At 35.6% G+C, this 72089-nt stretch overlaps 1 pseudogene; it reads right to left on the bottom strand.

The window, feature by feature from the left end:
* Positions 1 to 24487: 24487 nt before the first annotated feature.
* LOC111158246 lies at positions 24488 to 24853 on the bottom strand (annotated as a pseudogene).
* Positions 24854 to 72089: the final 47236 nt, after the last annotated feature.

Genomic DNA, 72089 nt, shown 5'->3' with positions numbered 1-72089 from the left:
GGACATATGTGTTAACTTCTCACTCAAATTTATACCAATTCAGTATTCACAAACTATAGCAAAAAAGTAACAATTTTTTTTAAAAAAAGCCTATGCAAGCTAATATTGTTTCCATTTCTGTAACCACCTCCACTCCAATAAAATTTAGATGATGAACAATGTTTAAATGGGCAATCTATGCATATTCATTTAAAAAAAAAGTATGCATCAACTTTTTAAAAATTTTATTTATTTATTTGGCAGAGAGAGACACAGAAAGAGAGGGAACACTAGCTGGGAGAGCAGGAAAGGGAGAAGCAGTTTTCCTGTGGAGCAGGGGGCCCGATGCTAGGCTTGATCCCAAGACCCTGGTATCATGATGGGAGCTGAAGGCAGACACTTAACAGCTGAGCCACCAGGTGCCCTCATCACCTTTTTTTTTTTTTTTTTAATATTGAATTGATATTTTCAAACTGGTTCACCCTTAAATTCTCTCTCTCTCTCTTTTTTTTTTTTTTTAACTTTTTAAGGATTTTATTTGTTTTTTGTCAGAGAGAGAGAGAGAAAGAGCAAAAGCAAGGGGAGAAAAGAAAAGAAAAAAAAAAGAGAAGAAAAGAAAGGAAAGAAAATTGCCCTCACTAATGTGGGAGCATAGCATTCAATCCACTGAGGTCCAAGGTAAACAAGGAGCCAGATAAAGGGCAAATATGCTCTCTCTGCTTGACCTTAGACACCCATCTTCTCTTGTCCTTGGATATCATCAGTCCTGGTTCTTGGGCCTTTGGACACAGACCAGGATTTGTGCCATTGCACCCACACCCTCACCCCCAATTCTTGAATCTTTGGACTCAGACCTATACCATCATCTTTCCTAGTTTCTAGCTTGCTGATGCAGATCATGTGATGTCTTAATCTCCATAATCACATGAGCCAATCTCTCATAATAAAATTCCTCTATCTATATCTGTGTCTATATCTACATATCTATATCTATTCTACCTATATCTAGACCTATATACATGCAGCCAATTGTTTTATTTCTCTGGAGAACCCTAATACATACTCCTAGGATTCTTTGTCCTCAAATTCATTCTTCACCATTTCCCATTCTTCACCATTTCCCATTCTGCTGGGTCCCCTATTGTCATCCTCACAGACTGCATTTTCTAGGTCCCCATGCTGGTGAGTCAGCCAGATTCAGTTTAAGTGATATATTGTCCTATGGATGCATTATCAGATATTCTGCTATATTTATGACTGATTCCCTGAACAAATTCCACCTGTTTAAAATACTTAAAATTCATTGATGTTTCCCATTGGAATCTGACTAAAACTATAATAAAAAAAATAGGCAAGGATCACCAGAAACAAAGAAAATTCACTAGCATGAAAGACAAAGATAAAAATAAATTTCAGGGGGAAACAGGGAAAAATGAACAAAAGAAAATTTCATATAAAGTAAAATTCATATTCATGAGGTAGATAAAAGATATTGCATTTACTAAACAATACTAAGAGTTCTATACAAAGGAATTTTAAAAAAACAAGAAATTGTCAATTAAAAATATGACTTTGAGAAATTAATATAGAACTTATAAGATTAAAATTGAAGAAATTGTATAAAAGAGAAAAAAGACAAGGAAAATATAAGAGAGAAAAGAAGGGAATATTATATAGTCAAATTAGGGGTAGCCCATCTGATTACTAGGAATTTATAGAAAGAAAAGGAAACTCAGGAAAGAAAATGATATTTAAAAATTAGACAAGGAAATATCCAAGAATATTAGTGCAGAAGTCTAGTTTTAAAAAACAATCCACATATTACCCAATAAAATAAATGAAAATAATTGTGCACCAAAATAAATTATCCTGAACATTTAGATAAAGAGATGGTTCTAAAAATTTCAAAGAGACCAGTTTCTACACATATAATTAATAGTCAGAACATCACTGGACTTTGTAATAGCAACCTTGGAAGCTAAAAGACAAAGCAGAACAGGCAAGTCTCCAAATTTCAGAGGTAAAATGAATTCCAACTTTATCTGGCAATTCCAATTCTATATCCAACAAAATTATTTATGAAATGTGGAGATAAAAAAAAAACTTCTGTGAGGTGTGTGAGGTCTCAAAATGTTGCTCCCCATGTACCCACAGAAAACTGTTAGAGGATTGATATTCCCCTCCAAAATGAAGTAAATGTAGAACCAGAACAGGTGAGCAGTGAGGAAAATCTATGAGGAGAAATTCCAGGCTGATGGTATGGGGAGGTCCTGAAATGACCTGGAAGGCAGGCACAGCAGGTGATCTGTCTCGGTTTAACCTGAAGCATGAGGACAATGAGACATATGGCTTTATGAAGGTCAGCAAAAGGAAAAAGAAAGCACTATTGGACTACAAATGGGTTTGAACTTATTGTCTATATAGCTATGTTGAGCGTTCGGGAAGTGTTGGTGCACGGAAACGTAATGAAATACTAAATTTTTAAAAAAGAAAAAAAAAAAAAGGATCAATTCTTTGGGTTCTGAACCAAGAGTCAAGAGTTGTAGATTTTGGGGTATCTGGGTGGCTCAGTCATTAGACATTTGTCTTTGGCTCAGGTCATGATCCCAGGGTTCTGGGATCGAGCCCCCGCCCGCATTGGGATCCCCGCTCAGCAGGAAGCCTGCCTCTCCCTCTCCCACTACCCCTGCTTGTGTTCCCTCTTTCACTGTCTCTGTCTCTGTCAAATAAATAAATAAAATCTTAAAAAAAAAATGTGTCATAGGTTTTTATAATAAGCTGGACAAGAGATTTTGGAAAAAAATTACCTAATGTCACTGTACCTTATATACTGCTATTTTACTACCATAGTAGTAGACCTGGGCGGAAACCAAGCATCAGATGTTTAACTGACTTACTGCACCATCTAGGTGCCCCCAAACAGATAATTTTTAATGCCCTTTCCAACTTTTAAATTCTATGACACCATCAAAATTTTGAAATACAAACATTATAAAATATAGCTACTACAGATAAAAAATTAATTTTATTTTAAAACTATTTTGCTATAAATGTGTTTTGCCCATAAATCAGAATTACAGAAATATTTCGAGTCATGCATAAAATTCATTTAATGGGGGAAAATATTTTCAATAATACGCTAAAATGTATAGCTTACGATAATATTTATGCATATTCAGATGCAAAAAATAGATTTATGCTTATATAAATAAGAAATAAGAAACTATATATTATAGTTTCTAAAAATGAATGTAGTAAATTATCAGCAACTATAGTGAATTCAGAAGGCTTCTACTGATGGAATAGTGTCCTTTAGCCATAAACTACTAATGATAGTTATTTGGAAAATTCTAGTACTTTCATTGTAGGAGAAAAACAAATGTGACCATTTCATTTCTTTACTACATTAGATATGCTCTTGTTTATCTTTTTCTGTTATTATTATTTTCCTGTGATTATCATCATGGACTCATAAGTAAAAATTCAGTGTACTTTTAAAGCTACCAGAACACTTTGATATGAACATTAACATTTGCTTATGTTCAGTGCTAACTTCTCTGAGGTAGAAAGCACAACATATACTCACACTGACAGACAGCCTCATGTCATCATAGTCTTATGATATTCCTCATTCCAGGATGCAATGCTTTTGCAGATAACTTAATCACTTTCAAAATACTCCTTATTACACAGAGGAAGACTCAAAACACAGTATTTCCATATCCACATGAACTGAATGACTGTGTAAGTCACTATCCTTAATATCCATCGTAAGAGAACATTTTATCAGAACTTAGTACTCATTACCAAACATGAGAAGATACTTACACTATAGTTTTATTTTATTTTTTGTTTATATGAGGGAAAGTTTAAGGAACAATATTATTTATAATATTATCTGATTATCTGACTTAAAATAATTTTAACATTAAGCTCAGGAGATAGAATACTTCTCCAAATTTCTTGTTATTTGTCAGGAGATATTTTTTACTTAAGAACAATTTTGCATGTCCAAATACCTACATAATGCTCTTTTTTCTTCTTTTCCCAGGTAATTTAAAAAGACATCTATATTAAGATCAGGATACCCAGGTCCTTAGGGTGTACTATAGTCACTGTCAACAAGTCTATAAAGCAATGGTGAAGATTATTTAGGATATTTGTGGTATGGCATGAGGAGGAAAGGATTCAGGTCCAGGTCTGTTTATAATATTAAAATTTCAGACATTAGGTCTTCAGCAATAAATAAAACAGCATATTTTAACAATCAGGTCTCTGCAGATTAACTAGACCTTTGGGGATGATCAACTTCTTATTAAAGAGATATGAGTAGTTACAGTACTATGATAGAAAAAAAAATGGATTTGGTGGGCGAGGACTTGATAATCATGGTGAATGGTGAATTCTCTATGCAAAGCTGTCTGCATCAGGTATAGGCTGATACATTTTGTGATTCTTCATGCATATTGGTGATCCCAAAATATAAAATATCAGTAACAGATTCTATCAGATGTTTCCTTTCCACTGGCCCTAGAGGTCATTAAAGTAGGAGTGATCAATCCTGCTAAATATAAACAATTGAAATATTTAATATATAGGGCAGTTCCTATATTCATTAAAAAACAGATTGAAGCCCTAACGTAATGTGTTCCAATCAAGGGTCTGTGGCTAACACAGCTCAATAAAGATAATTCTGTGATATGTATTTTAATATGACAATTTACAGATAAAACATAATGGTAATTTCCTATTAGGAAAATGCTCCCCTTTCTCTTGTTAACAAAGTGAGACAGATAGTTGCATTAAAAAAATTCAAAGCAAGCACTAACACTATGTGTAAATCCTTCAGGGAGTAGAATCAAGTAAGTCAAAACATATATTGCTGGGAATGTCCAGCAATCCCTGTACCGAGGGATCAAAAATGACTCCAGACTTTGCTGTGAAAGAGAGGAGAAGGCAAGGGGGTCAGCGCTCAGAGAGAAAGACCCTTTGCTCTCCTTGGCTCCCCCTTTTATTGGTCCTTCAGGACCCTCACAAATCCTTATCACTGTTTCTCAAGCACCTTATGTGTGACAAGAGGTTTTACTAACACTGGGAGAATCTGTTTATGGGAAAGATAAAATATGCTAATATAGGAGTTCTGTGAGTTCTGCTAAATATAGCCTAAGGGACAATGCAGAGGTCTCTTAGATCACAGGGGGGCTGTTTGGGCTGAGAAAGCTTCTAGAAGGTAAGTCCCTGTGGCATTACAAGTGGTCACACCCATCATGGCATTCTAAAGGCCTAGGCCCTTCTCTGAAAACTTCCCTCACCCCCAGCAGCCTCCATGTTAACATTTCAGGAAGCCAGGTCTTATGGTTGATTTCATGCTCTACAACAATGAAATGTTTGACAATCATGTATCTGTCTGCATTTTTAATCCTACAGATTTGTGACAAAGATGTTCCTGGGAACTGTGAGGTCCAAAAGTAATCTCCATAGCTTAAACAGGAACTGCTTAAGTAAAGGGCAGAGGATGCCATTCAGCAAAGAGAACTGTGAAGAGATTTGCTGCTGTCTTCAAGGGAGTTTCATCTTTACTTCTCAGTCTACACACAGACTAATCCATATAGGGCTGGGTCTCATGGCACAAGGGACTTAAAAATAACTTCGGACCAAACACCGAGTGAACATAAGCCACTCGGACTTAAAGGTGACTCTATGGAAGCCAGGCTTAAAAATCATATTGTCATTTCTGGTAGTCTAGGAGACTGTGTGCACGCTTGAATTTATATCCTCTTGGGAGTAATCTAAGACAGAACCTCTAAGCTCCTTAAAAAAAAAGTAGTCTGGGGAAAAATAAAAGCAAATTCCCTATGACTAAAAACTCTAAGAACATACATCCAATGTAAAGGTAAAAATCTAACAGGCTAAAGAGGCTTAAGTGCAATCTTTGGCCAACAAGTGGATTATGATGATACAGAGATGACCACTATGTAGCCAGACTAAGAAGTAAAAACAAGAAGAAGAAAAACTGGAGGAAGAACATCAGAAGCTGCCCACTATAGTGGAAATATACTTCACAAAAATTATTCCTCCAGATTATTAAATAAACAATCAAGAGAAGTTAAAAATAGTTTGAACTAAATAAATGAAAGTGAAAATGCCATTTATCAAAATTCATGAGATAGAGGCAAAACAGTGCTCAAAGAGAAATGTATGTCAATTACTGAATCCATATATTAGAAAATAAGATTTAAAACAGTTTTAGAAGAAAAAGAGCAAATTAAATCCAAAGTAAACAGAACACAAGAAATAATAAAAATTAGACCAATGAAATTGAAAACAAGAAATCAGTAGATGGTGAGTGCTGTGAAATGTGTAAGCCTGATGATTCACAGACCTGTACCTCTGGTGCAAATAACATTATATTTTAATAAAAATATTAAAAAAAAAAAAAGAAATCAGTAGAGACATTCAACAAAACCAAAAGATGGTTCTTTGAAAAGATGGATAAAATCAATAAGCCAGGTTAACTAAGAGAACAAGAGAAAAGACACAAATTACTAATATTAGAAATGAAAGAGGGACTATTACTATAGATCGCATGGATATTAAAACGACAATAAAGGAATATTGGAAGAATTCTATGCCCACAAATTTGATAAATCTAGATGAAACGGACAAATTCCTTCAAAGACACAATGTAACAAAACTCATACAGAAAAAGAGTATCTGAATAGGTCCGATATCTAGTGAAGAAATTGAATCAATAATCAGTTACCTATAAAACAGAAAGCACCAGGTCCAAATGGGTTAATCAGTGAATTCTACCAAACACTTAAGAAGTTATAGGGGTGCCCGAATAGCACAGTTAGTTAAACATCTGACTTGGTTTTGGCTCAGGTCATGATCTCAAGGTCTTGAGATTGGGCCCTGCCTTAGGCTCTGAGCTCAGTGTAGTCTGCTCAAGATTCTCTCTTCCTCTCCCTCTGCCCCTTCCACTTTGCTCTCTCTCTCTCCTTCTCTCTCAAATAAATAAATCTTTAAAAAAAAGAAAGAAATTTTATAAATTTTCTACAATCTCTTCCAGAAAGCAGAAGTAGAGAAAATATTTCCTGACCTTTTCTATGAGGCCGGTATTACCTGAATACCAACACTGAACAAAGACATTATAAGAAAGGAGAACCCAAACCCAGTATCTGTCAAGAATATAGACGGAAAACTCCTCACCAAAATATTAGGAAATTGATTCCAAGAATGAATAAAAAGAATTATATACAATGGCTAAGTAGGAGAAATACGCAGGCTGGATCGACACTTGAAAATCAAGTAATGTGCTCCATCAAACCAACAGAGAAAGGAATAAAAATCCTATGACTATACCAATAGTATAGTCATTGCACATTACTTAAGTGAAAGAAGCTAGTCACAAAATACTGCATATTGTATGATTCCATTTATATTAAATGTCTGAAATAGGCAAATCTGCAGAGATAGAAAGTTTTTTAGGCCCAGGAGATAGGGCAGAATAGGAGGTGACCGATAGTACATATGAAGTTTCTTTTAAAGAAAATGAAATGTTCTAAACTGGATTTTGGTGATGGTTGCATGCAGAGCCTCATGAATATATTAAAAATGAATTTTAAACTTTAATTTTTAAATTTTAAGTAAATTCTACATCCAACATGAAGTTATTTTAAGTAAATTCTTTTTTTTTTTTTAAAGATTTTATTTATTTATTTGTCAGAGACAGAGGGAGAGAGAGTGAGCGAGCACAGGCAGACAGATTGGCAGGCAGAGGCAGAGGGAGAAGCAGGCTCCCTGCCGAGCAAGGAGCCCGATGTGGGACTCGATCCCGGGACGCTGGGATCATGACCTGAGCCGAAGGCAGCTGCTTAACCAACTGAGCCACCCAGGTGTCCTTTAAGTAAATTCTATATCCAGTGTAAAGTTCTCACTATCCCAAGATCAGGAGTCACATGGTCTACTGACTGCACCAGCCAGGTGCCCGGGATTTTGTATTTAAACAAAAGAACTGTGGAGTATATGAGTTGTATCTTAATCAGGATCTTAAAAAAGAATTACCAGAGGATACATTTTATTCATTTTTGGAAGAATCTCTTTTTTATTTTATTTTACATTCTATTTTTCCTGTTTTTCAGTTAATTACCACAAAATTGTTGACATGTTTTATTTTCCTATTTTACAATCCTTTTCTGCTTACTTAAATTTAATGCTTAAGATTATTCAAACTATTTATTGAAGTATGCTCATCCATTATATTCTGTCATTTGTCCTTTAAAAAAATACTACACATGTTCCTGTGAATAATTTCATCTATATATCATAATATTTTGCCTAAATCTTTTCAGAATCTCTGAATAATTTTAACTGTGTGTTTTATTTTGCTTTGGTTCAATAATTGTTTAGAAAGCTATATTTTTAGAAGTTTTAGAGTGGATAATTTTTTAAAAATTATGGTCATTATCAATTTTCAACTGGATACTGAAAATGTTGTGATCTAGCCTGTGCATTTTTCCCATTGAACAAATTATCCTGTGTAGTCAAGTACATGAACAATTTTTATAAATAACCCATGTGAATCACATTATATAATTAAATCACATGAAACTTTTTTTTAAAAAGCACTCTGGGCCACTCTTTAGGAAAAACTCTTTGAGGTTAATTCTGTTATGAAAAGGACTCCATAATAATAAAAGTGTAGATATGAGAATATAATCTATGTATAATTTACAACGAGGCTACCATAGCTTGATTTGGGAGGATAGGGAAATCTTTCTCTTCTGTAAATGACAGATTGTACCTTACTCCTAATATGCAGAAACTTCGGAGAGAAAGTGCCATCTATGCCCTAAGGTGTTTGCCCCAGGAGCAGAGCCATCAACTCATATCTAAAAGTTCAGGGTAGAGTGTCAGGTTCGTCAATCATTAGACTTCCAGATATCTAACAGTAATTCCTCTCCCAGAGTCCAGCTGGACACTCTCTACAGCAGATTCAGATTCATCATGAGCATAAAATAGAGCAGATTTTAATGTAAGCACATAGAAAAATGGCTAACACTTGCAGTGTTATTTTTATACCAATTTTAATTAGAAAATCAAAATAAGCAGATTTTACCAAGCTCTGTGTCCCTCAAGGAGACCCTGTTTGTCATGTCTTTCAAAGTTTTAGGTGACAAAGTTTTGTATAATTAGTCAACCAAGAAAAGTGAATGATTTTTTTACTGTTTCTATCTTAACTTTTATATATTTAGCATCTATTTTTTTCAGTTCATAACATTCTTTGGTATAAAGTTGTATGACAAGTTCTTATTCAATATTCAGTAAGAATATGCCTCGCCAGAAAAAGAGTAACTTCCATGTGAATATTGAATACAATGATTCTTATTATGAAAATTCATAAATTTTGTATGCGCATTTGTAGTGTATCACAATGTTGTCTCAAGTAGATCAGGGTTAGCAGTATTACAGAAAGGACATATCCAAACAATGAAGGCAGTGGGTAGTTATTTTTGGTTTGACAAAAACAGAGTGACAGAGAAATATTAGCGTCTGCTTTATATTTTACTGACTGGATAAAATACTCAGATGTCAAAATAGGGAACACTGAAAACCACATGTTTATAGGAAATCTTTGCAAGAGGGAAGAACTAAGAAGACAAATTCAAATTATAAAAATATACGATATACCCAATCTAAGAGCTTAGAGGACCACTTACTCTAACATTTTTCCTTATTCAATGTTGTGTATAATATCTTGGCCCACGTCATTTTTCAGCCTATGTGTATCTTATAATAATGCAAGATAACTTAGAGTCAAGAGGGTAGCTCATTATTGAGTGAATAGAGCCAACTCTAAAACTTGAACTTAAAAACAGAATTTTTTAGAGATGTCCAGCAACTAAAATCACATATATGAGATAAATGAAATAAATTTCAGAAGGAACTGAATGGGCTAATTATCTTAGGAAAAAAATACGGCATGTCTCAATGGCAGAGAGCAGAAAGCATAAAGAGTGAAAGTAATAGGAAGTTAAAATTAATTTAAAAATCCAAAGAAACTTCTGGGCTAAGTCTTAAAATTTGAAATTATTTAATATAATTGAAATTGTTTACAGCAAGAAGATTCCTGCAATATCTTAACACCTTAATTTTAAAGATGAGAACTCTGAAATTCAGTTACATTGAGTGGATAAAGAGTAGCATGTAAAGAGGAGTGACAGAGTCAGTTATAGAAACATGGGGCCTATTTCCAGGTATGGCAACCTTCAAACATCCACTCATCATGCTCTGTATTAAGGAAGTTTGTTATAGGTATTATTTTAAAGTACTGTTTAGCTAAGGGAGTTTTCTTAGTTTTCTTAATGTAGAGACTTCCAAGGTATGCTGAGACTTTTCTCATCCAATAACTAAAAAATCTTCACACATACAAAAATATTTTTAAAATCTCTAGTATTTTGAATAAAAATACTCTCAGATGTATTCTACTCAAATGAAAGGGGATTGAAATTTTGTAAATATTTATGGCAAGCTTTCACATACACAATACTATGTTATGTGCATCTAGTTATTCATTATAATAATGCAATAGAAAATGTGTAACCATATTGCTTTTCATGTCATATAAAAATGCTTCTCAGACTTAGGGTATCTCTCATAAACTAACCTTCAAGTACTTAACAGTTTTGTTTGTTTTGTTTTGTTTTAGAGAGAGGGATAAAGAAAGAGGGGGAAGAGGGGCAGAAGGAGAGGGAGAAAGAGAGAATCTCAAGAGGGTTGCGTGGTCCAGGGCTTCATCTCACAGCCATGTGATCATGACCAGAGCTGAAATCAAGACGGGCACTTAACCAACTATGCCACCAGGTGCCCTATCAGTTATTTTTTTAGAGGAAAAATTTGAGGTACCTACGAATAGGCAGAAGAGAAAAAGGAAAAAAATAAAAACAAGAAAGAAGAGATACAGGAAATTGAAAACTCCCAGTGATTCATTAAATTATAATAAAAGTGATACATGACCAGATACCTTTATCAAATTTCAGGAAATCAGAAAACAAAAAGAAAAATATACGTAAGGCACACAGAACACAAGAGGCAAACACATATGAAATCTTATACACAGGTACAAAAATCATGCAAGACTTTAGGCTCCTATCTATGAATAACAAAACACAATGATTATTACTGATAAACATTTTAAGTTTTAATTTTTTAACTCCAATGTATTTTTATGTGCAAATACAACTTTGTTTAACTGTATAGGTAATCAAAATAAATATAATATACAGGAGAGTTTAAAAAATAAAAGTCTTATTTGCTCTTCTATAAAAAATTATTTGGAAAAACTTTAAGTTGACTATTGCTGTGAAAACTGGACTATTTTAAGAATTGAATGAAAAAAAGTAAGTTGAGAAATAAAAAGCACAGCATAGGAAATATACTCAATATTTTGATAATGTTATACAGTGACAGATGGTGACTACATTTACTCTGGTGAGCATTGAGTGATGTATGGAAGTGTTGAATCACTATATTGTATACCTGAAACTAATATAACAGTGTATGCTAACTGGAAATAAATAAAAACTTTAAAAAAAGAAACAATAGGTCAGGTGTATGAGTATTAATAATTCAACATACAATTACTAAACAGTTTTCCTTATGGTAATAAATCTGAACATAAAATATAATTTTCAGAAAATGTGATTTGCAAAATAAAAATAACATAAGGAAAGGCCAATTATGTGCATCTTATGATAATTTATGATCATTACATAGACTACAATATTCAATTAAAATAAAGGTTTCTAAGAAAAACAATATGATGTAAATAAGGTGAGCAAGAAAATTGTTTCTTTATATGGTGATATATTTTACACAGTCATCATACAACAAGTACAAGAAGTATGAGTTATGGTATCTCTTCACAGTAGAGTTATAAGTCAAGGTTATTTTCTTTTTTGTATTTTTGTGTTTTCAAACTTCTTTAACATGTATTTTGCTTATAATAAAATATCCAGTAAATGTAACTGTAAAAATAAAAAAATACGAACAATGGAAGCTGGGCTGGAATTAGGCTCTTGAATAGCTTAAATAAAAGGTTGAGAACTGTGCATTTTATTTGACATTATGCAGAGAGTAATTCTATGTTTTGAAAAGGAGTATTACTTGATCAAAGATGTAACTTAAGAAGAAAAACCTGTGTGCAGCATAAGAAAGTATAGTTTTGAACCATGGAAAATATTTAAGACAATGTGAACAATCCAGGTAAAATTTTTGAAAGCTTAGAGTGTGGCAATAGCGATAGAAATAAGTTGAAGTAGAAAGAGGGCAAAGAAGTAGAATCATCAGCACTTGGCACTTGATTATATAAAGGTTAGAAGGTGAGTGAGAGGTCAAACCTGACTTGATGGTTTTTATTCCAATGACAGAAAGGATGGCAATGTTATTAACAAAGATCAGGATTAGGAGAAATGAAGACATGAAGATGAAAGAAGAGATAAAATACTTAAAATGTAACAATATAATCTGTCACTAGGTCTATGGTACTATTGAATAAAATGAAATCTGAAGCCTGTTAATACAGAGTAAATGAATTTTTAAAAAAATTGTTTTGACAGCTTTGGAGGAAAGTAGAAATAATTACTGAGGTCTGTGACAAGTTCTAGAAATATGAAATTCTAAGAGTATGTTTCATAACCAAGTGAACTATCTATCATGCTTCCTATTGTGTCACATTTAAAAACAAAAATAAATTCCGCATTTTTTTTTTTCTCTCCCCAGGAGCAGACATTAGAACCAACACTGTGACCTGTGTTTGTAGGAAGAGATGTCATAAAAATACTGCTTCCACTGGAGAGGAAACAGTTTAAGAATTCAGTGCCAGCTGGGTTATTACACACCTTAGTTATAAACTCACCATTTTAAAACTTAAAAAAAACCAAACAACTTTACCATTTGTATAAAATACCTCAGAATATAGATTATGAAATGATTACATTTTATGTATATTTGGGCACACAAAAGGCATCATCATTATCATCGTCATCAAAAAGTTTTCAGTAAGTACGCATATGTTTCATTGTCCCGAGTATTCTGGAAAAAAAAAAAAAGTTGACCTGTACCTCTGTGATTTATACCTTCATAGTCTAACACAAATAACATTGCAAGCCTTACTCTTTTCTCTTTTTTTTTTTTTAAAGATTTTATTTATTTATTTGACAGAGAGAGAGAGAGATCACAAACAGGCAGAGAGAGAAGGGGAAGGAAGCAGGCTCCTGCTGAGCAGAGAGCCCAATGCTGGGCTCAAACCCAAGATCCTGGGATCATGACCTGAACCGAAGGCAGAGGCTTAATCCACTGAGCCACACAAGTGCCCCATCAAGCCTTACTCTTTCCAAAAAAATATATAATAATTCAAATATCTGGGTATTTGGTGAGTGTTAAGTGTAAGTTTGGAATGAATATGAAAAAATTAACTGGAGAAAAATGGACAGGCTCAGTAGGGAAAGAGGAATCAGTTAAATTCTATAGTAAACCTGGGAACAAATCTAAGAAGAGGAAGAATTTGAGACAGTTACCTTACGTCATGTTTAGCAGCCCTGCTAGGAGTTGACCTCCAATTAGTATTTAGAATGAGAGTTAGTACACAACCTATCTCTTCTCACTAACTTAAAAGTCTATTCAGAAAGGAAAAGGTATTGAAATACTATATTTTAATATGTAGATGAACTGGAAAATTCAGAAAAACAATAAGATTTAATAAGAGTTTTATTTGTGATACATCATGAAATTATAGCAAATACCCAATAAAAAATATAGTGCCTTACTTTAATAAGCACTTACTGTAAAATAAAAAAGGCTCAAATTTCCTCGTAGGATTAGAGCACATTCACTTGTTGAGATGAACACTGGGTATTGTATGGAAATGATGAATCACTAAATCACTAAGTTCTACTCTGAAACCAGTTTTATACCATATGTTAACTAACTACAATGTAAATTAAAAAATGATACCAAAAAAGAACACATTCACATATATATGTATATATATATAATATTATATTATATGTATATACAGATTATATGTATATACATATTATCTGTATATACATATAATATACATATATATAATCAGTTGCCTTTGTATTATAATACAAAGGCAATTGATGGTCATAAAAAATAATCTGAGTGTCTAAATGAATGGAAAAGATGAGTAATTCATGTTCCGTTTAATCTTGTATTTTAGTGCATATACTTTGTCCTAAAGCTTTGAAAATATGATTTTAATGTTGCATACGTGAACACATTCTTTGAATTCTGAATTCCTTCAGCATTAGAGTTAGATGGCTGAATGGAGATTATATCCTTATTAACTTTCTTCTCTTAATAAGACATTTACCATATATAAAATCTGGCCAAATATTTAAACTCTCCTTTTTTGCCAGTAAGAGAAGTGAAGTTAGATTTACACATCTAAAGTTTTAGTTATTTCCTCACTCATAAACTATGGTCAGTGAGAAGGATTCCATAATGTTTTATTCTTATTATTCCAGTAACTAGTGCAAAATCCATACTCATAAGGGTTTACAAGGAATATATATATGCTATAAAATATTTCATTTATAGTTTTATATTTCTTGTCTTGAGAACATTTACTACACAAATCCACCTTATTTAATTTGCTCTCTGCTCTGGTTTTATAAAAGGGGCACAATTTTAAGGAATGATCATTGCTCCATTGGTAGCTGTCTTCCAGCATCCTTCCTTCATCCCTACTTTGTGAAGAACAATTCTACCTATGTAAATGAATATCCCCCATTATGTTTAATTAAAAATTAATGTTTATGGCACAGTTCTACTCACAGTCCCACACACACATTTATGAACTAACCAATTTTCCAATGTTTTATATATGTTGTAATTACATAATCATAGTTACTTTCTAAAATTTCTCTGAAACTAAAATTTTTCTTGGAGGTTCTTGAAAAATTGAGGAAACAAAAGAAAAACAAGCTAACAACCAAAAGCAAAGTGAAACAAAAAATATGCAAGAAGAAAAACACACACATAAATTTTAGGATTGGTTGTTCCAGCTCTTTGAAAAATGCCAGTGGAATTTTGATCGGAATGGCATTAAAAGTATAGATGGCTCTAGGCAGAGTAGACATTTTAACAATGTTTATACTTCCAATACATGAACAGGGAATGCTCTTCCATCTTTTTGTGTCTTCTTCAATTTCTTTCATGAGTGGTCTGTAGTTCGTCGAGTACAGATATTTTACCTCTTTGCTTGGGTTTATTCCCAGGTATCTAATGGTTCTTGGTGCTATAGTAAATGGAATCAATTCTCTAATTTCCCTTTCCATATTTTCATTGTTAGTGTATAAGAAAGCAACTGATTTTTGTACATTGATTTTGTATCCTACCACATTACTGAATTGCTGTATGAGTTCTAGTAGTTTGGTGGTGGAGTCTTTTGGGTTTTCCATATAGAGTATCATATCATCTGCGAAGAGACAGAGTTTGACTTCTTCTTTGCCAATTTGAATACCTTTTATTTCTTTTTGTTGTCTGATTGCTGTTGCTAGGACTTCCAGTACTATGTTGAACAAAGTGGTGAGAGTAAGCATCCTTGTCATGTTCCTGATCTTAAGGGAAAGGCTCTCAGCTTTTTCCCATTGAGAATGATATTGTCCATGGGTTTTTCATAGATAGTTTTTATGAAATGAGGAATGTTCCCTCTATCCCTACACTTGAAGAGTTTTAATCAGGAAAGGATGCTGTATTTTATCAACCGCTTTTTCTTCATCATTTCAGAGGATCATGTGGTTCTTGCCTCTTCTCTTATTTATGTGTTCTATCACATTGATTGATTTGTGAATGCTGAACTACCCTTGGACGCCAGGGATAAATTCCACCTGGTAGTGATGGATAATCCTTTTAATATACTGCTTGATCCTATTAGCTAGGGTCTTGTTGAGAATTTTGGCATCCATATTCATCAGGGATATTGGTCTGAAATTCTCCTTTTTTGTGGGGTATTTGCCTGGTTTGTATGGAGCCAGAAGAGACACCAAATTGCTAAGGAAATGTTGGAAAAGAAAAGCAAACCTGGGGGCATCACATTGCCTGATTTCAAGCTTTACTACAAAGCTGTGATCATCAAGACAGCATGGCACTGGCACAAAAACAGACACATAGACCAGGGGAACAGAGTAGAGAGCCCAGATATGGACCTTCAACTCTATGGTCAACTAATCTTCGACAAAGCAGGAAAAAATATACATTGGGAAAAAAACAGTCTCTTCAATAAATGGTGCGTGGAAAAATGAGCAGCTATGTGTAGAATGAAACTCAACCATACTCTTACACAACACACAAAGATAAACTCAAATTGGATAAAAGACCTCAACACAAGGCAGGAATCTATCAAAATCCTAGAGGAAAACATAGGCAGTAACCTGTTCAACATCAGCCACAGCAACTTCTTTCAAGATATGTACCCAAAGGCAAAGAAAACAAAAGTGAAAATGAACTTTTGGGACTTCATCAAGATCAAAAGATTCTGGAAAGCAAAGGAAACAATCAACAAAACCAAGAGGCAACTCACGGAATGGAAGAAGATAATTCGCAAATGACACTACAGACAAAGGTCTGATATCCAAGATCTATAAAGAACTCCTCAAAATGAACACACAAAACAGATAATCACATCAAAAAAATGGGCAAAAAACATGTACAGACACTTCTCTGAAGAAGGTATACAAATGGCTAACAGACACATGAAAAATATTCATCATCGTTAGCCATCAGGGAGATTCAAATCAAAACCACACTGAGATACCACATTACACCAGTTAGAATGGCCAAAATCAACAAGATAGTAAAAACAAGTGTTGGAGAGGATGTGGAGAATCCACTGCTGGTGGGAATGCAGGCTGGTGCAACCACTTTGGAAAACATTGTGGAGATTCCTCAAAAGATTAAAAATAGAACTACTCTATGACCCTGCAATTGCACTACTGGGTTTTTACCCCAAAGATATAGATGCAGTGAAAAGCAGGGCCATCTGTACCCCAAAGTTCATAGCAGCAATGACCAGTCTCCAAACTGTGGAAAGAACCAAGATCCCCTTCAATAGACAAATTGATAAAGTATATATGGTCCATATATACTATGGAGTATTATGCCTGCATCAGAAAGGATGAATACCCAACTTTTGTATCAACATGGACAGTACTAGAAGAGATTATGCTGAGTGAAATAAGTCAAGCAGAGAGAGTCAATTATCTTATGATTTCATTTACTTGTGGAGCATAAGGAATAACACGGAGGACACTGGGAGATGGAGAGGAGAAGGGAGTTGGGGGAAATCGGATGGGGAGACAAACCATGAGAGACTGTGGACTCTGAGAAACAAACTGAGGGTTTTGGAGGGGATGGGGTAGGGGGTTGGGTGAGCCTGGTGGTGGTTATTAAGGAGGGCACATATTGCATTGAGAACTGGGTATGGTGCATAAACAATGAATTTGGATCACTGAAAATAAATTAAATTAAATTAAATTAAATTAAATTAAAAAGAATTCACAGAAACAAAAGAAAAGAAAAAAGAAAAGAAAACCACACACAAAGCCAAGAGAAACTGCAAAGAGCAAAACCAACATGATGCTTTACATGTGAAGAACGGGGGCATCTACCAGCTCCACAATGGGAGCACCTAAAGTATGTGGGCAACAGGCTCTCCAAAGGTCTGATTGGCCTCCCAGTACATTTGGAGAGCTAGGTTGCTCAGGTCTCAGACTTACATTGTGTAGAAGTGAGCTGATACAGAAAGTACAAAGCCATCTGAATTCGAGGTCTCACCTTAAAGCCCCTTGTGGTAACCTGTGTGGAACCGAGAGACCTCTCCTTGCGGTACCCAAGACTGTTTTTGCATGATCTGGGAATTGAAAAAAAAAAAAACCCACTGGTAACTGGGAGGAAATTTTACACTGTTGATACTTAAGTTGGTATTTGAATCAGGTGTAATTTTGTTTTTGGCAACACTTGGTAGCATGTCTTGCACGTACAAGAATGTGACATTACAATTATCCTTGCCATTTAAGAATTAGAATGGTACCATGGCTAAATGTCTATGAACAATCAGCATTATGAATAAACTGAAATTTTAATTGCAATGAATCCCCCAAGTAACTTTAGCCAATAATAAGCCAACTGACTTTACTAGAATTAGTAGCACATTTCCAAATAGCAATAATAAGCCAACTGACTTTACTAGAATTAGTAGCACATTTCCAAATAGCTGCACACCAGATTGTTTGTTCAGTAAATAGTTTTTGTTTTTGTTCCCGTGATACTTGGGCAATAAACACAGCCCAGCTTGTCTCAAAAAGTGAAGAGCCACATGCATAAACCTGATCGGGGTCTGCAACCCCTGGAGAACCACAGTGCCCTTCTCTGAGGCAGGAACTGCTAGACAAGGCTGTCCCCCTTAGAAACCTCAACTCTTGTCAGTATCTCCTACAATCCAGGATCTTGATTATTTATAACTACTCTAGTGGCCTGATGTGTTTGATTTAGAAGAAAAATTAAAAGAGGAGGAAAAGAAAGAAGCAACTCATCAACAGATAATACTATGGATTCTTTTACTCCTGCAAAATGATAAATAAATGACAGACAGACCCAAGGTGCATTAAATCTACTTAAATGTCATTTTTTTAAAGATTTTATTTATTTATTTGACAGAGAGAAAGAGCACAAGTAGGCAGAGAGAGGGGGGGGAAGCAGGCTCCCTGCTGAGCAGAGAACCCAATGCAGGGCTCGATCCCAGGACCCTGAGATCATGACCTGAGCTGAAGGCAGAGGCTTAACCCACTGAGCCACCCAGGCACCCCTAAATGTCATTTCATTTCCCTATCCAATAATAGCATTAAATATGTTGAAAGGATCATTTTGTCTTTGGCCCCCCTCCCTGTACAGGGAGGTGAAGGTTCTAAAACAACCCATGGAAGGTTAGCTGTTTGATTTGTGTTGACAGTTAAATACCTACACAGTAATGATTCCTTATGAAATCAAGAGTTCGGGTGAAGAGACATGCTTTTACTCCCCTTATTTCAAAGCTTGAACTCCAGAGTTTCTTCAGGAGCCAGTTTGAGAAGAGAGCCAAGTTTAGTCTGTGGCTGTCCCTGGGAATCCCAACACCAAAGAGCTTTATTGGTTCATTGATGCCAGAGGAAAGGGAGCCTGCCTGCCATATGTAAGGATTCACTGCCAAATCTTTAGCCAAAAGGCTCTTTTTCAAAATTTAGGAGAGAAAAAAATGCATGTTGCTCTGGAAGAGTTTTTTTTTTTTTTTTAATTGAAATTTACACTGCACACAATTTTCAAAAAAAAGGATGCTATTTTCCCGAGAAATATTTATATATTAATGCAAATATTTAATTCCATATTCATTTTAAATTTGAATTTCAAATAATTGGTGGGTTAACAATTATATTTCATCTTTTTTTAACTTTTCGAGTGCTATAATTTTTTATGCAGTCATTTCTTCTCAAACACATTCTGAGCACTGCTGTCTCCTAGGCAATTTTTAGGCAGCAGAGATAATTGAATGATCCCCAAATTCCACATAGCCTACTTGAAAGGAAAAGGAGAAATTGGAAACAAAATAAATTTTTTTAATTAACTAAATACTAATAAATTAAGAGGACTTGAGCTAAGTATTAAATACTTTATAATTATTAGATTTTATGATCTATATGAAATGTGTTTAAAAATATTAATTTATTATTCACACCAACCATGTGAAGAAGTTATTATAACAGATTAAAAATGGAGAGTCATTAATATTACACATGGTCATAAAAATAGTATGTGGCAGAAATATATGCATATTATGAGTGGGATTCTGTGAAAGCTGAAGGGAAGGATGATGAGGGATAGCTTGCTGCTCTGGGAGGTCATTGAAGGCCTCAATGTAAACATATCTTTGGGTCTTGAAAAAAATTTGAGAGATCTAAATCAAACAGATCTGAATTGAATAAATCTTGGCTCAGCCATCTACATACCTGTGTAGCCAGCCCCGGACAATTTACACTCACAGCTTTTGTTTCCTATAAAGTTGAGATATGAATATTAATAATTTTAGAGGGTTTTTTGTGAAGATCAAACAACATGATATAAAATCCTTAGTATGGTTCTAGGCCCAATAAATTTTAAAAATATAAAATTACTAAACATGATGAGAAAGAGACAGAAAAAGAGGTGAAATGGAAAATGTTTCAAAAAGATATTGATTACCTGCAAGGAGTGGGTGGAAAAGAGTGAAAAGAGGAGAAGAATGGAAATAGTAGGGATGAGGAGGCGATGACATTTCAGTGAATAGATCCTTTATATATCTCTGACTCTTAACCCATAATTAAAACCTACCACTAAGTGGGGAGAAACCCAAAACAGAATACAAGGGTAAAAAGTTAACCTAACTGAACTACAAATCAATAATGTAACTATATGGAAGGGAATGGGGAAAGCAACATATAACCTAAGAAACTTTTTAAAGGTAAAGAATCTATAAATAAATACTGTAATCTATATAATAATATCATTAAAATAGACACCCAGGGAATGAATAAGTATTTTTGAAATATTTATACACTGGCATTAAATGAACATATAGATACAATACTGATAAAAAGAACTGATTACATAACTGTCAAGAGAGAAGTTGTAAATAAGAAAAGGAGGGTCACCTCCTGCTGCTGCCCAGTTGGTTAAGCATCTGCCTTCGGCTCAGCTCATGATTCCAGGGTCCTGGGATCAAGTCCTCCTGCTACCCATCCCCTTGGCTCATGCATGCTCACTCTCTCTCTCTCACAAAAATAAATAAAATCTTTTTTTTTTTTTTTAAGGAGAAAGCTCAAATGATGGAATTAGAAGTATCAGTAGAAACACATGGCAAGAGATTAAATAGTGGTTGATTGACAGATTAAATATAAATACAGGTATTAGGGCTACTTGGTGGCTCAGTCAGTTAAGTGGCCATCTCTTCATTTTAGCTAAGGTCATGACCTCAGGGTCCTGGGATGGAGACCTACGTAGGGCTCAGGGCTCAGCAGGGAGTTAGCTTTAGATTGTCTCTCCCTCTTCCCCTTCTTCTGCTCTCTCCCTTTCTCAAATAAATAAATAAATCTTTAAAAATAAACAAATAAATGTTGATACAGATATTTAACTTCTGTGTATGCATGGATTAAGTATTCATACATAGATTTCCTAGCTCTGTCCCCCAAAAAGGTCTGATGTTAGTAACACCCCAGAACCAATGAGCACAACTAGTGCTAAAACCATTTTTTTCCTTCTCTTATCCTTCTCAACGCCATTCTTCCATTAAAAGACCAAAAAAAAAAAAAAAAAAAAAGAACTAAGGTTCCATGTTGAAATAAATGGTTGAGCCCAGGCTGGGACAAGGGAAATGCCAGGATTGGCCTAAAACATCTTGGAGTGCCAGAAAGTAAGAAAGCTTTCATAGAAGGATGGAAACCTAACAAAATGATACAGGAATCCACCTAAAGTAGAACCTACTGGCCAAATGATTTGAATAGTAAAATAATGATAGTGTTGAATTGAAATCCATAGAATTCAGTATACAGGAGTTCATACTGATAAAGAAATATTTACTTAATAAATATATAGGAGAGAAGGAAGAATACTTTCTCCCAGAAAAACTCCAATGTAAGAATTTAAAAGTTTAAGAGGGAAAGAGGAAGCCAAACATTAGGCAAACACCATCAGGCAACAGTTGTTCCAGACAAGAGCTGCAGAGGATTGATAAAATTAACAGGTGGAAGTTTGAGAAGAAACAGGATATTTGCTTAGTCTCAAAGTATCTACCCCCAAATTTGTATTAATTACAAAGGGAAGTAGAGGAAACTTAAAAAGGATAAACCTGGCCAATACCAACATAACCAAGTGATCAAGATTAACATAACCGGTATTAAGATATTTTGGCATCATAAGTATCTGACCTAGGCCACACAAAAAAAGCCTAATATAATTTTTGTAGTATTCTTCTCCAAAATGCACAACCTCATTTTAAAAATGGGAAAAAAACATCAATCAAAATCAGATTAGGAAAAGTTCTCTAAATAATTGACCAGTACTTTTCAAAAGTGTCAAGGTCATAAAAGAAGAGTAAAGATCTGGCAACTATAAAAACACTTAAATTAAATAAAACCAAGGAGAAACAATAAGTATATGACATATGGGATTCTATAGCAGATAAAAAGAGCATTAGTGGAAAGGGGGATAAAATCTGAATAAAATTTTAGCTTAGTGAGTAGTATTGTGACATTAATTTCCTGGTATTGACAACTATAGTATGGTTACATAAAATGTTAATATTAGGGAAAGTTTGGTGAAAGGATGATGGGAAATCTCTATATTTCTTGAAACTTTTCTGTAAGTCTAAAAGTATATAAAAAGAACAAATTACATAAAAATCTACTCAGGAGATTTTGTTATGAGTGTTGCTTAGGTTTCTTTGCTCTGTGTGTCAGAGTGTAACAGTTTAAGATTGAAGGAGTAGGCAAGAATCTAATCATGAGGACTCCTATAGGTTATGCCAAGCCATATAAAGTAGATTTCAGGTGAAGGAAATGACAGTATCATTTTTACATTTGAGAAAGAGTTTTCTCACAACCTGCACAGAGGAGCCTGCCAGACTCCAAGAGTTGAGGAGATGGAGCTGAAAGTTCCTGGAGATGTAAGCCGTTAAAGTTCTAGCCCAAATACTGCAGGGAAGAAAGCTGCACACAGAGAAAATGCCAGAGAGCTGTGGAATGCCCCACAAATGGCCAGAAAATACTGATCAGTGTACACACATGAGAAAATGTCCTGGGGCTGGGTAAAGAGCTCTCTGAAAGGATGAGAGAGTAAAGTGTCTGGTGCTTGCTAGGCCAGGAATAGTGTGTCTTCCTACCAGTAAGATGGAAAAATCATAATTCATGAGGCAATATGTGGAAAACTCGAGAAAGTCATATTTCATTGATGGGAGATAATTAGCTTCCTGGGAACGGCTCTGCAGTTACCTAACCAATCATAAAATCAAGACCCAAAAGGAACAATGTCTAAGTAACTCAACTGAATCCCAGAACAAAGATCTAGAACATTTATAGAAATATAAAAATGTCCAAAGTATAGTGGTGTAAAATTTACAATGGTACAAATTTTAAAAATTACCAGGCATGCAAATAAACAAGGAAATGTGGTTCATAATAAGGAAATAAATCAATAAAATAAAAGCACCTCAGAAGTGACACCATGACTAGAATTAAAGAAAAAGTACTTTAGAAGAGTTACTATAATTTTTCTTCTTATGTTCTAAAAGTAGAGAACGAAAATATGTAAAAAGTCTTCAAATTTGTAAGGACCTATTTAGCCAGAGTGACTCCATCTCGGTTAAAAAGCCATTTTGTTATTTGTGCAATAAAATTTAAACTGACCCTGCCCCCCCCCACCCCCGAAGAACTTACGTAGCAGCAAGTCTGGGAAACCAGTAAATTACCGTCGGCTAGTTCCTAATAACGGAGCCCAGAATACAAGGACGAGTCAGGTCAGGTGGAGACATCCAATCAGTAAAAAGCACACATACTATCTCCCTAACCACCAAATAATGTAAACTCCGCCTTTTGGGCGCCAAACTTGAGCGCCAATTCTGACCAGAGTAATAGGTTAGTTCAAACAGCTACTATAGGGTAAATTGTAATTTAATTGTCCATCTGCGTGTGGCCTAACATGACTATGCAATGTTACAATCTCATTGGCCACCTATGTATGGCCAGGCTTTTGCTCTATAAAAGCTAGTCTGCAAGGCTGGGAGGGGTCACTCTCTTTAGAGGCGGCCCTGACCAGTCAGTCAATTCTTGAGCCTGTAAACTGGGGGTGGTTGCTCTCTTCCAAGACAGCCCTGGCCGGTCAGTCTGACTTCTAATGCTTGGCATAGAATAAAGCTTTAAATAACTTTCACCTTGTCTCAGTCTCGTTCCTTTGATCACAGACCCAACAAAATTAAACTTCAATAATAAATAAATATATCAAAATAATACACAAAAATAAGTGGAGGATAATCCCGGGTTAATATGTAGGAAAATTCCATATATTTAAGATGTCAATCCTTCCCACATTGATCTGTGGATTTAATACAATTCCAGTAAGAATTCTACTAGGTTTTTTTTTTTTTTGTAGAAATTCACAAGTTGATTATAAAATTTATATGAAAATTTAAAAAGTTGAGGCCATTCAAAAAAAAAAAAAAAAACCTTGAAAATAAGAACAAAGTTGCAGGATTAATGTTTTAAAAGCATATTCTAAAGCTACCATAATTAAGGCCAAAGGGTATTTTCATAAAGATAAACAGATCAATGGGATAGAGTAGAGAGTCAAGAAATAAACTGACATGTATAAGGTCAACTCATTTTTATTTAGTTGTTTTATTTTTATGTATTTATTTTTCTCAGTTTGTTTGTGTACTATTGATGCTGATGCTCAGGCCTTGACCCCATACTTGCTGCAGCTTCTTGGCCTTGAGATTTTCCTCATGCTTGTTAAGCTGGCAGCACATAACATGTGTGTCCTTGGGCTGCAAATCCAGGAGTTTGTACTCCTTACCCTTGTAGAATTTCTTGAGGTTCTCTTTCTGCATCTGGTTGATGACTGTGAGAACATGGGCACGGATTTGCCAACTCGGACCTTGGAGAGCTTGGAAGCCCTGCCGCTTATCACTTCAGAGACAGCTGGGACAGCTCCACCTTCAGCTGGAGGAGCTGCTTAACCAGCTGGAAGAGAAGCCGAGAAGGTCTGGAGCCTTAATCTTGGCCATGTCTGCACAATCCACCGCTGCCAATGGAAAGCAGTGGAGGGAAAGGGCCAACTCATTTTTCACAAAGGTTCAAAAACATGATTCTGAAGAAACAATAGTTTTTTCAACAAATTTTCCTAAAACAATTAGATATCTATATCCGCCCCCCCCCAAAAAAAGATACATGCCTTGGATGGTAAACAAATGTTGACTCAAAGGATCATAATCCTGTGCAAAAAGCTAGGAAAAAAATAGACTAAAATCTTGTTACCTTGGGCTTAGCAACAAAAGTTTCTCAAATACATCACCGAAAGCATGATCCATTTTAAAAATTGACAAACTGAACATTTTCAAAATTAAGAAAAAAAGGTCCAGCTCTTAAAAAATCACCTGAGAAAGAAGAGACAAGTCACTGGCTAGAATACAATACTTGCCAATCTTGTATCAGATAAACTGCATCCAGAATGTCTAAAGGCCTCTCAAATTAGATAAGAAGAAAACAAACAACTGACATAAAAAATAGGGGGAAAATTTGGACAGACACTTCATGAGAGATGAAATGCAGAAGGCAAACACATGCAAATATGTTCTATATCGTTCATAACTAGGGAAATGCAAATTAAAAGCAGTATGGTTTTTAGTGAGTATGGAAGAACTGAAACTCTCATACACTATTGGCTGCAATGTGAAGTAGTATAACCACTTTGGAAAATAGAACAACAGTTTCTAAGGTTTCTACTCAAGACAAATGAAAACAGATGTCCATGTAAAAATGTGTACATAAAAGTTCATAAAAGATTTATTGCTAATAGACAAAAGTGGAAACAGCCCAATGTCAATGTCAACCAACAGGTGAATGTGTAAACATAAGGTGTTATGTCTGTACCATGTAATACTACTCAACAAAAAAATTTACTATTGAGACATCCAACAAAATGGATGGATATCTAAATACACAGAATGAAAGAAGCTAGACCAAAGAATGCTTTCCATATGATTTTATTTATATTATCATATATATTATGAAAACTAATCTGTCATTGTAGACAGATTTTAAAAAGAGCAGGAAAAAAAAAGTGTATGATGAATGGTACTCTGGCTCTTAGAGATTTAACCCAAAAGTGACACACATCACTTGTGCTTGCATTTCATTACCAAAGCAAGTTATATGGCCACATCTAAGATTAAGGGACTAGAGAATGTTAACCATTGTGCCCAGAAGTGAAGAGAAAAAAAGTACTTGTCAATATTATCAACTGTAACACTTTATTGAGTCAGAGGAAGGAAGGAAACAGGAAGGAATCTTGAACACTTAATTGTACTAATGTACACAGGATAAGAGACATTCTTATGGTGTAGAAAAGAGGACGGTACACTTCTGCGTATTGTCCCTTTGGAACCTTTCACAAAACTTGGTTTACTGAAACATATTTGAGTTTTTCAACTTTGTCTCTAATTCAAGTATGGAGTATATTATTAGAATAAGAGTGTGTGTTTGTTTTAGCAGTAGGCAAACATGAACTTAGAATTAATTTTAACCATGTTATAACAATTACAAATTGGTGCCAATAGGGAAGTTGAGCAACAAAGTTCGTGTTGGTGAATATTGGTTTAAATATCTATTTAGAAACTGCCTTGAGATAATATTCAGATCACTATGCAAACTAAGTTGAGGGTTTCATCAGCAGTCTCTTACAGTCATAGATGACTAAATTTAGAGTCACGCCAGGAGCTGCCTTAGCACAAACTTAACCAACTCCTGTCATGTCATTGTCGGTGTGCTGAAATCCACATGTGTATATTTTCTGATTTTAGGCAGAAGAGAATATTAGATTCAGAGAGAAGAACTTTTTGCTGCTTTATTATTGCGTAATGTCCTGGATATATTTGATACCGCTTACAGCTCCAATACACCTGTCACCGCACCTCACTGCTAAGTCAATGACAGCTCACTAGTCACACGTTACCAGCCAATATAATCCAACGTTATCTTTTTCTAGTCAATCTGAGTTAGTGTTAAAAGCCAGGTTCAGACTTTTTCTGGATCAGCTATCTTCAGAGATGGACACCACTAACAAGTTTGATTTTAAGAAGGTGTAATGAGTTTTTCACTGAAGTAGATCTATGTTTGGCATTTTCATTATTTGAGATTATAATCTGGCCTGTGGGGTCTTGAGTATGATCTAGCCTCCAACAGAGGAGTTTAAAGCTTCCAAAATGGTGTGATTTGATAATGTTCAGTTTACTCATGCTTACCTTAGTGCTAGAATGATTTAATTAAATTGTTAATTATTGGAACTAGAAAGTACCTTAAAAGAAACAAACAAACAAACAAACAAAAAACCATACGGAAAATATACAGAGATTAGGCATTGTGTTTATGTGCTTTTATAATCCAGTTGAATAGGTCTAATAATCCTCTTTTTACAGTTAGAAAAACTGGGTTAAAGTAAGAAGCAAAGATGGGACTAGAATATAGGCTTTCAGCTTTCTGGGTTTTGTATAACCCCATTTTAGAAAGATATTGTCTTAGAGAGTAAACACAATCATGCACTTAAATCCTCCTGTTAAATATGAGAAAGGGCAGAGAAATTAAGTAATTTTTAAAACCTGCACAAATTGATAATAATAAAGCAAAGCTGTCTCTTTGCATTCCAGGTAAATATGTCCCAGAATCAAATCAATATCTCAGCTACTGTATTTTTTTAAAAGTAATCCCTCATTAATTTAATATCTGACCCACACCTAATATTAATTAAGCATCTACCACCTGTGAGGCTCTTATTTTTTATTGAAATACATTTGACATATAACACTGTAAATTTAAGGTGTAAAGCATGTTAATTTGCTCCATTTATATGTTGTAATATGATTGCTATTGCAGCAATAATTAGCACTTCTATCATGTCATGTAATTATCATTTATTTTTAGTGGTTGGAATAATTATGATCTAGTCTCTTAACAAGCTTGATGATTATAATTCAATATTATTGTCCATAGTCACCAAACTGTGCATTAGATCTCTAAGACTCAGTTACTACTCATTGTAAATTTGTTGATTCTACATCTTTTAAAATGACAGTCTCTGTGTACCTTGAGCTTGCAATTTAATTGAGGAGGCTACTGAGTAAAAGCAAATTAAATATCATTTCAGGTAGTTTGTAAATGGTATAAAGAGAAACAAAGCTGGGTAAATGAATAGACATGTTATTTTAAATAGAGAAGGACTCTCTGAAGAGGGAACATTTTTTTCTCTAGCAAATAATGTGTAGGAGACATAATATTTATCTTTATATACAGCACCAGTATATTTTATATTTCTTTTGTGTTTTAGAATTTTTTGGAATATTTTTTATAATCTGATAAAGTAATCCCTAGGTTGTCAAACAGAACACAGAATATATTTAGTAAATAGGAAATATCTATATGTTTTCTGAAAATCAACAATAATGGTAACTATATCTAAATATGATATTGTTCTCACCTTTAAGCATTTATAATGTGCTAAGCACATTTTCTTTATAATTTTTCTAATAAATTTTCTAATAACACGTGTAAATGTATTTATTTTCACAATAATTATAGAGATCTTCCTCACTTATGACAGGGTTACGTTCTGAGAAGTCCATCAGAGTAAGTATATGCAAAGTAAAAAGTAAAAAGTAAAAAGTAAAAAATGCATTTAATACACCTTATCTGTGCAACATCAGTAGCTTAGCCTGGACCACCTTAAACTTGCTCAGAACACTTATGTTAGCCTATAAATTAGGCAAAATCATCTAACACAAAGCCTATTTTATAATAAAGTATTGAATATCTCATGTAATGTATTGAATACTATACTGAGACTGAAAATCTGAATAGCTGTATGGGTACAAAATGGTTGTACATGTATTGATTTTTTACCCTTATGATTGCATGGCTGACTAGCAGCTGAGGCTCACTGTCATCGACCAGCACCATCATGAAAGAGGATCATATTTCAAGCTACTGGCCCAGGAAAAGATCAAAATTCAAAATTCCAAGTACAATTTTACAGTTAAAACAACAAAATTTTCAGAAATTCAAGTACATGATTTTTAGCCTCCTTCCACAAGACAGGATTATCTGTACAAAAAAAAAAAAAAGTTTCTAACTTCATTCTTAGTACTCTAAGACTAAGCCCCAATCTCCTCCAGGCAGGACATCAACAATAAACCCAAATTATGTTTGATTGGGATGATCGTTTCTCGTTCCTTTACATTATGGATACTTTGTGAGTGTGTGTGTGTGTGTGTGTGTGTGTGTGTGTGTGTGTGTGTGATACATAATAAAAAACAGCAAAATTATTTTTTGTTTGTTTGCTTTTTTGTTTTGTGAGGCTACCTTTATCGCTGCATCACTATACAACATAGACAGGATTCATCTCAATGCTCTGGGAAGTACAAAAAAAGGAAAAAAAGTTCTAGAAATAATGTTTCTTTTTTATTTATTTAAGACACATTTTTCATCTCCCAAAAATAATGTAAACCATTGGAATAGAATAGAAAAGAAGTCCACCTGAAGTTAACCAAAATTTTCTAACATAGTTTATGTTCATCAAGCCCTATTAAAGATTTGTGCCTAAATTTAGAGAACTGCACTTATAATTGACTATTGAAACAAAGAAGGGCTCAGAATACTAGGAGAGTTATCAAATATAGGGGCAGCTTCTTTAACCTAAGCAGTGAGGACTAAAATAATGACAAATTTACATTCTAAGTTCTCTTTCTTCATTATTAAAACAACTGTGCAAAATACCTCAATTTTAAGTACAAGGTACTAGATTGTAAGTATCACAAATGGTGCCAAATTTCATTATGTCTTTTTCTTTGTTTGGTTGTATCTAACATTGTTTCCTAACTCTCAGCAGGGATGATTTTTGACTAGAAAGAAAGAAAGGTAACCCAAAAAGGACAAAACACTGTATGAGTTATTAGGATATGTTTTTAAAATATTCAAGAGCAACAAAAAAGCACCTAGGCTGCAGAGTTTACACATCCATCTGTCTTGAGGCAAGGAGTTTGAACAGAAGATTTCTCAAAACCCATTTGAGCTATTTGATTCCATTCACCAAGTAATGGCATGAAAGAGCACCATCACCATTCACTTCTATAATACAATTTAATGGATATAATGCTCAAACCATCTTCAAGCCAAGCTTTCCAAATACCTTCCTTGTTTTGTTTTCTTTTTTATCTTTTTTTCTGGACACTTTTACCATGTCTCTAAATGTACTGTTGTTTTTCTGAGTTCACTACTTTTAGCCTATTACGTCTACATTAGATTCTATGTAAAGTTATTTGCTAATGGGCAAACACTGAATTAAATTTTCTTAACCTTTGCATTGTTCTTGTAATCTGCCCTTCTCTAAATATCTGATTGAATATTAGATCACATATATGCTAATGACTGACATCATTAAATATGGTGGTAATGGGTCTGCTTTACTTACCTTCCTTCCAATAAAACACACTGCTACTTTTTTTTTTAAACTGAGATAGAGAAGTTCTAAGTAATTTTCAACTCATATCAATCTTTTTATTGACATATGTAAGTGGCTGCTAAATATTAGAACTTCTGCTTAATTTAATTTCTCTTGTCTTCCCTTCCTCTCAAGAGCTAGCACATGGGCTAGTTATAAAACTCATCTTACATAGTTAAAACCATGCACTCCTTTTGCAAAAGATTCTTTGATCCTAGTACATGGTATCGTTCTGCAATTTAACTGTGTGTGTGTGTGTGTGTGTGTGTGTTCTCTTTGCTAAGATCATATCTGTTCTCCTTAACATGGTCTAGTTGGTATAGAATATACAGTCCACATTATATCCCAGAATCTTACTCTCATGTTCTAAGTTTTTCTAACACTGAACAATGTCTTATTTCCATTACTCAACATTCTATTCGGTTCTACGATCATCACATGTACCTATTTATATTCTTTTTAAACAGACTTTTTAAAAAAAGATTTTATTTAGTTATTTCAGAGAGACAGAGAGTGCATGGGTGCAAGTGAGCAGGGAGAGAGGCAGATGGAGAAGGAGAGAGAGAGAACCGCAAGCAGACTCTGCAATGAGTGTGGAGCCTCATGTGGGGCTGGATCTCAAGGCCCTGAGATCATGACCTGAACCAAAACCAACAGTCAGGTATTTAACGGACTGAGCCACCCTGGCACCCCTGTACTTACTCACCTTAATGATAATCATAGATAAAAATCCCTTTTCAAAATTGTCTTAAACTCTTTATACACTGTATCATTATTATATATTACTATCTTTGGTTCGTAAAATAACATAAGGGTCAATGAATTTTGCAGGGAAAAACCTAATTTATCACTCTTGTTTCTTTTTCTCCTCCCTTACTTTCTCCCTTCCTTTCCCATTCAAATGTAAAAGAGACTCATAGAAAGCCCATATTGGAATTCCATGATTTGGGGAAAGAATTATAGTGTTTCCCCATGAATTTGTGTAAAATATATCTTTCAGTATTTTAATGTGATTAGAGAAATAATCACAAGACCCCAGGATAAGGCTGATACTCATGTAGGTCTGCGTACATGTATGTGTGCATATAGAACCATTTTGAAGTTATTTTCCTTTACTATCAATAGCTAGGACTTAGACTACATACATATAAGTCTTTTTCATAGGAATAATCATTTCCTTTTTTTTGTATGAGATTCTTCCATTATAGCACACAGTACCCTTCCCACCCTATTAATTTACCTTTTATTGCTTTCACTTTATCAATTCAATTTTACCACTCTGAAATATATAGTACTTCAAACTTAACAGTTGGAAAAGGCAAGATGACTAACAATTTGGTTTCCTTTCAAGTCAAAATTGTTGATACTTTCAAATTATTATGCTTTTTGAATAGTTATTTTATGTATATTTACCTAATTATTATGTAGACATAGCTACTTATGTATAGGGCAGACTCTATACAGAAACTGTATTCTATGTATTGAAAGGCCATTACCAGGCTTTGCTCTACTGAAATGTAACATAATTTAGTAAATCTCATCCTACAAATGCTGAACATTTGCTTCCAGGTACACAATAAGAAAAAGCATTTTTTATTTAAATTTTCTTATTTATTGTCACCTTTAGTCATCTATTGTCAGCCAGTTTAAAAGTGTCATTCAATTGAATTAATATAATAAATATTCATTAGAATACCTATTGACCAACTCCTAATGCAATGCCAGAATTGTATTTTGTTCATCTTTGATAATTTCTACTATTTATTAAACCAAGAACTTACTGATACTCAAATTTACAATATTTTATACAATCCATGTAACTTAAAGTTTGCTGGATGGCTCGAAATAAATGTGAGCCATGAGTTCACATGAAATGGCTTTATTAAACAACATATGACATATGTCAATTAAATGTATTTCACATTCAAGAAGATTAAAATGTGTGGGGTTTTTTTTAGGTTGTTGACATTTCAAATAAATCTTAAAAAGCATAGAAAGTTAAAAAAGTTATTTTCTATGCCGATTTTCTAGGACAAAGATATTGTCTCCTTCTGGTTTGACTACTGCGGTAGAATCCAAATCCCGCAATCTAGCCTGAGCCAGCCCTAACAACTTGAGCTGTTGTCACTTTTCCATATTCTACTCTATACTTCATCCACACTAAACTGAAGATCATTTAAAATATGCTTTATTTAATGTCTCTCTCTTACACATGTTATCATTAGTTTCTAAAACTTTTATTTTCTCCTCTTCTTTATCACCTGAGGTCAAACTCTACCCTTTTAAGTCCTGGGTCAAGTGTTTCTTTCTATATGCACCTCACCCATCCTAACAGAGTAAATGATCTCATTTATTACTCAGTAATTTGTATACATCCCTATCATACCCCTTCTCACAAGTTTAGTCTTTGTTGTATGTAAAACTATTCCCAAGTAGACTGTAAACTCCATAAGGATGGTAACTATCATTTAAGCATATTTATAACTTAATCCTTGGCAAAGTGCCAGACAGATTATTATCTTCATCTGTCACCAATATCTTTCAGTCCAGGTGACCCAAAACTGCCCCATTATAAGATCTCTGCATTAGGTAGGGCAAGGGATACGATGAAAACTGTGTGTTATAGGCAACTGATGAATCACTGAACATTATGTCAAAAACTAATGATGTACTATATGTTGGCTATTGAATTTAATTTTTAAAAATAAAAGTAATGAAAAATAAAACTGAAAATAAATAAATAAGACCTCTGCAATCCCAAGCCTCATTTATTAAGAGAGAAGCCTCTAGAGCAGATAAAACTTCAGGTGGTCTTCTTTAGGATCTCCATTCTTCACTCTAACTGAACAAGTTTTAACTGGGAAACTCTGAAAAAAAAATGTACTAATGCTCAGGCTTTACCCAGGCCAATAAAATACTAAATATAGAGTCTAGCCCTAGGGAAAATTAGCATCTTGAACAGGGCTAAGAGCCAATAGACACCAAATTGTTGCATCATGTGAAACCATACATATGTGGACATATTTGTCTCAGAAAGTGGATCTACACTTGATTGGCTGTAAAAGGATTGTCAAAGAGGGAATCTTTTCCTCTGTCATCTTAGCTTCAATGTTAGGGGCTTGAAAATTAAAGTCACAAAGGTCAAATTAACAGGTGAACAAAAGGTTTATTTGTAAGCAGATGAATGCTAATAACAGAAGTAGCTAGCTCATTAAATGGTTGGAGACTTAATATACCTAAATTAATAGGAAAAAAAGAGATAGAAAGGCTTCTATGACAAAAATAACTGGGTCTCTTTAGGAAAGACACAGCATTTTTGGAAGAACAAACAGGAGATAAGAGTTTGTGATGTCTGCCTATGTAGGTGGGAGTGGTCTTTCCTTCTTCATAGCCAAGAAAGTCCCCTGAGAAACAACTTATGGTTGGTTTACTTGAGGTCTTCTTCCTGGGAGAAGACCTGCTCCAAAGATGGAATTTATAACAGCCTCATTTCCTAGAAGTTGCTGCTTTTAATCAGATTAGGAAATATCCAAGAAGTCTTCTTTTTTATATCTGTTGAATCTTCAAATGTCTTCAGCCTAAAGTAATTTTCATATTAACCATGGGGCTCCAAATAAGTCCCCCCAAAAAATGGAATCTCATGCTAAAGTGAAATAAAATGAGACTATGAACTGTTTGCCAATAATTCCCAGGCCAAATAAGAGGAGTTAGAGATAAAACATGGCTGCAAGATTTGTGTTCAACATCTACAAGTACCTAACAAAATCTCCACAAGAGTATTAAGACCTCTGAAATCATTTTACAGAACTTATGTCACCTAAATCCAATATACCTCTCATTTGTTTGCTTAATTATTGTCACAATGCCTTTCCCAAGACACTGATCCTCAAGAAATTATTCTTCCAATAGCTCTACATCTCTTGGGACCACAACACAAGTCATTCCAATTTCCCAAGTCCTTCCAGTGCATTGATTTCCTGAAAGAATTTATTTATGCCTGAATCTGTAATTAGATTGCCTTTTGATATGTCTGCAAAGTTCATAAAAGCAGATAGCTTCTCTGGTTTACCTACTTTATTTATTTATTTATTTATTTGTTTATTTATTTATTCATTTACTTTATTTTCTAAGTATGTTCCACACCATGTGGAGCCAAACATGGGGCTTGAACTCACTCATCTTAAGATCAAGAATCCGACACTCAACCTACTGAGCAACCCAGTGCCCCACCTACTATTTTAAATCAGGTCATGTAAAAGCATTCTTTGCTCTTAGTAAGCAAGTTTTGAATGAATGAAGCCACGTTAAATAACAAAGCATTAAATGTGTAAATATTTAGTAGGATAAAAGTAAATTTTAGTAAAATAAAAATTTTAGTAAAATAAAAGTAGGATAATAATTGTGATCATCAGAGCAAGCATATCAGAACATAAAAACCCAAATAGGCTTTGTCCCATTTCAGTACTGACTTTTTCTATTTATGAGACCTTGGGAAATAGTTTTGTCTTTCTTTGTGTCAGTGTCTTTATCTATAAAGAATAAAATAGTACTATTATTCAGTGTTATTGTGAAGATTAAATGTGTTAATGAATGTAAAGAAAATGTGATAGTGTCAGCACATAATGCTCAATAAATGTTTATTATTATCATATAAAGTGACTTTTTTAGGCATCTGTGTCGAAGTTTCATTAATAATTTTCTGACTTTCATCCTGAAATTCTGTACACTATACTGAAATAATCTATATAGACTCAACATCCAAAAAACCAATAATCCAGTTAAAAAATGGGCAGAAGACATGAACAGACATTTTCTCAAAGACATATAGATGATGAGCAGACACATAAAAATATGCTCAACATCACTCATCATCAGGGAAATACAAATCAAAACTGCAATGAGATATCACCTTATACCTGTCACAATGGCTAAGGTCAACATCACAGGAAAAAACAGATGTTGGTGAGGATGAGGAGAAAGGGGAACTCTCCTACACTGTTGATGGGAATGCAAACTCTGGAGTTTCCAGAGTGCAGCCACTCTGGAAAACAGTATGGAATTTCCCCCAAAGTTTTTAAAATAGGACTACCCTATGACCCACCAATTGCATTACTAGGTATTTACCCGAAGGATACAAAAGTACAGATTTGAAGGGGCACATGCACCCTGGTGTTTATAGCAGCATTATCACATATCTATATCTATATCCATAGCTATATCTATATCTTATCTATCTATATGGATGGACTATTACTCAGCCATGAAAAAGAATGAAATCTTGCTACTTGCAATGGCGTGGATGGAGTTACAGTATATTATGCTAAGTGAAATAAGTCAGTCAGAGAAAGACAAAAACCATATGATTTCATTCACATGTGGAAATTTAAAATACAAAACAGATGAATATGGAAGGAAAAAAGGGAGGCAAACCACAAAACAGACTTTTAACTATAGAGGACAAACTGAAGGTAGCTGGAGGGAAGGTGGACAGGGGAATGGGTTGAATGAGCAATTAAGGAGGGCATTTGTGATGAGCACTGGGTGTTATATGCAAGTGATGAGTCACTAAATTCTATTCCTGAAACTAGTATTATAGTATACATTAACTAAATGGAATTTAAATAAAAATTTGAAACAAAATAAATAAAAAGACATTCTTTAATCTATGATAATAAAATATTTTCTATACTTAAAATTAAGCTATGGTATATACTTTAATTCAGAACTATATGATAATATATTAATTATTTAATATTTGATAATATATTGGTTAATTATTTAATATATTTATTAAATATATAAAATGTAAGTTATATATTTTAATCTATATTTGTGTTAAATATAAATAATATATTTAATATGTTTGCTATATTAATTAAAATATCAGGCCTAGGCAGGGCGCCAGGGTGGCTCCATCGGTTAAGCATCTGATTCTACATTTCGGTTCAGGTCATGGGCTGAGCATGGAGCCTGCCTAAGATTTTCTCTCCCTCTCCCTCTGCTGCTCCCATGCTCACTGCTCTCTCTCTCTCTCTCTCTCTCTCAAAAAAGAAAAAGAAAAAGAAAGAAATCATGCGCAGAAGCTCCTTCTATTTATCCCAGGCCACTATTCTGACTTGAAATTCTCAGTGAAATTAGTCAATAAAAGCTCAGAAATTCTATATAACTCCTTACTTTAATCAATTTCCCAAAATGTAAACAGCAGAAGGAAATGAAATTTAGAAAATCAGAATTATTTTACTAAAATATAAAAGTCAGGTTCTAGGCTATTTTCACAAGAGTCTGGAATAAAAATATCTATTCATATTGTCACAAAATATGGAGGCTTTCTGGTTTAAAACCAATAAACACTACATAAATAATGGTTTCACATTTTCCAGAATGCAATCCACTATAGCACATACTCTTCAGAAAGCTAAGGATATTCTCTAGCTAGAAAACCATTGGTTTACATGTCCTGAATCAAACCCCCGTCCTACCTCTCCACCCACATTGTCATTTTCGTCTTTGATCCTTGATGATAATAGGTTAGTAGAATACGGAAATAGTTTGTCTTTCTTCAAAAGGACTTGGTAGCTCTTATTGTATGGATATACTGCAGGTGGTAATTTAAAATAAGACAATCTATTATTAAGAGCCATTAAACAAAATAATAATTGCTCGTAGGATCTTCCAAATTTATACCGTAATAAGAAATCGTAGGGCTTCCTCGCGTTTCATTTACACAATTCTTAACTAGGGAGAGATTAAATCCCTTTCTATAGGCAAACTACTTCCCCAGAACAATTACAGAGCTGAAACTGTCACTGAATCCTGCTTTCCTCAGCAATTCAAAATAAAGGTTCATAAAGCACTTGGTACCTCTCAACCTATTATTTAGTATGAGATTTAAAGCTGTCACTGATGTCACCTTATTAGGGTAGACGGCTTGATGTCATGTTGACACTAAACTCCATCTAAAAGCTTCCAAAAATGTGCAGGGTGTCTTGTTCTAACTTTTACAACCTTTGATACAACCATCTGAAGTGGTCTTTTAACAAGCAGAAACCAATAACTTTAGTAAGCTCCATAATGTGAGAGAATCAGGGCAGAAACATTTGTATTCTGATGTTTTACACCAGAAATTGCACAAGGTAGTAGTAATGAGATGAGTGGGGCATATGACAAAGCTCTAAGTGAGAGTCTGGACTCAAATTGGAGAAAAAGAGCAGAGAAAAGAAAAATAAAAAGTTAAAAAGTGGATTGGACCAGGAGACCTTTTGGTAATTGAGAATGGGAAGGAGAAATAGAGGGCAATTACAAAACGTCTTGTTTTTAGGCTTCATAGATGGACATGGTATTAATCCTCATACATTGATGGGCTAGGGTATTAAAAAGAAAATTGTAGAATTACTGCATCAGTTCAAGGTCTAGGGCAGTTGTCTCGATCTGGTTCCACCTTATACATCATAAGCAAATGTGGTTCCTCTCAACCTCAGTTTGCTTTGCCTTCTTTTCCTCTGGCTGTGGGGCATATAATTTGAACCAACTTTTTCTCTAATCAGAGTGGTGAGACCAGAAATTTTATTTACACATTTGATTCAAGGCTCTTAAGTCCAGGAAAAATTGTGATCTGACTTAGCTTACTGATATACTTCATTGTAGTGTTGACATGCAAGCCTCTCCTTTATTGTGAAGTAAAAACAGAACAAAATACAATAAATAAGACATCCAATGTCATAATTTGAGAGTCACTGAACTGGAGATGAATCAAAACAATTTCCAAACTATCTATGGTGAGAACCAGTTATTTATTTTGAACAAATATCTTATGTGATATAAACTCTCACCTATAAAAAATACAATAAAATATGAATTCTTAAAATAGAAGAAAAAATACCCAATTTTATATCACTCACTATTACATTTAATTGACATATTAGTCTGCCAAATTAGTCTGCCAAGTTTCTAAATACTTTTGACCGCTGCCCTGTTTTTACAATGCATGGTGGCAAAGAGTTCATAGACATTTTCTGTCCTGTCAAACACAGTTTGGGTAGCCCTGGATTGCAGAACCTGAAACCAAAAGGAAACATGCAGTTAAGCAGTGCTGAGGACAGAAAGAGCTATGACTGAGAAAGGACATGAAATGTTGTAATAGCCCTAAACCACTGCTGGGATAAGAAAAACAAAACTGTTTCTCAGAGCCCACAGTCTCTCATGGTCTGAGAAATAAACTGACGGTTTTGGAGGGGAGGGGGGTGGGGGATTGAGTGAGCCTGGTGGTGAGTATTATGGAGGAAACGTATTGCAAGGAGCACTAGGTGTGGTGCATAAACAATGAATTTTGGAACCCTGAAAAAAATAAAATTAAATTATATTTTAAAAAAAGAATTTACTTGGTGATGTAATAAATATTAATTATATTAAATCTCAAAAAGGAAACCCTAATGTCATTATTTTTAAAAACAATTTTTTAAGGATTTTATTTATTTATTTGAGACAGAGAGATACAGGAAGAGTGAGAGAGCATGAGCAGGGGAGAGGCAGAGGGAGAGGGAGATCCAGACTCAACGCTAAGCCAGGATTCCGATTTGGAGCTCAGTCCCAGGAGGCTGGGATCATGACCTGAGCCAAAGGCAGATGCTTAACCGTCTGAGCCACCCAGGTACCCCTGTCATTATTTTTAAAAACTTTTTACTAGCTAGACCTCACAAAATGGAGAGGGGGGAGTTCATACACTGGAGCTGAGAGTTTGTCTGTTTTTGACTATGGAGGGAAAAAAGGTATTTTGGAGAAAAGGGATAGGAGCAGTTGAAAGACAGGAGTAGGACTTCTCAATCTAAGATTAGAAGTTTGAATTTCCTGTCATACTTTTAGATCTTCATTACAGAAAATTTTTAGAATGATGCTATGCAGAGTTTCCTAAAATACCAGCTTGCATTCTTACATAAATGATCACCTGCTCCTCTTTTCAGCTTACATTCAGCTTACTTTTTTTTTTTTTTTTTTCCCATTGCTGCTAGAAAGTTGTCCAACAGCACATACATTCCTGGTCCTCCACTCAAAGAGTAGACCCTTTCTCAGATGCAAATATTTACAAAAGTAATGACACAGGATAGCACAATATTTTTATTTCTAAACCCACTTCATGGAGGAAAGGTGACCTGATATAAGATTATTGATTGGCACTCATTAATCTAGTATTAAAAACGCTAGAGCTGAGAAGTTTTTGACATTTCCACCCCCATTTAGGGAAAACTGTCTTCAGTATTTTTTTAAATGACAAGTAAAATTTAATATTGAATTGCAAAGAATTTCAGTTCTTGACAGATTTAATAATTTTGACAGCACCTAATTCAAATGGAGTTTCACAGATCTCTAAGGACCACAAAATAAAGAAGCTTAAATTATTCAAATGGAAGAAGATCTGAAAATAGAATAAGTGACATTTGTCTGACTTGCCAACCTTTGAAGCCTACCCATGATCACTAAAGGACCTTTCAGAGAAGTTTCTTTTTTCAAACCATTACGACACATAGGTGTCCCCTGCAAGAAAGTGTCATCTATCAAAGTGACAGATCAAACAAAGGGCAGCACATACAATAGAGATATATTAAACTAATGATTCCAAGAACTTCACGGGAAACTGTAGAGAAACTGATCGATTCAGTTTAGTGTTTAAAAGAAAAAAAAAATCTGACAACAAATTTAACCCTAAAGTCTTGGTGTGGACTTATTTTATGTAACTAAATGTACATAATCACATATACCCATAGTGAAGAGAATGTATATATAAAAAGTAATGAAATTTTCTAGATTTAGGTGAAAAATAAAGTACTAGTATTGTGAAGAGGCAATTACTCCAGAAAATTATGTAAGTCAAGCTAAAAATAGTAATAGTGCTAATAGTTGGAATAATAGTAGTAAATGCTCCTGGTATATTTACCAAGTGAAAGGCATTGTACTGAAAGCTCTACATGTATTATCAGGTAAGTACTATTACCATCTTTTAATTGAGATACAATTGACCTATAATATTGTGTAAGTTTAAGATGTACATGTTGGTTTGATTCACATACATTGCCGTATGATAGTCACATTAGTATTAGCTAACGCTTCCATCGCATTACCTAATTAGTATTTATTTTGGAAGTGAGAACATTTACGAATCAGTCTCTTAGCAAGTTTTTAAAGTATGTAATACAGTATTGTTATCCCAATAATCCCAATGCTGTACATTAGATCCCCAAAACTTATTCATCTTCTAACTGGAAATTTGTACCCTTTTACCCAAATCTCCCCATTTTCCCCACCTTCCAGCCCCTCCTGCACTATTGGTGGGAATGCAAACTGTTGAAGTCACTGAGGAAAACAGTATGGGTGTTTCTCAAAAAGTTAAAAATAGAACTACTCTAAGATCCAGTAATTGAGCTACTGGGTATTTACCCCAAAAATACAAAAACACTGATTCAAAGAAATACATGTACCCCCATGTTTATAGCAGAATTATTTACAGTATACAAGTTATGGAAGCAGCCCAAATGTCCATTGATACATGAATGCATAAAGAAGGAGTGGGATATACATATATATATGTACACACACATATATATGTGTATGTATGTGTGTGTACATATATATACATATATGCCACTCCTTTATGCATTCATGTATAATATACAGTGAATATATATGTGTGTGTATATATACACACACATATGTATATACATATATGTGTGTACATAATAATATATACATATACATATTAGAATATATATACATATGTGTGTATATATATACATATATATGTGTATATATATATACACATATATATATTAGACTATTACTTGGCCATAAAAAGTATGAAGTCTTGCCATTGCAAGGACCTGGATTTAGCTACAGAATATAATGCTAAGTGAAACAAGTGAGTCAGAGAAAGACAAATTCTATATTATTTTACTCATATGTGGAGTTTAAGAAACAAAATAAATGAGCAAACAAAAGAGAGAGAGATAAGCCTAGAAATAGACTATTAACTACTGAGAACAAACTGATGGTTACCAGAGGGGAGGTCGGGGGGGATGGGTGAAAGGTGATGGGGATTAAGGAGAGCACTTGTTATGATGAGCACTGGGTGATGTATGGAACTATTGAATCTCTACATTTTATACCTGAAACTAATATAACACTGTATGTTAATGATACTGGAATTTAAATTTTTAAAAAACTTCAAAAAGGAGCTTTGATAACATTTTCATAAACAAATGTTATATATTCTAAATGTTTTATCTGAATGTGAGTCTCAGAATTACTTAAGCCTTTCCTTGAGACTTTTTGAGAATATCAATAATTTCATGATTTTCTGAATAATTGGTTCTTAAGTGCTGTGTAGCAGAAATGAACCAGCCTGAAGTCAAATATGAGTGTTTATCTATTTCATAAATAAATAAAATGGAAAAGAAAGAGTATCCATTCTGCCACACAAAAATAATTCTAAAAATTTTGGAAAGTTTGAGGGAGAAGGAAAAAGAAGGAATGGGTTTTATTTTAACAAATATTATTCTGGCAGTTGCAGAAGTATGTTATCAGGGGAACTCCATGAAGATTTTGTCCTCAGTTCCACTATTATTAATTATTATAATTGTACATGATTCCCAGTTAAATGGAGACAACCATAAGCTTGTGAATTATGTATTTTACTAAGTAAGTGTTCTAAAAAGCAAACATATAAGTGCACATGCACAAATACATCCACACATTCTTCCATGTCATTAACTGGAGCACATTTTTAAGACCAAACATATAGGAAGGATATAATTTCAAATCAAAGCATGTATCAGTGTACAAATTTGTTTGACTCCTAAGTTGGGACAGTGACATCAGAATGACAGAGAGAGGGCTTCCTTAAAATAATTCCATAACAATTTATTTATATGATCTCATCTCAAGAGATTGGATCCAGAGTGTCTGGGTAGCGAAGGACATCTGGCATTTGGCTTTATGAAAAAGTTTCTGCAGTGACCTTATTCTTTTCACTATGACAAGAGTTTGGTTAAGCATTCTCACTATTAGCAAGCAGTTTCTGACACTAAAATAATAGATTCCAAGACAAATACGATTTACAAATTGTTGACTTAAATAAATCATTTGATCCTAAGATGCAGATTTAGAATAATATAAAATAAAATAAAACTTTAGAAATAAAAGGGCTGGAAGTATATCACAGTGAATTTTTTTTTTTTTTTGGTAGTTTAAGAGAGTTCTGCTTCCATATTTTAGTTTTTAAAATATACTAGATAGTCTTTTAGGTCTATTATAATTACTCCTGCACTGTAAAATACATCAGTATCATCTGGGAAAATTCTAGTTCCTTTAATGATAGGAGGTTTTCCTTCCCTCAAAATATAATTCTTACATTATGATGCACAATACTTCACAAATATAGAACTTTCCTTGCATGGTCTCTATGTTACCCACAATTTGTCCTGTCACATTAAAAAAAAGATTATTCATAATATTAGTAAACCATTAGTTCATCACTAATGGAATGAGAAAACCACATCTAAAAATGTCTTAAGTAGTAGGAGAATCAACATAAATCAATCTTTTTTCTCAAGTTAATAACAGTGTCCACTTCTCAATTTTCCACTTTCTTGTAATGTCAGAAAATAAGAATTTGGGATTTAATCATATGCTGGACACCAAGTAACATTTTCTCATATGATGTCCCAATGGGAAAAGATTTTGAATAAGGAACATCAAATAGGAAGGAAAAGAATCCATGCTGAAAATTTAGAAAGAGGAAACTAAGATATTTATTATGCCTTCAAATAGAAGAAAAAATAAATGCAATTTTAATTTTTTATTTAGTATTATTTGAGTTTTTGCCATTTTAAATTTTCATTTTAACGTCTTAATATACCTACCATTTGTCACAATGTGCTTCTTTAATTTACCATCTACCTATTTTAATACATACTTAAGAAGTACTGCGTTCAATGTTGATATCAACACACATTATTTGTTTCATTAGGTCTAGGACATAACTAAAGAACTGAAAAGTAAAGCCAAGAAACATGAGATAAGGATTCAATACAGGAGTTTCTTCCGTGAATTTTTTACTAAAGACTGCAATTTAATTCTGAAAGATAATGAATTCTGCACTCTTGAAAATCATATGATTTTATAGGTTAATGTAGATGTCTCATTAAATGAAAAATGTTGCCCTCTACTTTAACTCGTTCCTCCTATACCTCCGATCAGATTCAGTTTTCCCCCTGGAATCTTACTGAAGATAATGCATCTACTCACTTTCTTAATTCCTTCTTTACAAAACTTTTTTGAGGGTGAAGACAATGGAGATTTCACCTTTTGACAATACACTAAAATGAAAGTATTGTATGTTTGATGGACAGGAAACTTGAATTAATTTACAATATTAGTTAGGTCTTCAGTTTCACCTGGCACAACCTAAAATTAATTATTGATAGCAAATGTTAGAAATTGCCCCGTTTTCCAAATAGGTTTTTATTTCAGAACACTGTGGGACTGTTCATAAAAGTATCAAGTATTCTACCTCATGTTATTTTTGCTAGTTTCCACAAAAACTCACTGATTTGGTTTGACTCTTTGTTGTTTTTCATAAATATTTATGTATAATATCATTTTCCTTGTAAACAGGATGTTTCCTGCCCAAAGGGAGGAAAAACAATTTGTGTGTTAATTTTATCTCACTGGTTTTGTTCAGCTTCAGTAGCTGTGTATATAAAAGCAGAGATTAGATAAAGGGGAATACAAGCAACCCCTGTTGCGAACGTAAAGAATTTTAATTAGCATTATGATAATTTTGCAGCAATTCAGGTATATTCCACCCCCTTGCTCATAGTACAAACCAGCTGCTAAACGGTTCCTGTCAGTAGTCCTTCAATATTTATTTAGTTTAGATTTTGCTGCCCCCTACAGAATAACCAAAAGCATTCATGAGTTTGGAGTGTACCTTGAACTTGAAGACGAACGCCTTCCCTCTCTTCTTGGGATTCTGATATAAAATAAATTTTACATGGTAATTATCACTACCATGGATATATTTTGTCATACTTGGGACAATCCTTAATTTTAAGAGGAGCTTAAAATTAAAATAAAATAATAAAAAAGCATTCCTTTCAATAATTCCTCCTGTCTAATCTACATTAAAAAAAAAAAGTGCAATCTTTTAAGGGAAAGATGAGTGACATTTATAATTTTTAAATAGTAACTTCAATGTATAATTATAAAGCATTTTGTCTTTGTTTTCCTATTTGATGACATTTTACTGTCCTTAGTGTCTTACGGACACAAATAGGCCACGAGACTTCAAAAATTCCAATTTATATCAAGAAACATTAAAGATTTACTACTAATAAATATAAAATGCTTCCTTCATTGAAAATTGTATTATTGATTTATCAAACTTTTTTTTCTAGGTCTTCAAATAAAAAAAATTAAATAATGTCTCTTTGTTTTTAAAGTTTACCCAAAGTAGAAAAATTTAAAATTAACCACTAATTGATAATTCAGTGTGTTCTCTTTCCCCAAATAATTGTTACCTAAAAATGTGTAACACACATGGTAATAACTAATTTATTTTATGTATTCTCATTGGTTTATTTTCCTTTCTGGAATAACACTGTTATGAATACGTAAAAGAGGTTAAACATCAAAGGTGTTATTAAGTATTCAAAAAGGAAATAATCAGCACCTCCAAATAGTGACTACGGATGGTGAGATGCTAGGCCAACACTCCTCCTTCAATGCAAGCATATTGTCAGCATTATTATCTCATCTTCAACTAAAATAAATCCTTCAAGTGCTACAGAAAGAAAAAAAAATCTTTGTTATGTTAAAAACAAATGGAATGTTTTATTAATGGTAAACATTTAATATTTTCTTTTTTATAAAATTAAGATTTTGAAACAAAATTATAAAGTGTTCTTGAGATATTTGATATAATTGCTATTTTCTAATTATAGAAGGTTGCATGTTTTCTATTTAAATATAAAGCCAGAGTCTAATATGTGAAAGTGCTTTAAAAAAAAAAAAGTAGACATATAAAAAGGATGTGGAGCCTAATGTGAATGATTTCACTCTACTTTTTATTTTCATCTCCCATCTAAGAAATAGATTTGTTTATTTAAGGATAAACACATCCAAAGTTCACCTAAATGGCCTTTTTTATCTCCAATGTACATCAAGACTTTGCATGTTTACTGCCTTACAAAACATCCTTTTAGCTCCTAATATAGGGTTATCACCGCTAAAAGCCTGTGAAGCAAATTACCACTCTCTGTCTTAATTTTAAATGACATTTCTTTTTTAAAAAAGAGGGAAAAAGAGCATAGGAAATAAAGACTATATAAACCACACTAAAAGGAGGGAGTACATGATTTTTAAACTGAAATATTTTAGTTCTTTATTCTTTGCATTTCCAAATAAATTTTATAATCACCTTATTAACTTCTATAGCAAAAACAGGCCAATGTCTTGTTAAAATTTTACATGATTATTATTAAATGTTTCTGTACTTCATAAAAGCATGAGCTGTACTTTCTTTATAAATTTACATATTTCCTTCCAAGAATTATATAACAAAACTATAAATTCAATTTCTTGAAAAACACTATCCACAAGAGTATCATTTTAATGGAATTGAAAAGATAATCTTTTAATGTAATTGCACTCTCAGGAGAGAAAATAAAGTGAAATTAATTTTAATTCTTTAATAATCAAATACAAATATCATATGCACCTGAAAACAGGCATGTCTGAAATTATATTACTCTAACCACATATTGCAGCCAGGAACAAGAACATTTTAGTAGTGAAAAACAAAATTTTAATAGGTAGCTTTTGTCTTATTCCCATAGTTCATAATACAGGGGGGTTTTATTCAGGAATTTTGTAAAATCTTTCTAAAAGAGAAATATTTTCTGTAGGCTTTGACACTGTCCATATTCTTTTTCACTAAGATAGTCTGTTTTAAAACTTCTCATTAACAACCAAAATTTGTTTGTTAAAGGACATATTCTTCGAAAACAAATGGTATAGGGGCACTTGGGTGACTCGGTGGATTGAGCATGGGACTCCTGGTTTCAGCTTAGGTCACAATCCAGGGTCAGGAGATCGAGCCCTACATCAGGTTCCATGCTCAGCATGGAGTCTGCTTAGGATTCTCTCTCTCCTTCTGCTTCTTCCCTCCTCCTGTTCATGCTCTATCTCCTACTCCCTAAAATAAATAAATCTTAAAAAAAAAAGAAATGCTATAAATGTGGGCATTTCAGATATACATAATTAGAAAATAATTAGAAATGATAAATAAGTTCAGGCAAAGTTTTTATTTTTTGGTCCAACTTTAAATCATAGGTTGAAGTACTTTCATAATACCTTTTAAAAGTAATGGAAGTAAAATTTACACACAATGAAATGCACACTTAAAATGTGCAGTTCAAGGAGTTTTTACAAATGTATATATGTACATTTAACACTTCTATCAAAGTGTAGTATATTTCTACTAGCTAAACTTTACCCTGTGGCCCTCTTATGGTTATTTTAATCTTCTGTAGGTCACAATTCTTCCATATTTTCATCTCTGTGCATTAATTTTGATTATTCCTGAATGTCATGTAAGTGGTATCATGTGTTACATACTCTTTTATATTGGGTTCTTTTATCAACATAGTGTTTTTGACATTTAAAAATGTATCTATCTGGGCGCCTGGGTAGCTCAGTGGTTTAAAGCTTCTGCCTTCGGCTCAGGTCATAATCCCAGGGTCCTGGGATCGAGCCCCACATCGGGCTCTCTGCTCCATGGGGAGCCTGCTTCCTCCTCTCTCTGCCTGCCTCTCTGCCTACTTGTAATCTCTGTCTCTCAAATAAATAAATAAAATCTTTTAAAAAAAATGTATCTATCTGTTGTGTATTCTCCAATTTTTATAGACAAATCATAATCTAGTCTATGAATATGTCATAATGTTTATCCATTCTTCTTCTAACGGACATTTCAACCATTCTCAATCATTTTATCATAAATAATATAGCTATAAATATTAGTAAAATTGGAGCTCAACTGACTGAAACACACAAGCACCACCTCATTCTTCCTTTAATTGTTTTGTGAATTTTCTTTTATTATTATTATTATTATTATTAATTTATTTTATATCTTTTCAGCGTAAAAGTATTCATTGTTTTTGCACCACACTGGTGCTCCATGCAATACATGCCCTCCTTAATACCCCAAACTCCCACCTCCTTAATACCCCAACCTCCCACCCCCTGCTCCTTCAAAACCCTCAGGTTGTTTTTCAGAGTCCATAGTCTCTCATGGTTCGCCCCCCCCTTCCAATTTCCCTCAACTCCCTCTCCTCTCCATCTCCTCATGGCCTCCATGTTATTTGTTATGCTCCACAAATAAGTGAAACCATATGATAATTGACTCTCTCTGCTTGACTTATTTCACTCAGCATAATCTCTTCCAGTCCCGTCCATGTTGATACAAAAGTTGGGTATTCATCCTTTCTGATGGAGGCATAATACTCCATAGTGTATATGGACCACATCTTCCTTATCCATTCGTCCGTTGAAGGGCATCTTGGTTCTTTCCACAGTTTGGTGACCGTGGCCATTGCTGCTATAAACATTGGGGTACAGATGGCCCTTCTTTTCACTACATCTGTATCTTTGGGGTAAATACCCAATAGTGCAATTGCAGGGTCACAGGGAAGCTCTATTTTTAATTTCTTGAGGAATCTCCACACTGTTCTCCAAAGTGGCTGCACCAACTTGCATTCCCACCAACACTGTAAGAGGGTTCCCCTTTCTCCACATCCTCTCCAACACACGTTGTTTCCTGTCTTACTAATTTTGGCCATTCTAATTGGTGTAAGGTGGTATCTCAATATGGTTTTAATTTGAATCTCCCTGATGGCTAGTGATGATGAACATTTTTTCATGTGTCTGATAGCCATTTGTATGTCTTCATTGGAGAAGTGTCTGTTCATATCTTCTGCCCATTTTTTGATATGATTATCTGTTTTGTGTGTTTTGAGTTTGAGAAGTTATAGATCCTGGATATCAACCTTTTGTCTGTACTGTCATTTGCAAATATCTTCTCCCATTCTGTGGGTTGCCTCTTTGTTTTGTTGACTGTTTCCTTTGCTGTGCAGAAGCTTTTGATCTTGATGAAGTCCCAAAAGTTCATTTTCACTTTTGTTTCCATTGCCTTTGGAGACATATCTTGAAAGAAGTTGCTGTGGCTGATATCAAAGAAGTTACTGCCTATGTTCTCCTCTAGGATTCTAATGGATTCCTGTCTCCCGTTGAGGTCTTTTATCCATTTTGAGTTTATCTCTGTGTATGGTGTAAGAGAATCATTGAGTTCCATTCTTCTACATATAGCTGTCCAATTTTCCCAGCACCATTTATTGAAGAGACTGTTTTCTTTCCTCTGTATATTTTTTCCTGCTTTGTCGAAGATGATTTGACCATAGAGTTGAGGGCCCATATGTGGGCTCTCAACTCTGTTCCACTGGTCTCTGTGTCTGTTTTTACGCCAGTACCATGCTGTCTTGGTTGATCACAGCTTTGTAGTAAAGCTTGAAATCAGGTAACGTGATGCCGCCAGTTTTGTTCTTCTTTTTCAACATTTCCTTAGCAATTCGGGGTCTCTTCTGATTCCATACAAATATTAGGATTATTTGCTCCAGCTCTTTGGAAAATACTGGTGGAATTTTGATCAGAATGGCATTAAAAGTATAAATTGCGCTAGGCAGTATAGACATTTTAACAATGCTTATTCTTCTGATCCAAGAGCATTGAATAGTCTTCCATCTTTTTCTGTCTTCTTCAATTTCTTTCATGAGTGTTCTGTAGTTCCTTGAGTACAGATCCTTTACCTCTTTGGTTAGGCTTATTCCCAGGTATCTTATGGTTCTTGGTGCTATAGTAAATGGAATCAATTCTGTAATTTCCCTTTCTGTATTTTCATTGTTAGTGTATAAGAAAGCCACTGATTTCTGTACATCGACTTTGTATCCTGCCACGTTACCGAATTGCTGTATGAGTTCTAGTAGTTTGGGGGTGGAGTCTTTTGGGTTTTCCATATAAAGAATCATGTCATCTGCAAAGAAGAGAGAGTTTGACTTCTTCATTGCCAATTTGGATACCTTTTATTTCTCTTTGTTGTCTGATTGCTGTTGCTATGACTTCTAATACTATGTTGAACAAGAGTGGTGAAAGTGGACATCCTTGTCGTGTTCCTGATCTCAGCAGGAAGGCTGCAAGCTTTTTCCCACTGAGGATGATATTTGCTGTGGGTCTTTCATAGACAGATTTTATGAAGTTCAGGAATGATCCCTCTATCCCTATACTTTGAAGCGTTTTAATCAGGAACGGATGCTGGATTTTGTCAAATGCTTCTTCTGCATCAATTGAGAGGACCATGTAGTTCTTCTATCTTCTCTTATTGATTTGTTCTATCACATTGATAGATTTGCGAATGTTGAACCATCCTTGTAACCCAGGGATGAATCCCACCTGGTCATGGTGGATAATCTTTGTTATGTGCTGTTGGATCCTATTTGCTAGGATCTTGTTGAGAATCTTCGCATCCATATTCATCAGTGATATTGGTCTGAAATTCTCCTTTTTGGTGTGGTCTTTGCCTGGTTTGGGGATCAGGGTAATGCTGGCTTTATAAAAAGAGTCTGGAAGTTTTCCTTCCGCTTCAATTTTTTGAAACAGCTTCAGGAGAATAGGTGTTATTTCTTCTTTGAAAGTTTGGTAGAAATCCCCAGGGAATCCGTCAGGTCCTGGGCTCTTCTTTTTTGGGAGGTTTTTGATCACTGCTTCAATCTTGTTACTAGATATTGGTCTATTCAGGTTGTCAATTTCTTCCTGGTTCAATTTTGGGAGTTTATAGTTTTCCAGGAATGCATCCATTTCATCTAGGTTGCTTAACTTATTGGCATATAACTGTTGATAATAACTTCTTTTTTTTTTTTTAATTTTATTTTTTTTTAAACATATAATATCTTTTTATCCCCAGGGGTACAGGTCTGTGAATCGCCAGGTTTACACACTTCACAGCACTCACCATAGCACATACCCTCCCCAATGTCCATAATCCCACCCCCCCATCCCCCTCCCCCCATTAACCCTCAGTTTGTTTTGTGAGATTAAGAGTCACGTATGGTTTGTCTCCCTCCCAATCCCATCTTGTTTCATTTATTCTTCTCCTACACCCTTAACCCCCCATGTTGCATCTCCTCTCCCTCATATCAGGGAGATCATATGATAGTTGTCGTTCTCCGATTGACTTATTTCGCTAAGCATGATACCCTCTAGTTCCATCCACGTCGTCGCAAATGGCAAGATTTCATTTCTTTTGATGGCTGCATAGTATTCCATTGTGTATATATACCACCTCTTCTTTATCCATTCGTCTGTTGATGGACATCTAGGTTCTTTCCATAGTTTGGCTATTGTAGACATTGCTGCTATAAACATTCGGGTGCACGTGCCCCTTCGGATCACTGCGTTTGTATCTTTAGGGTAAATACCCAGCAGTGCAATTGCTGGGTCATAGGGGAGTTCTATTTTCAACATTTTGAGGAACCTCCATACTGTTTTCCAGAGTGGTTGCACCAGCTTGCATTCCCACCAACAGTGTAGGAGGGTTCCCCTTTCTCCGCATCCTCGCCAGCATCTGTCATTTCCTGACTTGTTAATTTTAGCCATTCTGACTGGTGTGAGGTGGTATCTCATTGTGGTTTTGATTTGTATTTCCCTGATGCCGAGTGATATGGAGCACTTTTTCATGTGTCTGTTGGCCATCTGGATGTCTTCTTTGCAGAAATGTCTGTTCATGTCCTCTGCCCATTTCTTGATTGGATTATTTGTTCTTTGGGTGTTGAGTTTGCTAAGTTCTTTATAAATTTTGGACACTAGCCCTTTATCTGATATGTCATTTGCAAATATCTTCTCCCATTCTGTCAGTTGTCTTTTGGTTTTGTTAACTGTTTCCTTTGCTGTGCAAAAGCTTTTGATCTTGATGAAATCCCAATAGTTCATTTTTGCCCTTGCTTCCCTTGCCTTTGGCGATGTTCCTAGGAAGATGTTGCTGCGGCTGAGGTCGAAGAGGTTGCTGCCTGTGTTCTCCTCAAGGCTTTTGATGGATTCCTTTCTCACATTGAGATCCTTCATCCATTTTGAGTCTATTTTCGTGTGTGGTGTAAGGAAATGATCCAATTTCATTTTTCTGCATGTGGCTGTCCAATTTTCCCAACACCATTTGTTGAAGAGGCTGTCTTTTTTCCATTGGATATTCTTTCCTGCTTTGTCGAAGATGAGTTGACCATAGAGTTGAGGGTCTATTTCTGGGCTCTCTATTCTGTTCCATTGATCTATGTGTCTGTTTTTGTGCCAGTACCATGCTGTCTTGATGATGACAGCTTTGTAATAGAGCTGGAAGTCCAGAATTGTGATGCCACCAACTTTGGCTTTCTTTTTCAATATTGCTTTGGCTATTCGAGGTCTTCTGGTTCCATATAAATTTTAGGATTATTTGTTCCATTTCTTTGAAAAAAATGGATGGTACTTTGATAGGAATTGCATTAAATGTGTAGATTGCTTTAGGTAGCATAGACATTTTCACAATATTTATTCTTCCAATCCAGGAGCATGGAACATTTTTCCATTTCTTTGTGTCTTCCTCAATTTCTTTCATGAGTACTTTATAGTTTTCTGTGTATAGATTCTTAGTCTCTTTGGTTAGATTTATTCCTAGGTATCTTATAGTTTTGGGTGCAATTGTAAATGGGATGGACTCCTTAATGTCTCTTTCTTCTGTCTTGTTGTTGGTGTAGAGAAATGCAACTGATTTCTGGGCATTGATTTTATATCCTGACACTTTACTGAATTCCTGTACAAGTTCTAGCAGTTTTGGAGTGGAGTCTTTTGGGTTTCCCACATATAGTATCATATCATCTGCGAAGAGTGATAGTTTGACTTCTTCTTTGCCAATTTGGATGCCTTTAATTTCCTTTTGTTGTCTGATTGCTGAAGCTAGGACTTCTAGTACTATGTTGAATAGCAGTGGTGATAACGGACATCCCTGTGTTCCTGACCTTAGCGGAAAAGCTTTCAGTTTTTCTCCATTGAGAATGATATTTGCGGTGGGTTTTTCATAGATGGCTTTGATAATATTGAGGTATGTGCCCTCTATCCCTACACTTTGAAGAGTTTTGATCAGGAAGGGATGCTGTACTTTGTCAAATGCTTTTTCAGCATCTATGGAGAGTATCATATGGTTCTTGTTCTTTCTTTTATTAATGTGTTGTATCACATTGATTGATTTGCGGATGTTGAACCAACCTTGCAGCCCTGGAATAAATCCCACTTGGTCGTGGTGAATAATCCTTTTAATGTACTGTTGAATCCTATTGGCTAGTATTTTGGTGAGAATTTTTGCATCTGTGTTCATCAAGGATATTGGCCTGTAGTTCTCTTTTTTGATGGGATCCTTGTCTGGTTTGGGGATCAAGGTGATGCTGGCCTCATAAAATGAGTTTGGAAGTTTTCCTTCCATTTCTATTTTGTGGAACAGTTTCAGGAGAATAGGAATTAGTTCTTTAAATGTTTGGTAGAATTCCCCCGGGAAGCCGTCTGGCCCTGGGCTTTTGTTTGTTTGGAGATTTTTGATGACTGTTTCAATCTCCTTACTGGTTATGGGTCTGTTCAGGCTTTCTATTTCTTCCTGGTTCAGTTGTGGTAGTTTATATGTCTCTAGGAATGTATCCATTTCTTCCAGATTGTCAAATCTGTTGGCGTAGAGTTGCTCATAGTATGTTCTCATAATCGTCTGTATTTCTTTGGTGTTAGTTGTGATCTCTCCTCTTTCATTCATGATTTTATTTATTTGGGTCCTTTCTCTTTTCTTTTTGATAAGTCTGGCCAGGGGTTTATCGATCTTATTAATTCTTTCAAAGAACCAGCTCCTAGTTTCATTGATTTGTTCTATTGTTTTTTTGGTTTCTATTTCATTGATTTCTGCTCTGATCTTTATGATTTCTCTTCTCCTGCTGGGTTTAGGGTTTCTTTCTTGTTCTTTCTCCAGCTCCTTTAGGTGTAGGGTTAGGTTGTGTACCTGAGACCTTTCTTGTTTCTTGAGAAAGGCTTGTACCGCTATATATTTTCCTCTCAGGACTGCCTTTGTCGTGTCCCACAGATTTTGAACCGTTGTGTTTTCATTATCATTTGTTTCCATGAATTTTTTCAACTCTTCTTTAATTTCCTGGTTGACCCATTCATTCTTTAGAAGGATGCTGTTTAGTCTCCATGTATTTGGGTTCTTTCCAAATTTCCTCTTGTGATTGAGTTCTAGCTTCAGAGCATTGTGGTCTGAAAATATGCAGGGAATGATTCCAATCTTTTGATAACGGTTGAGACCTGATTTAGGACCGAGAATATGATCTATTCTGGAGAATGTTCCATGTGCACTAGAGAAGAATGTGTATTCTGTTGCTTTGGGATGAAATGTTCTGAATATATCTGTGATGTCCATCTGGTCCAGTGTGTCATTTAAGGCCTTGATTTCCTTGTTGATCTTTTGCTTGGATGATCTGTCCATTTCAGTGAGGGGAGTGTTAAAGTCCCCTACTATTATTGTATTATCGTCGATGTGTTTCTTTGATTTTGTTATTAATTGGTTTATATAGTTGGCTGCTCCCATGTTAGGGGCATAGATATTTAAAATTGTTAGATCTTCTTGTTGGACAGTTCCTTTGAGTATGATATAGTGTCCTTCCTCATCTCTTATTATAGTCTTTGGCTTAAAATCTAATTGATCTGATATAAGGATTGCCACTCCTGCTTTTTTCTGATGTCCATTAGCATGGTAAATTCTTTTCCACCCCCTCACTTTAAATCTGAAGGTGTCTTCGGGTTTAAGATGAGTTTCTTGTAGGCAACATATAGATGGGTTTTGTTTTTTTATCCATTTTGATACCCTGTGTCTTTTGATTGGGGCATTTAGCCCATTCACATTCAGGGTAAGTATTGAGAGATATGAATTTAGTGCCATTGTATTGCCTGTAAGGTGACTGTTATTGTATATTGTCTCTGTTCCTTTCTGATGTACTACTTTTAGGGTCTCTCTTTGCTTAGAGGACCCCTTTCAATATTTCCTGTAGAGCTGGTTTGGTGTTTGCAAATTCTTTCAGTTTTTGTTTGTCCTGGAAGCTTTTAATCTCTCCTTCTATTTTCAATGATAGCCTAGCTGGATATAGTATTCTTGGCTGCATGTTTTTCTCATTTAGTACTCTGAATATATCATGCCAGCTCTTTCTGGCCTGCCAGGTCTCTGTGGATAAGTCTGCTGCCAATCTAATATTTTTACCATTGTATGTTACAGACTTCTTTTCCCGGGCTGCTTTCAGGATTTTCTCTTTGTCACTAAGACTTGTAAATTTTACTATTAGGTGACGGGGTGTGGACCTATTCTTATTGATTTTGAGGGGGGTTCTCTGAATCTCCTGGATTTTGATGCTTGTTCCCTTTGCCATATTGGGGAAATTCTCTCCAATAATTCTCTCCAATATACCTTCTGCTCCCCTCTCTGTTTCCTCTTCTTCTGGAATCCCAATTATTCTAATGTTGTTTCGTCTTATGGTGTCACTTATCTCTCGAATTCTCCCCTCATGGTCCAGTAGCTGTTTGTCCCTCTTTTGCTCAGCTTCTTTATTCTCTGTCATTTGGTCTTCTATATCGCTAATTCTTTCTTCTGCCTCATTTATCCTAGCAGTGAGAGCCTCCATTTTTGATTGCACCTCATTAATAGCTTTTTTGATTTCAACTTGGTTAGATTTTAGTTCTTTTATTTCTCCAGAAAGGGCTTTTATATCTCCCGAGAGGGTTTCTCTAATATCTTCCATGCCTTTTTCAAGCCCGGCTAGAACCTTGAGAATCGTCATTCTGAACTCTAGATCTGACATATTACCAACGTCTGTATTGATTAGGTCCCTAGCCTTTGGTACTGCCTCTTGTTCTTTTTTTTGTGGTGAATTTTTCTGCCTTGTCATTTTGTCCAGATAAGAGTAGATGAAGGAGCAAGTAAAATACTAAAAGGGTGGCAACAACCCCAGGAAAATATGCTTTAGCCAAATCAGAAGAGATCCCAAATCGTGAGGGGGAGAAAGGGGATAAAAAGAGGTTCAGAAAGAAGAAAAAGAAAAAAAAAAAAAAGAAAAAAAAAAAAAAAAAAAGGAAGAAACAAATAAAAAAAAAAAAAAAATAAAGAAAAAAATATAAAAAGGAAAAAAAAATATATATTAGATAAACTAGTTAAAAAACGTTAAAAAAGAAAAGGGTAAAAGTTAAAAAAATTTAGCAGAAGAAGAAAAATAAATTGAAAAAGAAAAAAAATTAAATTAACTGCAAGGCTAAAGAATCATGGGGAGAAAGCCATGAGTTCCGTGCTTTGCTTTCTCCTCCTTTGGAATTGCGCTGCTCTCCTTGGTATTGAAACTGTACTCCTTGGTAGGTGAACTTGATCCTGGCTGGGCTTCTTGTTGATCTTCTGGGGGAGGGGCCTGTTGTAGCGATTCTCAAGTGTCTTTGCCCCGGGCGGAGTTGCACCGCCCTTACCAGGGGCCGGGCTGAGTAATCCGCTTGGGTTTGCTTTCGGGAGCTTTTGTTCCCTGAGCGCTTTCCGTAGAGTTCCGGAGGGCGGGAATGAAGATGGCGGCCTCCCAGTCTCCGGCCCGGAGGAGCCGAGAGCCCGGGGCCCCACTCCTCAGTGCGCCCTCAGAGAACAGCGCCGATTTACTCCCGTCACCCTGCCTCTGGCCGTGCTCCGAGCTGACCGAGCCTGCGACCGGTTCAAGGTAACCCCGAGCTTAGAGCTTACTCCTCGGCTCTGTCTCTGTAGCCGGCTTCCCTGTTCTAATACTTGTAAGCTCTGCGACACTCAGACACCCCTGATCCTTCTGTGACCCTGCGGGACCTGAGGCCACACTGACCCTGCGTGGGCTTCACCCCGGTTAAGCCTCTGGAGCGATGTCCCTCAGCGGAACAGACTTTTAAAAGTCCCGATTTTGTGCTCCGTTGCTCCGCCGCTTGCCGGGAGCCGGCCCCTCCCCCCACGGTCTATCTTCCCGTCGCTTTGGATTCACTTCTCCGCCCGTCCTACCTCAGAAAGTGGTTGATTTTCTGTTTCTAGAGTTGCTGTTCTTCTTCTCTTCCATCTCCCGTTGGATTTGTAGGTGTTTGCAATCTTTAGATAAGCTATCTAGCTGATCTCCCGCTACCTGAAGTAGTCTCAGCCTGCTACTTCTCCGCCATCTTGACTCCTCCTCCTGATAATAACTTCTGATGATAGTTTCTACTTCCTTAGTATTAGTTGTGATCTTTCCCTTTTCATTCATAATTTATTAATTTCGGCTTTCTCTCTTTTCTTTTGGATTAGTGTGGCCAATGGTTTATCGATTGTATTCTTTTGAAAAACCAGCTTCTAGTTTCATTGATATGTTCTCTATATCTCTAGTTTCTACCTCATTGGTCTCTGCTCTAATCTTGATTATTTCCCTTCATATGTGTGGAGTTGGTTTGATTTGTTATTGATTCTCCAGTTCTTTAAGGTGTAGAGACAGCTGCTGTATTCTGGATTTTTCAATTTTTTTGAGGGAGGCTTGGATGGCTATGTATATCCCCCTTAGGACCACCTTTTCTGTAGCCCATATATTTTGGACCGAAGTGTCTTCATTCTCATTGGTTTCCATGAATTGCTTCAGTTCTTCTTTGATCTCCTGGTTGATCCAAGCATTCCTAAGCAAGGTGGTCTTTAGCTTCCAGGTGTTTGAGTTCCTTCTGAACTTTTCCTTTTGATTGAGCTCCAGTTTCAAAGCATTGTGATCTGAGAATATGCAGAGAATAATCTCAGCCTTTTGGTATCAATTGAGTCCTGATTTGTGACCCAGTATGTGGTCTCTTCTGGAGAAGGTTCCATGTGCACTTGAGAAGAATGAGTATTCTGTTGTTTTAGGGTGGAATGTTCTGTATATATCTATGAGGTCCATCTGGTCCAATGTGTCATTCAATGCTCTTGTTTCTTTATTGATTTTCTGCTTGGAAGATCTATTACTGAGAGAGGCATGTTAAGATCTCCTACTATTAATGTATTCATATCAATATAACTCTTTATCTTGATTAATAGTTTTCTTATGTAATTGGCTGCTCCCATATTGGGGGCATAGATATTTACAATTGTTAGATCATCTTGGTGGATAGTCCCTTTAAGAATTATGTAGTGTCCTTCTGTATCTCTGACTACAGTCTTTAGTTTAAAATCTAATTTATCTGATATGAGAATTGCTACCCCAGCCTTCTTTTGAGGCCCATTGGCATGAAAGATGCTTCTCCATCCCTTCACTTTCAGTCTAGGTGTATCTTTAGGCTCAAAATGGGTCTCTTGTAGACAACATATGGTTGGGTCCTGTCGTTTTATCCAATCCACAACCCTGTGCCATTTTATGGGCGCATTTAGGCCATTCACATTGAGAGTGATTATTGATAGATATGTTTTTATTGACATCGTGTTACCTTTGAAGTCTTTCTTTTTGTAGATTGTCTCTATATTTCTGTTCAATGATCTTCTTAGGATTTTTCCTCTTTTATAGAACCCCCCCTTAATATTTCCTGCAGCGTCGGCTTGGTGGTCGCATACTCTTTTAAGCCTTGCCAGTCTTGGAAACTCTTTATCTTTCCATCCATTTTGAATGTCAGTCTTGCTGGATTAAGTATTCTTGGCTGCATGTTCTTGTCATTTAGTGCCCTGAATATATCTTGCCAGCCCTTTTTGGCTTGCCAGATTTCTGTGGACAGGTCTGACGTTATTCTGATGGGTTTTCCTCTGTACATAAGGAGCTTCTTTGTCCTAGCTGCCTTCAAGAGGGCCTGCCTACAATTATAATTTTTCATTCTCACTATTAGGTGTCTGGAAGACTTTCAAGAATCTATAATCTTGGGGGGAAACCGTTCTGCCTCTAGTACATGAACACTGGTTCGATTCGCGAGATTGGGAAAATTTTCATGGAGAGCTTGTTCTACTATATCTTCTAGACTTCTTTCTTTCTCCTCCCCTTCAGGGATTCCAATAATTCTGACATTGGAACGTTTCATGGCATCATTTATTTCCCTGATTCTGTTTTTGTGGCTTCTAAGCTGTTTGTTCCAGGCTTCCTCCTGATCCTTTCTCTCTATCTGTTTGTCCTCCAGATCGCTAATTCTATCTTCTGTCTCAGTTACCCTAGCTTTTAGAGAATTTAGATTAGATTGGAACTCATTGAGAGCATTGTGAACATCATCCCTGGTGGCTTTCAGTTCTGCCCTAATCAATTCCGTTTGGTCATCATGGCTTTCTCCAACCTAGCTATTGCCTGGATAATTGTTAGCCTGAATTCCCTTTCCGACATATTGTCTATGTCGATAGCCATTAGCTCTGTTGCAGAAGGCCCATTCTCTGTATTTTTCTTCTGTTGGGCATTCCTCCTAGTCATTTTGGTGAGAGATGGCTGAATGGATATAGCTGGATGTATCGACCATGGTGCAGTCAAGGTGCACCCTGGAATGCTTCTGAGCAATCAGGAGTCCCCACCCAAATGAGAGAAAAAAGAAAAGAGAAAAAGAGAGAGAGAGTGAGAGAGAGAGAGAGAGAGAGACAGGAAAAAAAGGGAAGATAAAAGAGAAGGCTCAACCCAAATGGGCCCTAAGATAAGATTTATGAAGTATACAAACAAAAATAGACAAACAAAAAGACTGATAAAAGTATATGAAAAAAAAAAAAAAATATATATATTTATATAAAAGCAGAAAAAAAAAAAAACCTCATCAAAAAGAACCCCAAGAATAAGATTTATATACTATCATGACAAACACAAATACACAGAAACACTGGTGGAAGTAAAAGATGGGAGAGTGGTTATAAATTCTCAGTGTGGGTGAGAAAGGTTATTTTGATTCTTCCTGGATGTATCTTGATATCTTTGTTAAAGGACTCAACTTTCCTAAGAAAAAGGGGGATTAAAAATTGGTTTACCTTTAGGGGTAGCATTGATTGGGGAAAGGGGATTACCTTGAAGTTTAACTCTATATGAATATTAAAAAATAAAAATAAAAAAAATAAACTAAAATTTAAAAAAGATTAAAAAATAGAAAAGCAAAAGAAAAACACAGATATATGTATCAAAAAGTTCAGGTTAAAAGGTTATTATGGAATTTGATGTACTGGACATCTCACTGTGATGGTAAATAGGTTAAAAAAATATTTATATATTAAAAAAATGAACCAGAATAGTGGGAACTTATTAAAAATAAAAGTTGTATCTATGAAGTAGTGGTGGTTGTTCTCTTGTCGTCTTTTTTTTTTTCTTTTTTTTCCTGGTTGATTTACTGGGGGAGGGGCCTGCCACGTGGGTTTTCAAGCAATGTTCCCTGAGTTAAGTCCCCCCACCCCCCTTAAGGGGGTGGGCTCTGAGGAAACCGGTTTTTCAGGCTTTTTTTTCTCTGGAGGTTTTTATGTTTGTTTGTTCTTTTTTTTTTTTTTTCCCTCCTCTCACCTTGACAGCTTTTGATGGTTTTTGGAGGTTTAGAGGAAAGCAAACTGCACCCAGACCTCCCTCTCAGAGAGAAGCCTCAGTCTGTTCCCCTCTGGGTGTTGCAGAGCACATAAATTCCCCGTCGGCCCCTGGCAGAGCAGGTTCTGAGTTCTGGTCCCTGGGAACACAGGAAATCCTGTTTGTACCCAAAACCATGACAGCGGCAGCTATCTGGGCAGCTTCGGACTGCCAGAGAGGTTCCAAGCAGTGATTGTGCACTGAGATTTTCCCGCTGGCCCGGGCTGGGAGTGCCTGGTCTTTCCGGTCCGAGAGCACCGTGCTGGTGCCTTCGTGCACCTCTCTCAGGGGAGGGTGTGAGACACGCAAGTCTCAGGCTCTAATAGCATGGCTCGGCGCTTGCGTGGAGAGCACTAAAAGGCTATGTTTCTGCCTTACGGCGAGGCTCCCAGCCCCTCATGGGAGCGGGTCTCCACATGCTTTCAGGCACGCTGGTGGCTCAGGGATCAAGATGTGGTTTCTCTGCCGCACTCTCTCTGGCTCAGTGCCAGGGGCGGCTGTCCTAGGTTCGGGGATGTAAGCCCCTGTCCCTAATGCCCCGATTCCCACAATTTCCACCCAAGATCCTTTGCTCTTTTGGAGTGCTTTCAAGCAGACTCCAAGTTAATGCTGGTCCCAGATGCAGGGCACTCTCATACTGGGGTATTACTTTCCAATGGGTCACCTCTGGTGGCTCCCTCCCTCTTTTGTTTATCTTCCGATATCAGTCCGATGTTCCCACTCTGCTTTACCTGCCCACTGGCATCTTCTGCCCCCGTAGAGATCCAGAAATGTATAATTCTGATCTCAGGCTGATTTCATGGGTGATCAGAGTTCTTTGGTAGGTAATCAGCTCACTTTAGGTTACAGGTTGAAACAGTGCCTCCTCCTACTTCCCTGCCATCTTGTCTCCTCTTCCTTTAATTTTTGATAAAATTTCCCATCAAACCATCTGGGTAACAAGGTTTATTTTGAGTAAGAGTATTTATTATTAATCCAAAAATTAATAGAAAAGAACTATTCACAATTTTATTTCTTCTTGTGTCCTTTTTATTATATTGAGGCTTTCTTTTTTTAATAATTTTTAAATTATTAAAATTTAATTATTTTTAATTAAAGTAAATTATTTTTAATTTTTAAATTAAATAATTTAAATATAAAAATAATATGTATTATATAAAATAAAATATATAAATATATAATAAAATATATATAAATAATATACAATATAAATAAAATAAATTTTTTAGAAGATTTTATTTATTTATTTGACAGACAGAGATCACAAGTAGGCAGAGAGGCAGGAAGGCAAAGAGAGGAAGGGAAGCAGGCTCCCTGCTGAGCAGAGAGCCCGATGCAGGGCTCAATCATGACCTGAGCTGAAGGCAAAGGATTTAACCCACTGAGCCACCCAGGCGCACCTAAAATAAAATATTTAATAAATAATTTTAAATTAAATTAAAATTTAATTATTAAAATTTCTTAAATTATTAAAATTTAAAAATTTTTAAATTATGTTATTAGTCACCATACAGTATATCATTAGTTTTTGATGGAGTGTTCCATGATTCTTTGTTTGTGTATAACACCCAGTGCTCCATGCAATTTGTGCCCTCTTTAATACCCATCACTGGGCTCACCCATCCCCCAAACCCCCTCTCCTCTAAAAGCCTCAGCTTGATTCCCAGAGTCCATAGTCTCTGATGGTTTGTATACCCCTTCATTTTTCCTTTCCTTCTCCTAATGTCCTCCATGCTACTCCTTATGCTCCCCAAATAGGTGAAACTATATGATAATTTTCTTTCTCTGTTTGACTTATTTCACTTAGCACAATCTCTTCCAGTTCCATCCATGTTGATGCAAATGTTGGGTATTCATCCTTTCTGATGGCTGAGTAATATTCCATTGTATAAACAGACCACGTCTTCTTTATCCATTCGCCTGTTGAAGGGCATCTTGCTCCTTCTACAGTTTGGCTATTGTGAACACTGCTGCTATGCACACTGGAGTGCATATGGCCCTTCTTTCCACTACATCTGTATCTTTGGGGTAAATACTAGTAGTGCAGTTGCTGGTTGCTGGATCATACGGTGCTGTATTGTTAACTTTTTGAGGAACCTCCACACTGTTTTCAAAGTGCCTGTATCAACTTGCACTCCCACCAACAGTGTAAGAGTGTTCCCCTTTCCCCACAACCTTTCCAACATTTGTTGTTTCTTGTCTTGTCAATTTCTGCCATTCAAACAGGTGTAAGGTGGTATCTCAATTGAACATTTTTTCATATGTCTATTACCCATTTGTATGTGTTCTTTGGAGAAGTTTTTGTTTATGTCTTCTACCCATTTCTTGACTTGATTATTTGTTTTTTGGATATTAAGTTTGAGAAGCTCTTTATCTTATTTATCTTAATATCTTTTGGAAATTAAGTTTGAGAAGCTCTTTATAGATCTTGGATACCAGCCCTTTAATGTAGTATCATTTGCAAATATCTTCTGCCATTCCGTGGGTTGTCTCTTTGCTTTGTTGACTATTTACTTTTCTGTGCACAAGCTTTTTATCTTGATGAAAGATTAAAAAAAAAAAAAAGAAAGAAAGAAAGAAAGAAAAAGAAACTTTGGTTTCCCTTGCCTTTGGAGATGTGTTTTGAAAGAAGTTTCTGTGGCTGATGTCAAAAAGGTTATTGCCTATGTTCTCCTCTAGGATTTTGATGGATTCCTGTCTCACATGATGGTCTTTTATCCATTTCAAGTTTATCTTTGTGTATGGTGTAAGAGAATGGTCGAGTTTCATTCTTCTTTATATAGCTGTCCAAATTTCCCAGCACCATTTATTTTTTTTTAAGATTTTATTTATTTATTTATTTGACAGAGAGAGAGAGAGAGAGAGAGAGAGAGAGATCACAAGTAGGCAGAGAGGCAGGCAGAGAGAAAGGGGGAAGCAGGCTCCCCACTGAGCAGAGAGCCCAATGTGGGGGTCAATACCAGGACCCTGAGACCATGACCTGAGCCAAAGGCAGAGGCTTAGCCCAATGAGCCATCCAGGCGCCCCTCCCAGCACCATTTATTGAAGATACCGTCATTGGATATTTTTTCCTGCTTTGTCAAAGATTAGTTGACCATAGAGTTGAGGGTCCATTGCTGGGCTCTCTATTCTGTTCCATTGATCTCTCTGTCTGTTTTTGTGCCAGTACCATGCTGTCTTGTTGATCACAGTTTTGTAACATAGCTTGAAATCAGGCAATGGGATGCCCCCAGGTTTGTTTTTCTTTTTCAACATTTCCTTGGTGATTCAGGGTTTTTTCTGGTTCCATGCAAATTTTAGAATTGCTTGTTCCATCACTTTGAAAAATTCCATTGGTATTTTGACTGGGATGGCTTTCAAAGTACAAATTACTCTGGAAAGCACAGACATTTTAACAATGTTTATTCTTCTGATCCATAGCATGGGAAGTATTTCCATCTTTTTGTGTCTTCTTCAATTTCTCTGATAAGTGTTCTGTAGTTTCTAGAGTATAGATGCTTTACCTCTTTGCTTAGGTTTATTCCAAGATATCCTAACGTTATTGGTGTTATTGTAAATGAAATTGATTACCTAATTTCTCTTTCTACAGTTACATTTTTAGTGTATAGGAAAGCAACTGATTTCTGTGCTTTGATTTTATATCCTGTTACATTACTGAATTCCTGTATGAGTTCTAGTAATTTGGGGGTGTTCTTCTGGGTTTTCCAGCATAAAGTATCATGTCAACTGTGAAGACAGAGAGTTTTTTAAAAGATTTTATTTATGTATTTGACAGATAGAGATCACAAGCAGGCAGAGAGGCAGGCAGAGAGAGAGGAGGAAGCAGGCTCCCTGCTGAGCAGAAAGCCCAATGCAGGGCTCGATCCCAGGACCGTGGGATCATGACCCGAGCCAAAGGCAGAGGCTTTAACCCACTGAGCCACCCAGGCGCCCCAAGAATTTGACTTCTTTGACTGTTTGAATACCTTTCATTTCTTGTTGTTGTCTGATTGCTGTTGCTAGCACTTCCAGTACTATGTTGAACAACAGTGGTGAGAGTAAGCATCCTTGTCGTGTTCCTGATCTTAAGGGAAAGGCTCTCAGCTTTTCCCTATTGAGAATGATATTGTCTGTGGGTTTTTCATAGATAGTTTTTATGAAATGAGGAATGTTCCCTCTATCCCTACACTCAAAGAGTTTTAATCAGGAAAGGATGCTGTATTTTGTCAAATGCTTTTTCTCCATCAATTCAGAGGATCATGTGGTTCTTGCCTCTTCTCTTATTAATGTGTTCTATCACATTGATTGATTTGAAAATGCTGAACCACCCTTACATCCCAGGGATAAATCCCACCTGGTCGTAATGGATAATTCTTTCAATGTACTGCTGGATCCTATTAGCTAGGATCTTGTTGAGAATTTTGGCATCCACATTCATCAGGGATATTGGTCTGTAATTCTTTTTGATGGGGTCTTTGTCTGGATTGGGAATCAAGGTAACGGTGACCTCATAGAATGAGTTTTGAAGTCTTCGTTCTGTTTCAATTTTTTGGAACAGCTTCAGGAGAATAGGTATTATTTCTTTTTGAATGATTGGTAGAATTCCCCAAGGAATCCATTAGGCTATGGGCTCTTGTTTATTCAGAAGTTTTTGATTACTCCTTCAATCTCATTACCGGTTATTGGTATATTCAGGTTATCAATTTCTTCCTGTTTCAATCTTGGTAGTTTATAGGTTTCCAGGAGGGCATCCATCTCTTTCAGGTTGCTTAACCTATTGGCATATAACTGTTGATAATAATTTCTAATAATTGTTTCTATTTCCTTGGTATTAGTCTTGATCTCACCCCTTTCATTCATAACTTTATTAATTTGGGTCCTTTCTCTTTTCTTTTGGATTAGTTTGGCCAGTGGTTTATTGATCTTATTAATTCTTTGAAAGAACCAGCTTCTAGTTTCGTTAACCTGCTCTACTGTATTTCTGGTTTTGAATTCATTGATCTCTGCTCTAATCTTAATTATTTCTCTTCTCGTGCATGCCTTAGGCTTTATTTGGTGTTCTTTTTCCGGTTCTTTAAGGTGTAAAGTTAATTTGTGTTTTCAGGATTTTTCTTTTTCTTTCTTTCTTGTTTTTGTTTTGTTTTGTTTTGTTTTTGAGTGAGGTTTGGATGGCTATGTATTTTCCCCTTAAGACAGTCTTTGCTGTATCCCATAGGATTTGGACTGATGTATTTTCATTCTCACTGGTTTCCATGAATTGTTTAAGTTCTTCTTTGATTTCCTGGTTGACCCAAACATTCTTAAGCAAGATGATCTTTAACTTTCAAGTGTTTGAATTCCAATTTTTTTCTTGTGATTGAGTTCCAGTTTCAAAACATTATGGTCTGAGACTATGCAGAGAATAATCTCAATCTTTTGGTATCAGTTGAGACCTGATTTATGACCTACTATGTGGTTTATTCTGGAGAAAGTTCCATGTGTGTTCAAGAAGAATGAATATTCTGTTGTTTTGGGGTGGAATATTTTGTATATATATCCATGAGGTTCATCTGGTCTCATGTGTCATTCAAAGCTCTTGTTTCTTTGTTGATTTCCTGCTCAGATGATCTGTCTATTGCTGAGAGTAGAGTGTTGAGGACTCGTACTATTAGAGTATGATTATCAATATGTCTTTTTATTTTGGTTAACAGTTGGCTTATGTAGTTGGCTGCTTCCATGTTGGGGGATCATAGATATTTATAATTATTAGATCTTCTTGTTGAAATGACCCTTTAAGAATGATATAGTGTCCTTCTGTATCTCTAATCACAGTCTTTAGCTTAAAATCTCATTTGTCTGATATGAGAATTGTTACCCCAGCTTTCTTTTGAGGTCCATTGGCATGAAAGATGCTTCTCCATCCCTTCACTTTCAGTCTGGATGTATCTTTAGGTTCAAAATGAATCTCTTGTAGACAACATATGGATGGGTCATGTCTTTTTTTTTTAATATTTTATTTATTTATTTGACAGAGATCATGAGTAGGCAGAGAGGCAGGCAGAGAGAGAGGAGGAAGCAGGCTCCCTGCCGAGCAGAGAGCCCGATGTGGGGCTCGATCCCAGAACCCTGGGATCATGACCTGAGCCGAAGGCAGAGGCTTTAACCCACTGAGCCACCCAGGGTCCCCTGGGTCATGTCTTTTTATCCAATCTACAACCCTGTGCCATTTCGTGGGAGCATTTAGGTCATTCACATTGAGAGTGATTATTGAAAGATATGTTTTTATTGTTATCATGTTGCCTTTGAAGTCCTTGTTCCACAAATTGTCTCTGTACATGTCTGCTCTATATCACTCTTGGATGCTTTCTCCTTTTATAGAACCTCCCTTTAATATTTTTTGGAGGGCTGGCTTGGTGGTCACATATTCTTTCAGTTTCTGCCAGTCTTGGCAGCTCGTCTCTCCATCCATTCTGAACGACAACCTTGCTGGGTAAAGTATTCTTGGCTGCATATTCTCATTTAGTACCCTGAATATGTCTTGCCAGTCCTTTCTGGCTTGCTAGATCTCTGTGGATAGGTCTGACTTCATTCTGATATTCCTCCCTCTGTATGTAAGAATTCTCTTCCTTCTCACTGCTTTCAAGATTGTTTCCTTGGAGCTAAGAATTGCAAATTGTACTATTATATGTCATGGTGTGAGTCTGTTCTCATTGATCTTGGGAGGGGTCCTCTCTGCATCTTTGATATGAATCCTTGTTTCCTTCCCCAAATTAAGGGAATTCCTCAGCTATGATTTGCTCAAATGTGTCTTCTAGACCTCTCTTTCTCTCCACCCCACTCAGTGATCCCAAATAGTTCTGATATTGGAATGTTTCATTGAGTCATTAATCTCTTTCAGCTTGATTCCTTGGGTTTTAATATGTTTTCCCCATGCCCCCTTCATTTCCTTCTTTTCTATTATCTTATCCTCTGTCTCACTAATTCCTTCTTCTGCCTCATTTACCCTGTCAGAGTATCCAGTTTAGACAATATTTCGTTCATAGTATTTTTTTAAAGATTTTATTTATTTATTTGACAGAAAGAGACACAGTGAGAGAGGGAACACCAGCAGGGGGAGTAGGAGAGGGAGAAGCAGGCTTCCCGCTGAGCAGGAAACCCAATGTGGGGCTCGAACCCAGGACCCTGGAATCTTGACCTGAGCAGAAGGCAGATGCTTAATGACTGAGCCACCCAGGCACCCCAGAGGGAGAAACAGACTCTCCACTGAGCAGGAAGCATGAGCTGAAGGCAGATGTTTAACCAATGGAGCCACCCAGGCACCTCATAGCATTTTTAAGTTTGGCCTGATCATATCTCATTTCTGACCATAGAAATTCTATATTGTTGTTAATATTTTTCTTAAGCCTAGATATCACCTTGATAACTGTTACTTTGAAGTCATTTTCTGACATCTTGGTTACATTCATATCCATTAGCTCTGTGGCAGAGGTCACAGTCTCTGAATCTTTCCTTTTTAGTGATTTCTCCTCTTAGTCATTCTTTTTTTTTTTTTTTAAGATTTTATTTATTTATTTGACAGGCAGAGATCACAAGTAGGCAGAGAGGCAGGCGGGGGGGTTGGGGGGGGAGGAAGGAGGCCTCCTGCTGAGCAGAGAGCCTGATGCTGGGCTTGATCCCAGAACCCTGGGATCACAACCCAAGCCAAAGGCAAGGGCTTTAATCCACTGAGCCACCCAGGTTCCCCTCTCCTCTTAGTCATTCTATTGAGGGGTGGTTAAGGGAATGCACAGAGTCCAAATTATTGACCAAATCCCAAGCAAGATGTACCTGTTTTATAGGCATCTTAGGATTGCTGGTCTCTTCTTCCAGCCTGTATTCTGGGGGAGAGTCCAACCACCCTGTTACTCAAGCAACCCTTTTTGGGGGATGGACTCAGTGAAAACCGTTTTGTGTGTGTGTGTGTGTGTGTGTGTGTGTGTGTCTTTTGACAGCTTTCTGTATCTCTTCTGAGAGTCAGAGCAAAAGTGACCATATCCAAACCTCTGTCTCAGAACAGAGAGTTAGCAGTCTGATCTTCACTGAGCTCTCCATACCACACTGTCTCCATTTCTGTCTGTGCTGCTAAAAAACACAGCATCCTGGGTTATGTGCTCCACAGTAGCACTCCCAGCCCTTGTTTCCAGGACTGGCCATATCTTTGCTCTTTGTGTTTCTAAATCTGCAAGCTGCCCCTAGTTTGCCCAGGCACCTCCAAAGCTCCAGGTTTTGGTCTGGGGGCCTGTCCTAAAGTTCTTTTCACACTGCTACCCAGTCTTTGAGTCTGTGCTCCATCCCCAGTGTGGGAGGCTTTTGCACTCCTGTGTTATTTCTTATGTACTTATGTACTTATGGCAGCTCCTTCCTCCTTCCATTTATCTTCTGGGATCTGCCCACAGAATCATGGCTCCCTGCATCATACCTTGAGGCCAACCACCAGAGATTTTCTGTTTGCAGAGATCCAGATATATCTTCTTACATCTCAGGATTTCATGGTTGTCTAGAATGGTCTGGTAGATATCCAGCTCAATTCAGGGAACTGGATAAAATAGGGTCCCCTACTCCTCCACCACCTTTTCTCTTCCTTGTATACTGTGGTTTTCAAAGAATTTTTGCATTCTATATAAGTTGTCAAATGTACTGCCATGAAAGGTCTTCATAATATTTCATTATTATTCTTTTAATTAAATAGTATTTGTAGTGATTTTGCGTCTTTCTTTCCTAATAGTGATCATTTAACTTTATTAATTTTCTTTATTGCGTCTTTTTTACTATTACATCAATTTATGTTTTTGTCATTATTATTCTTCCATTTTTTGAGGCATTAATTTGTTCTTTTTTCTATATTCTTAAGAAAGCAATCAGATCACTGATTTTATAATTTTATTCTTTCTAATACACACATTTAAAAATATAAATTTCCCTTTAAGTACCTCATATATTCTATAAATTTTATCAAGTTGTAAATTATTATATTATTTGAAATATCTTCTTTTCATATGTAGTAGTTTTTAGCAGTTTTTAAATTATATGTTTGAGTCTGTGTGGGAGTTTTTGCTATTGTCAGACTTAGCTTTCTATTATTTGGTAGAGAAGATCCCTAACTTCACCTTCTAGTATGACCTGTAGCCTAGTAAAGCCACTCTAAGGTATGGCCTTCTGTGGGCTGCCTTGAATGCTCAAGATCTTGGGGTCTTGTCACTTGTTTGGTCTAGAACTCCAACTTCCAGCTTTGCTCCACCTCTGGTATCTCCATTCAGTTCTTATATCTGCAGGAGGAGATATCTGCTGGGCCTCACCAAATCTCTCCATATGCTGGAATAGCCCAAACTCCACCAACAACTCTCAGGGATTCCCCAGGCAGGGATCTGGTATGTGCCCTCAGCACAGCTCCCTGCTCCCAGTACTCTGCTCTGAAAATCCAGGTTCTTCTGCCACTTGGAATTCATTCTCTTGAGTTCAGACAGACTTTTGATCTTCTTTGGCCAGCACTTTTCCTCTGTGCTGTAAGAATATGCCCCCCAGCAGAGAGTTGGAGCATGTGTAGGCTTCATCTTTTATCTTTCCCTTCTCTCAAGATCATGGTAGTAAGTGGTCTTGCAGTCAATGCATAGAAACACTCACCTCCTATATTTTGTTCCATTGTATACTTGTTTATGACAGCCTGCCAAGTATAGCACCATTTCCTCTTTCATAGTCCAAAGAAGAAATCTTGTCTTTTCCTTATAAGTAACAAAATTATAACATATAACTAATACCATGTCAAAAATAATTGTTGATAAATGTAAATTGGTAATGTTATAGTTCAACCTAAAGATGTATGTGAAATGGATTTATGACAATAATTTATCCAATAAATCTTTCCTTATCTCTTTTGGCACTGGTTTGGAATCTCATTTTTTCTCTTATAAATAGGCTGGTCTCAGGAATATTACTTAGTTTCAATTTCCTCATCAGGAGAATAATGATGAGAGAGTGGGCATTTATAGTGAGCATTTATAGCATAAAACTATGATAAGAATTAAAATAGTACAAATAAAAATTTAAAAAGAGGGCCTAAAATTTAACTATCCATAAAATTTAGTCATATTTATCACACAAAATAGCAATGTCTCTTTTTTTATTTCTAGCCCTTTGTTTTCATTTCTGTAATATAAAGCGAATGAATTAAATTTTGTCGAGTTTATTTCTTTTTAAAAATAATTCTGTGATATTCAGAGCCTAGAGTTATAATTTTGTCTAGAGTTTATTTCTTTTTAAAAATAATTCTGTGATATTCAGAGCCTAGAGTTATCAAACAACATATTTCTATTACATAGCTCTTGAAAGTTGGAAAATGTCCCCTTGAACACATAGAGTTCTGCATAAGGCTGTTACTGGTAATATTTTTTTTTTCCAAAGGAAAATTATTTTTAGTGAGCAAAAAAGTGAAAAGTAGTGAGAAAGTGAAAACTATAGTGATAATAAAAATGCATGTGGCACTAATGAAGCCTAAGTAATGGTTTATGTTTATCACTAAACAGTGATGCTGAACCAACATGGATGGACTCAAAGATCATTGTGCCATAAAGAAGACAAACCTCAGTCACTTACACCAATGGCTTTTTAAATTAGATTGCACAGACATCTCTTAAATATCTATTCAGATTATTTGTCATGGGTGTTTCCTCCATCAAGAACAGCCTAGACAAATGGGGAGAAAGAAATAATTATTCATTTAATTTCACTCACTCGGTGAATATTTACTGATTGACTACTGTATGTTATATGCAGTCTGAGGGCTAAGTAGACAAGTGTAACAAAAAACAGCCCCTGGCTTTATGAAATCTACATTGTAAGGAGGATACACAGAAAAAAAAGAGAATATGCAATACAATGCCAGATAGTGGTAACTACTCTGAGGTATCATCATAAGGGCAAATCAGGTATTAAATATTACTTTTTTGTTAGTAAGTTCTCAAATAATATTTATAGTACTGTTATCTTCCCTTGTTCCAGAATTACATTGGCTACTTGACCCTTAAAAAATAGGCCAAATCCAACATCTCCAAAACAGAACTTTGACTCCTCCTCCTCCAAATCAACTGTGGCTCTTGTCATGCCCATTGCAGCAAATAAGTCTATGAGCCATCAGCATTCCCTCAGATCTAACTATGAAGTATATTCCAGATCTGTTTACTTGAGTCCATTTCCTCAGTGGTGCCCTAGCCCAAGAAATTGGCACTTCTGACCTGAGCTCCTAGACTGGTCTCCCTGACTCCACAGGAAACCCCTCTCAGTTGTTCTCCTCAGAGCAGCAACATGATTTCCTTAAATCAAATCAGCTCACATCACTTCTCTACTTAAACTCTCCAATTCTTTCTCATTGCAGTTAGCATGAAAATTCAAACAATAACCAGCTTATAGATTCCCACATGCTCAGGATTCTAACATTCTGAACTCATTCTGTAACATGTTATTCCCAGGTCACTAACTTTCAGTCATACAGACTTCCATTCATCCCCCTCCATTCAGAAAACGTGTTCATGTGTCAAAGCTGTTGTTGCTGTTCTCTTTGCCTCTGCAGCTCTGTTCCTACATTATTGGCTTGTTGATTTTTTTCATTCAGCTTCATTCACTCATGACTACACTGTCTTAAGGACCATTCTTACCTGCACTCTGTCAAATTACCCTCCTTATTTTTAAGTGAAATTACCATATTTATGTTTTATTTATTTTTTTGTTTTTTTTTTTGTTTTTTTTTTTGCACCACTCTCTATTGCCCAATAGAATGTAAGTTCTTTGAAAGAAGGACCCGGGTTTATCTTATTCTCTGATGTTCTAAATAATGGGTGCTAAATAAATGCTTGTTTATTAACATATATTCTTCATCATATATATGTCAGCATAGGTTGTAGAGAATTAGCATGCCTTTTAAACTGGGGAATTTTATGATCAAATCTGTTTTTAGAAAGACCAATATGGCAGAAGAATTAAGAATCTACTGTAGAGACATAGAACAGCTTATAAGCTTTCTACAATAGTATATGTTAAAAGTAATGAATATTTGAACTATGTCAGTAATGTTGAGGATGG

The sequence above is a fragment of the Enhydra lutris genome, unplaced genomic scaffold (assembly GCF_002288905.1).
Source record: "Enhydra lutris kenyoni isolate GAN:26980312 unplaced genomic scaffold, ASM228890v2 scaffoldscaffold58, whole genome shotgun sequence".
NCBI lineage: Eukaryota > Metazoa > Chordata > Mammalia > Carnivora > Mustelidae > Enhydra > Enhydra lutris.
This window is presented reverse-complemented; position numbering and strand designations above follow the sequence as displayed.